Source organism: Panicum virgatum, chromosome 6N (genome assembly GCF_016808335.1).
Source record: "Panicum virgatum strain AP13 chromosome 6N, P.virgatum_v5, whole genome shotgun sequence".
Taxonomy (NCBI): domain Eukaryota; kingdom Viridiplantae; phylum Streptophyta; class Magnoliopsida; order Poales; family Poaceae; genus Panicum; species Panicum virgatum.
In genome coordinates this window covers 30,931,473-31,003,561 of record NC_053150.1, presented here as the reverse complement: position 1 = coordinate 31,003,561, position 72,089 = coordinate 30,931,473, and the positions used below count along the sequence as shown (strand labels likewise).

At 44.9% G+C, this 72,089-nt stretch overlaps 3 protein-coding genes, 1 long non-coding RNA gene and 1 pseudogene across 7 annotated transcripts; 2 read left to right on the top strand and 3 right to left on the bottom strand.

Moving 5' to 3' along the window:
- The first annotated feature begins 24,851 nt into the window (after window positions 1-24,851).
- Window positions 24,852-29,179, top strand: LOC120678557. 4 transcript variants are annotated; one of them, XM_039959799.1, is made up of 6 exons: window positions 24,852-25,379; window positions 26,191-26,336; window positions 27,647-27,815; window positions 27,894-27,992; window positions 28,317-28,399; window positions 28,587-29,179. In XM_039959799.1, exons 1-6 carry the CDS (start codon window positions 24,957-24,959, stop codon window positions 28,717-28,719), a joined length of 1,053 nt encoding a protein of 350 aa, XP_039815733.1. In that variant the 5' UTR covers window positions 24,852-24,956; the 3' UTR covers window positions 28,720-29,179. The 4 variants fall into 4 exon arrangements, 3 of the variants coding, with proteins under 3 accessions (XP_039815733.1, XP_039815734.1, XP_039815735.1); XR_005676628.1 differs by having other exon boundaries at window positions 24,856-25,379; window positions 27,894-28,054; XM_039959800.1 differs by lacking the exon at window positions 28,587-29,179 and having other exon boundaries at window positions 24,856-25,379; window positions 27,894-28,024; window positions 28,317-28,400.
- An 11,374-nt stretch (window positions 29,180-40,553) lies between these two features.
- On the bottom strand, window positions 40,554-44,375 carry LOC120678556. The gene is made up of 2 exons (XR_005676627.1): window positions 43,392-44,375; window positions 40,554-43,311 (listed from the first exon to the last, which is right to left on the bottom strand). It is a non-coding gene; the product is annotated as an uncharacterized LOC120678556 (long non-coding RNA).
- Window positions 44,376-46,556: 2,181 nt separating this feature from the next.
- LOC120678555 lies at window positions 46,557-50,722 on the bottom strand (annotated as a pseudogene).
- A 945-nt stretch (window positions 50,723-51,667) lies between these two features.
- LOC120678056 (uncharacterized PE-PGRS family protein PE_PGRS54-like) lies at window positions 51,668-52,198 on the top strand. The gene has a single exon (XM_039959216.1). The coding sequence runs from the start codon at window positions 51,668-51,670 to the stop codon at window positions 52,196-52,198; it is 531 nt and encodes a 176-aa protein (XP_039815150.1).
- A 4,687-nt stretch (window positions 52,199-56,885) lies between these two features.
- LOC120678055 lies at window positions 56,886-63,656 on the bottom strand. Its single transcript, XM_039959215.1, has 2 exons — window positions 63,323-63,656; window positions 56,886-57,925 (listed from the first exon to the last, which is right to left on the bottom strand). Exons 1-2 carry the CDS (start codon window positions 63,654-63,656, stop codon window positions 57,027-57,029), a joined length of 1,233 nt encoding a protein of 410 aa, XP_039815149.1. The 3' UTR covers window positions 56,886-57,026.
- Window positions 63,657-72,089: the final 8,433 nt, after the last annotated feature.

The window sequence follows — 72,089 nt, the reverse complement described above, 5'->3', positions numbered from 1 at the left end:
GTGGAGTGTAAATGGACCTGAAAAGCCTACATGACAACACAGTGAAGAGGCTAGCTGACCGAACATTGAAAAGGCTAGATTCAATTCTCGAACTGACAACTCGATACATCTCTGTGCATGCAGAGCATCTAAGTGCATGCAGACTCACAGCACTGCATCGCTGCCACTCGGTCGATCGTGCCTAGATGCCGCCTTCTCCACTACACGCCACAGATCTTCGCTGTAGAATGACAGTTCCGTCATCCTTGCCCAAGAGACTGCTTTGAAGGTGAGCTGGTGTGGTTGCCGTGTTGTCACATCTTTTTGAAATGGTGAAAGGGCACTGCTATTGGGCTGTCGTCTTTTGTCACGTTTGTCTGGTCAAATAATGCGACATATGCGAAACCCGTGATCGCCGTGCTGAGCAGTGGCAACCTGTGATCTCGTACTCGCAGCTAGATACACTATAGTCCCTATTTTGAGCTATACGAGCGTGTCACACAGTTTACTCTATATGCGGTAGTCGTCATCATCGTTGGCGGGGTCTCGGACGCTAACTCCTCCTGCAACTAACTTGTCCTTCATTAAATCACGGAAAAAATTCGCAAAAACTTCTCTTATTTCACGAGCATTATGGAACCCACAAACATAACAAGTTCACATCAATAATATCTATAGAAACAAATATCAAGTAAACTACCACAATCATAAACAACCATAATCCGAACAGTCGAAACAGTCCATAATGTCGCCGGAGAAACAAGTGCAAACAACTAACCACCACTACCATTCCGACCTCTCTTACGTTGTGCGTGTACGTGATCTGTAGGGTAGCTATGACGTTCCGGTAGCCTCACGTCTCTGGCAGGACGGCGTAACTGAGCCAGAGGTGTATGCAAGCTTTGATCATCGACCTAGGCAGGCGTAGCAAACAACCGTGTAAAGTCCTCCAAGGAGGCCGCGGCGTTGTCTTCAGACCACCCTACAGATTACAAAAAAAAATTTAAGCAACATTCAAAAGGTGAATGCAATTCCGTACAAATTATTGTACGTACCCTGTGTTGGTGGTGGTGGTGGTGGTGGTGGATAGGAAGAAGCTCCTTCATATCCTCCGGGTGATGGCATAGGGTGATACGAAGACGGCCCCGCTCCGGTGAACTGTTGTGATCCTGAGTATAAATAATAACGTATGAGCCTTCGACCATAAAATATAAGCAAATAAAATTATGCACCACATATTTACCTAAAGTCCCTCCAGCATGTGGCATAGAGGTAAACTGGGTTCCTTGAAATGAAACCCCTTGCGAGGCACCTGGCCCTCCATAGGGCTGAGAACCGGGGTATCCGTACCCTGTGTGGAGTCGTATTTAAATACTACATATAAACATATGGATCGGTAAATATCACACCATACCTTCGTACTGTCGGTGGTATAAGGGAGGCTGCTGCCATGCGGGACCACAAGGAACCGACGTCGACGCTTCCGACGATCCGTAGGAATCCTCGTACTCCGTCCGCGTACCAAAGACCTGAAGGATACCTCGGGCTCTATCACGTTGAGTGGTCCAGGCCTCGAGTTGTGCCGGCACGCTCATCGTAGACCCGCCATGAATCCTCATTACATTCAGTGAGCAATCTAATTCAAGCAGCCTACATGACTCGAACTGCAACAAAAAAAACTTAGTATACAAATATTAAAAGATCGAAAATGCCGTCAACATTTACTCACCGCCCCAGCTAATGCCTCATCCCTGTGTCGTGCATAACGATCCTGCGAAGTCGCAACATGCGGATGTGGATGCATGTCAACAAACGTCAAACGGCAATGAGTTTTCGGTTCGTACCAGGTCAGGTACGCCCGAAACAAAGGCTCAGTGTGTGGACCGGTATCCTCAGCCAACTGCTCGTCTGCATCATCCCACGCAGCCACCCATGGTTGTAATCTAGTGACCCACATTGTCGAAAAAGGATGTACAGCTCTTGATAAACTGCACGTTAAATAGAAATTAGTTTCACATTCTTAGTACATGGGTGCTCATAAATTTTTGTTACCTATGATCGAAGCGCTGAACATGATCCAACGCTGAAGGCACAGGGAAAGACTGGCGTCGACCGAACTGCCTCATGACTCTATCCGGGCAGTGGGTCTCAACTACAACGCCGTACACCAAAACTGCAGTAGTCATCCATAGGCCCTGGTCCTGTGTGCACACCGAAGATATCCCAAGCGGTGCACGTGCGGCTATAGCCGAAGGACTGTATGGCTCCCACACAATATCTTCTGGGGTCAATCGATCAAATTCGGCATCAAACTCAGGATAAGACCGCCGGGTCTGTACATGTGCCCATGTTTTCTGCAAAAATAAAAATTATGTGTCCATAAGAAAGGTATTGAGGGAACAATATATGACCATAGTACGCATAGAATATAAATTTTTATCGGGTCCACACCTGTCGAGAGTACCAGAGAGTCCCCATGGTGGGTCTGTCATCCTCCGTGTCACCGTACATATCCGGCGTGTACGATGACTGGTCAATCATGGGACGACCGATAGCAATCCTCTCATAAGACCAAAGCTGTAGCAGAATTGGGCACCCCGTTAGGACAGCATTCCTATCATTCTGCCGTGATGCCTTGCAGAGTCCACGATATGTGCATGCAAGAACCGATGAACCCCAACTATATAAGGGTATGGTATCCTCATCTGCATCGGCGATCTCCTGTGCGTAGGGCAGAAGCACCCTATCCACACAGTGCCCGTGTGAGTTGTTGAATATGATGTACCCAAATAACCACAGCAGGTATGCCTTGAGTGATCTAGTCACGCTGTAGTCATCAGCATCGGCTGCCAACAGATCTGGCTGCAATGAAGTACGAACATTGAGAATAAGAAACACATGAGTTATTTCAAAGCCATAAAATATATCAACACATCGTTTTGTACGAAATTGTACCTGAAACTGTAGGAGCCATGACTTAGAAGGGCCTTTGGACTGTGGGTGCTCATTGAAATCTTCAGGATCAATCGTGGTGCCAACACCTGCAAAACGTTCCTCAAGATCCTCCAGCCACGTAGAAGGTACCACGCGGGGCCTGACAACGTCTCCGGTGATAGAAAGACCAAGCAGCATCGCAACGTCCTGCAGGGTCGGTGCCATCTCCCCACAAGGGAGGTGGAACGTGTGTGTCTCAGATCTCCATCTGTCAACGAGAGCTGAAAGTAGAGACTTGTCTAGCTTCACCAAAGCACTCTCAGCAAGACGAGCCACAATGAGAAGACCTGCCTCGCTCAGCCTGCATGCTCAAATGTTAATACATTATATAACGAAATGTATAACGGATAAAAATAGAAAATAGACGACATATCACCTGGGCACCCATCGTGGGTCTACAGCAACCAACTCTGCAGGTAGATGTGGACGCAGCACGTTTAGTTCTTGGTGCTGAACCTTCGCAAGGAAGGACCGGTGACCCGAGTCTATTGTTGGGTCCAGCAATGCAGGAGTAACCCCGGCCATACCTACCACGTAAGATCAAAACAATACAATACAATCACACACATCTAAATATTTCTAATACTTCCTTATATTTCCTAAATAATTTCTAAGATTTTCTAACCATTAATAATAATTTCTAATAATTTCTAACATTTTATAAATTTTCTAATATTATCTTGCAATTTTTAAGATTAATTAATTAGATTGCTAATGTACTATATCAACGCTAATCACTACAAGTAACTACACATAAATGTACCACTAATCAGTCCTATAATTTTCTACAATTTTCTAACATTTTCTACAATTTTCTAACATTCTCTACAATTTTCTATACTTTTCTACAATTGTCTATAATTTTCTATCATTTTCTACCATTTTTCTAATATTATCTTACATTTTTTTATTTTCTAATACTTCTCTAACAATTTTCTAGTATTTTCTAATACTAAATCTAACACTAAATGTACTATATCAATGCTAATCACTACAAGTAACTGCATCTAAATGTACCACTAATCACTCCTAACAATAATCGAACTGATTGCTAATCTACTGTTTCAAAAAAATAATTACAACATAATCTATTTATAAAATATAGAAAGTTTTAGTTACCTAAAGTCGCCGGCTTGAAAATCCGACAGGGCTTCGCCGCTTTGCCTCTCCCTCACCCCTCCTCTCCCTCCCTCCCTCTCTTTTCTTTTTTTCTGGATTTTTAGTAAGGCAAATGAAGGGGTGAGGGGCAGCCAACACCTTATATAGGGGTGGGGGGCCGGCCGCCCCGCAGCCGGGCGGCCTGGGGGCCGGCCGCCCTGCTGCCGGGCGCCCGGTCCCCAGGGACCTGTCTGCAATTTTTGTCGTCTTTTTTTGCGGATAAGGCTCTGCCGCCCGGCTGCCGGGCGGCCAGGTGGGCGGGGTATATTTCTATAAATTTTCAAGTCGAAAATATATTTTTGTAAAAAACAGAAATAAAAATAAAAAAATACAAAAACCGCTCGGACACTCGGACGGGTCTGCAGTGCACTGGGCCGTGGAGAGTCACGAATGCGCGGACTGCGGAGAGAGGAGCCGGACAGCCGGTAATGATGGAACTTGTCGGATCGATCGCCAGGACCGCTCCTGGCGCGCGCGCGCGAATTAGAAATGCCCGCGCAAACCCTCCCTGCAGGACGGGACGGGGGAACGCGAGGCAGGCAGGAGGATTTATAATGAACAACCACATCAGAAGGCAGGCCGAATCGGAATTGGACAGTAGGGGCGCCTCTGAAAGAAAACGGACGGACGGGTGAAAACACCGACGATCCGGCCTGTAAACCGAGTCCCACCACGGTGGACCAATCATGGACTTGTATTAGAATAGTGCAGCAGATTCATTTTGCAAATGTAAACCAAGAATGTTGTTGTGCCGTATCAATGGACTTGTATACCCGAATTTTAGGATCTTGTTGTTGTGTGTAGGCATCCCACCCGACCTCTGCTCCCAACAAAATATCCTACAGAGTCAGGTGAGGGGCCTCTTCTTCTGGTGGAGCATGAGTATTTTAATCTTCTTAGGTTGCATTGATGCTGTGAATTCAAAACGAGTTGAATTTCATTGATTTTTGCTTGTTAGGTGTATATTTTATAATTCACTGTGTGAACTAGAGTCACTAAGCTTGATGAGATCAAAAATATATTCAAGATCCTAGGATGAAATTTCAAATTTCAGTACAAGTTAATAACACTTGGCCAAATTCCTACCTGGATGCTTTAATGCCTACTCCTTTTACTTGAGCACATGTCTTTTTGGGTTCTACTAAATTTGAACGCACTGTTCACATACATAGTTTTGTAGAATTTTGACGTCGTCTTCTATTCTTTTTTTTCTAGCCTCCTAACTCCTGCTAATGGTTTGGGTTGAAATGAGTTTAATAGATTGGGTTTTGATATGGATTATGTTTGGGTGGATTCAAATGGATTGTATTAGCTAATGGGGTGGGGTAGAGTGGGTTCAATGTAAATATGGATTGGAGTGGTTTGGGTGGGATGAAATAAATTCTTTATGCAAAATAGTATGATTATATATAAATGTCGGTCCGTAAGAGCCGGACCTTAGAAGTAAAACCCCGCGTTCACATTATAAAATTTTATCAAAATTGACTAAAATTTATTGGAGATGGCTCAGTATGACTAGCAGCTACTTTGTGCAAAGCAGTGTGGCTAGAATTATACGTGGGTCCCACGTCAAGAGGCGGGCCCTAGAAATAAAATTTTGCATTCACACTATAAAATTTTATCGAAATTAATTAAATTTGTTAGAGATGACTCAGTATGACTAGGAGCTACTCTGTGCAAAGCAGCATGGCTAGAATTACACGTGGGTGCCACGTCAAGAGCCGGATCCTAGAAATAAAATCTCGCATTCACACTATAAAATTTTATCAAAATTGACTGAAATTTGTTAGAGATGACTCAGTATGATTAGGAGCTACTTTGTGCAAAGCAGCGTGACTAGAATTACACGTGGGTCCCACGTCAAGAACCGGACCCTAGAAATAAAACCTCGCGTTCACACTATAAAATTTTATCGCAATTAACTGAAATTTATTTGAGATGACTCTGTATAACTAGCAGCTACTCTATACAAAACGGTGTGGCAAAATCTACACTATAATTTTTTTTTGGAGAAACGGGTTCTTATTGGTGTGTAACTATAGTTTGGCTAATAGTTTATTACATCATGAGCTGAAATATTTGGGTTGGATTGGTTTGTGGTGGTGGTGGTTTCGAGTGGTGTGGGTAATATTAGTTTCCCTAATGAGAATGGATTGGTGTAGATATAGTTTGGTTTTGAGCCCATTTGCAGGGCTACTCCTAAGACAAAAATTTGGAACTATTTAAACAACTTAATTCGAAGGGGGGCAATTCTAAATGATGCTCATGTAACTTTTCGTCATTCCTGCAAGTCAAACATTTATTGGCATACCATTAGTTAGACGGTAAAGGATGCACACGATACTTGCTCATTAGTGGTAGGTTGTCCAGCAAACAGTGTCGCCAACAGTGCATAGGATTTTGCCCTTCCTCAACAATTAAACCAAATTGCGGTTTGAAGAACTGCCATCGAGTGGATGCGTTTATTTCTACTTTCTAGAGTGTACTGGTTTCATATAAGGAAAACTAATTATCATAAATTGAGTTTTCTACAGATACAAAATGAAAATCACTCCCTCAGCTTGGTACTTGAAAACCCAGATAGCGTTTGGATGATATAAAGCAAAAACATCTATTCATGAGGAACAACACAGACCGGTCACACACTTAGCATTTGCACCTGACGATTTCCCGGCAACAAAAATGCTTCATCACACCATTTATTATATTGTACAAGCCCGAGGAAATGCTAAGTAAAAACATGAGCACCATTGGTGTAGTTGTCATCAGTCTATATACTTCCTACCTCAGCAAGCCAGACAGTCCTCATCCAACTCTAAAATCGTCTGACTCCAAAGCATCCATACCACTAGAAGAATTTGCAGAATGAAGCATGAGACTCTGAGCATCAACCTGGAGAAAGGTCTTGTAGGGAAACTGGTAGGCTACGCTAGCATCACTACCGCATATACCCAAGATGCTTGCGAGTAGAAGATCATAGATCGTTACTACTAGACGCGCAGCGCAGCGAAAGAAGTCGCGCGTCGATGTAGAGGAAGTAGTCGATCACGTCCCACGAACCGAGCTCCTCGTACTTGATCCCAGCAGCCGATCAGCGCAGCAGTCGCAGCAGCGCCTCCACGGAGTCCACACATACGGGGATGAAACGCCGGGCATCGGTGTGCTAGCACCGCACGCACCGCATGGGCGGCGGCCGAGAGAGAGGGAGGGGCGGCGGCTAGGAGGTGGCGCAGCTCACAGGGGTGTCGCCCCCCTAGCCCCTCCCTCGTATATATAGGGCGTACTAATGGGCTTCTATCTCATAAGCCCATTAGTAACTCTAATCCCTCTTAGATCAATATCCTCTTGGGCCTTTAAACCGTATTGTGATGATGGGCTCACCAACAATCTCCCACTTGCACTAGAGACAATCATACAGGCAAGCTTTCCAACATTCCAAACCCCTTAAGTGTGTGACCCGTTAGGTTCATGTGTAGGTGGTCGTGATCGGAAATCATTTCCGAATCACAAGTCAATAGTGGCACCTAGCAGGGCATAGTGACTCACAAATACACATAAAAATCATATCGTCCGAACCTTAGATATACTCATAAACCGATCCCTTTGCCACATGATACCAGTCAAGCTCAAAGCGAGATGCGTGCCATCTTTGTGATAGCTCGACCATTCTCTCGATCTAATAGTGGATTCTATTCATAACTAACCTTTAGTCATCATGATTAACTCTTTAATCACTTTGGCATGGCCATGCACTTTCAAATCCAACTATCTCGAGGGGCCCAGAGATATCTCTCCCGTTATCTAGGAGGGGCAAATTCCATCTTGATCCGCTCACATCCCATTCCATGTTTCATGACACACCTGTAAGCTACTTTTGTAACTACCCAGTCACGAAGTAGCGTTTAGCAGCCCCAAGATACACCACTACACACAGTGAGAAACAATGGCGATCTCAGGTCTAAGGATCCAGTAGGTATAACACTCAAGAACAACTGATGGCACATACAAAATAACAATCCCAACATTGTCTTGGAGTGGGTCAATCCAATACCATGTTCACCAACATGTGTCCACATCATTAATCCGATATCTTCATATCCATGATCCGTGAAACATGATCATCAATTAATGCATGTGCTAGTCTCAACGTCGTTGTTGTCCCACACAACGACATAAACTAGGGATAATTTAGAATCATATCATTGTCAACAAAGAGTTTCACGAACAAGTCACATACTTGATAATCAATGTAAAAAAATAATCATCCATGGAACAAATAATAATTATTTATCATTACATAAACATACTCATGACACAAAAATCTCCCACGCACACTAGAATCACTGATGTAAGTATCTAATACCCATAGATCTCATGTGCGCCTCATGCTTTGGTTGTGGGAGAGGCTTCGTCAACGGATCAGCAACGTTTGAATCCGTGTGCACCTTGCAAACCTTCACATCACCTCTCTCAACAAAGTTACGGATGAGGTGATACTTCCGCAGTATATGTCTGGACTTTTTAGTTGTTCTAGGCTCCTTTGCTAGTGCAACGGCACCACTATTGTCACAATAGAGGTCCACTGGACTGGACGCACTAGGAACAACACCCAAGTCAGAAACAAACTTTCTGATCCAAACAGCTTCTTTTGCAGCTTCTGAAGCTGCAATATACTCGGCCTCTGTCGTCGAATCAGCTACCGTATCTTGCTTGGAACTTTTCCAGCTCACTGCCCCACCATTGAGGCAGAAAACAAAACCGGATTGCGATTTGGAGTCATCTTTGTCTGTTTGAAAACTAGTATCGGTGTAACCCTTTGACAAGGAGCTCATCTTCGCCTCCAAATATTAGGAACATATCCTTAGTTCTTCTCAAGTACTTAAGGATACTCTTTACAATTGTCTAGTGAGCTTCACCGAAATCTGACTGATACCTGATCGTAACACTTAGAGCAAAGGAAACATCTGGGCACGTGCAAAAGCATAGCATACATGATCGACCCTATGGCTGAAGCATAAGGAATCGTACTCGTCCTCTTTTGCTCATCAGGAGTCGTAGCACACTGACTCTTGCTTAGAGTAATGCCATGTGACATTGGCAAGAAACCTTTTTTGGAATCTTGCATATTGAACCGGTTCAATATCTTGTCAATGTACGTATCTTGGCTTAATCAAATTAGCCTTTTTGATCTATCTCTATAGATCCTAATACCCAGAATATAAGCCGCCTCTCCTAAATCCTTCATCGAAAAACTCTTTTTCAATGAGGTTTTAACGGTTTCAAGCATTGGAATATCATTTCCGATCAGTAATATGTCATCCACATATAGGACCAGAAACACAAGTGCGCCCCCACTAGCCTTTTTGTAAACACAAGGCTCATCTTCATTCTTGATGAAGCCAAACCCTTTGACTACTTCATCAAAATGAATATTCCAACTCCGAGATGATTGCTTCAATCCATAGATGGACCTCTGAAGCTTACATATTTTCCCAGCATTTTTAGGATCGACAAAACCTTCAGGCTGTGTCATATACACATTCTCACTTAGATGTCCATTAAGGAAAGCGGTTTTGACATCCATTTGCCATATCTCATAGTCATAATATGCGGCAATTGCTAGGAGAATCCGAACAGACTTTAGCATTGCGACGGGCGAAAAGGTTTCCTCATAGTCAACACCTTGAATTTGTCGGAAACCTTTCGCCACCAATCGTGCCTTATAGATGTGAACATTTCCATCCATGTCTAATTTTTTCTTAAAAATCCACTTACAGTCGATAGGTCTTACACTGTCAATTTGATCGACCAAGTTCCAAACTTGATTATCATGCATGGATTTTAACTCGGATTCCATGGCTTCAAGCCATTTGTCGGAGTCGGGTCCCATCATTGCTTCTTTGTAGGTCAAGGGCTCATCATTTTCCATCAATAATACGTGGCGCTCCTCCGTAATAAGGAGGTTGAGCTTGTCAGTAGCGCGATGTACCCTTATAGACCTTCGTGGGGCTGGTGCCTCAACTACGGGTTGGGCAACATCTTGCACATCCCGTGGATGTTCAGTGGTTGCTGAAACAGTTTCGGGTGTTTTCTGAATTTCTTCAAGTTGCACCTTGCTCCAACTAAATCCTTTTAAGAGAAACTCCTTTTCTAAGAAAACACCATTGCGAGCGACAAACATTTTGCCTTCCGCCTTATTGTAAAAATAATATCTTTTGGTTTCCCTAGGATACCCGACAAAGAAGCATTTATCTGACTTTGGAGTGAGCTTATCTGACATCAAACGTTTGACATAAGCCTCACATCCCCAAACTTTGAGAAAAGATAATCCGGGACGCTTCCCAGTCCATATCTCATATGGTGTCTTCTCAACAGACTTACTTGGAACCCTATTCAGTGTGAATGCAGCAATTTCAAGAGCATAACCCCAAAATGACAATGGAAGATCAGCTTGGCTCATCATGGACCTAACCATGTCCAACAAGGTTCGGTTCCTCCGTTCGGATACCCCATTCCATTGAGGCGTTCCGGGTGGAGTTAGCTGCGGAATAATTCCACATTGCTTCAAATGATCACCAAATTCAAGGCTCAAATATTCTCCTCCACGATCAGATCGAAGAAATTTAATTGTCTTGCCTAATTAATTTTGTACTTCATTCTGAAATTCTTTGAACTTTTCAAACGATTCAGACTTGTGCCTCATTAAGTAGATATGGCCATATCTACTAAAGTCATCAGTGAAAGTAATGAAGTACTGAAAACCACCTCTGGCTATTGAGCTCATTGGTCCACATACATCGGTACGTACAAGTCCCAACAAGTCACTCGCTCTCTCACTATGACCAGTGAAAGGCGCTTTGGTCATCTTTTCAAGCAAACAAGACTCACATGTGTTAAATGATTCAAAATCAAATGAGCTTAACCATCCATCTTTATGGAGTTGTTCAATGCGCTTCTCATTTATATGACCTAAGCGACAATGCCAAATAAAAGTGGGATTCAAATCATTTGGTCTAAGCCTCTTAGTATTAATGTTACAGACAGATTTATCCTCAAGATCAAGAACATATAATCCATTCACCAATAGACAATGAGCATAAAAAATACCATTGCAAAAAATAGAACAACGTTTGTTCTCTATTACAATCTTAAAATCATCAACTTCTTCCAAACATGAAGAAGAAATAATGTTCTTGCTCAAAGCAGGAATGCAATAACAATTATTTAATTCCAAAACTAATCCGGAGGGTAGAGACAAGTGGTAGGTGCCGACCGCCAACACCGCAACCTTTGCGCCGTTGCCGACACAAACGTCCAACTCGCCTCTTGCAAATCTTCTAGTCTCACTTAGACCCTGCAACGATTTGCAAGTGTGAATCATCGATCCAGTATCAAATACCCATGATTCACTAGAAGATAATGCAATATTTATTTCTATAACATTTATACCTGAAGTGGAAGTCTCACTTCCCTTCTTCTTCTTCTTCTTTTCTTCCAAGTACTTCTTGCAGTTCCTAGACCAATATCCCTTTTCATGACAGTGAAAGCATTCATCCTCAGAAGTAGGGCCAGATTTGGCCTTAGGTGCTGGCTTTAGCTTAGAGCCCGAGGACTCACCTCCGAAACTCTTTTCCTTGCCTTTACCTTTGGGATTAGGAGGCGTCCAACGCTTCCTCTTTTTGTTCCCCTTCTGAATCATCATCACATGATTGGGATTCTTCTTAATGCTCTCCTCTGCTGTCTTTAGCATCCCATGCAACTCACTCAATGTTTTATCCAAGCCATTCATCTGAAAGTTCATGATAAAAGGCTCATAGCTCGCCGGGAGCGACTGGAGAATAACATCAGTAGCCAAGTCTTGGTGATGTTCAGAACCAAGTATGTCCAAAGTCTCAATGTAACCAATCATTTTGATTACATGAGGACTGACTGGGCTACCTTCTGGCAGCTTGCACGCAAACAAGGACTTTGAGATATTGAACCTCTCAGTCCTGGCTTGGTTCTGAAACATCCCACGCAGCCCCTCGATCATGGTGTGAGCATCCGCATGCTCATACTGCTTCTGCAGATCAGGGGACATGGTGGCGAGCATCAAACAGCTGACATCAAGTGAGTTATTGCAGTGCTTCTCATAAGCTCTGCGATCAGCAGCAGTTGCATTGTCAGGGAGATCATTAGGATATGGTTGCTAAAGAACATACTCCTTTTTCTCTTGTCTGAGAACAATTCTCAGGTTGCGGTACCAATCAATAAAGTTTATTCCATTCAACTTTTCTTTCTCAAGAACAGAACGCAAATTGAAAGCGGAATTGTTACTGGCAGACATGATCTACAACATTAAAGTAAAGCAAGATTTCAGCACTAAGATTATGTAAAGACTTTCATTAACTGATTTAACAAAAGACAACCTACTATATCAAAGTCATCTTCCCTCTAATGACATATAGTGGTTCAAGATCCATAATCACTAAAATTCTCGTGAGCTTTAGCATCACGGCTAGAAAAGTAGTGATACAGGTAAGTAACAAATTACTAATCACATCTCTATGCGACTCTTGTTTGTTGGGTGGCATCCAATGCCCCGGCCCCAACCCTATGCCTTAAAGCCCAAAACTGTTTTGATAGCTTTGCTGAGTAAACCAATACTATGCTTGTGAATGTCCGACATCCACCCTATACAAAAGTGATAGCTGAGGGTACTCTACTTTGGTAAACCTACCACACAACGATCAAAATTTATAGGTGCAGCTATTGGTAAAAGGCATAAAAAACTCAACCTTTTCTGAGGGAAGCTATTCTATCATGATTAAAGCATCCACCATATGTAAAAGCATGAAAGAATAGTATGACAGGAAAATAAACATCACAGGCATATAATCATATTATATTGTGAATAGTATGGCCTCTTGCATCACAATGGGCTCCATCGCCATGGCTCCAAGGTGACCTCCATTGCCATCTGTCCTGTCTTGTGGTGATCATTATCGCCTTCATGATTGAAGCCTCCATGAAAAGATACTAAGCTACTACATCTAATAGCTAGTGAAATAATTACATGAGGATTCAAACATCACAAGTCGACACGCAAGTCATTATACAATAATGATGCAACCTCAACCCGGTTGTGTTAACTTGCGACACGCAGGCCGCACAAATCATCACATGACATTGAGGCCATACCATTCACATCACACCCTGCAAAAACAAGTTAGGCGTACGACGTGTTCTACCAAAGTAGCGCTTAGGAAGCCGTTATAGCGAGAAAGCAACGGCGGTCATTCATAATCCGAGTGATCGCATCACCTTAAATTCGAGCCATTCATAATGCCTCAATTTTCACTAGGTCAATCACATTGACCGTGCAAACTTTGCACTTGAGAAGACTGCATCTACACATGACCTCGATCTGTTGGTCCAATCTGCTGACTTATGCACACAGTTAGTCCCGATGGTGATTCCAGCCGGTAGGGACATGTCGTATGCATAACAGAGAAAGAACACAAACTAATCTTTTGTCACATGCCGCGCAATCAACTCGCTCCAGTTTTAACCCCTTATGACCAATTGATCTAATCAAACTGTGCAAAAGTAATAGATCCAATCTACTACAACAACATATCACCTATATGCAAATGATCCAGACCAAAAACTACGCAAGATGGCTCTGATACCACTGTAGGGAAATTGGTAGGCTACGCTAGCATCACTACCGCATATACCCAAGATGCTTGCGAGTAGAAGATCATAGATCGTTACCACTAGACGCGCAGCGCAGCGGAAGAAGTCGCGCGTCGATGTAGAGGAAGTAGTCGATTATGTCCCACGAACCGAGCTCCTCGTACTTGATCCCAGCAGCCGATCAGCGCAGCAGTCGCGGCAGCGCCTCCACGGAGTCCACACGTACGGGGATGAAACGCCGGGCGTCGGTGTGCTAGCACCGCACGCACGGCATGGGCGGCGGCCGAGAGAGAGAGGGAGGGGCGGCGGCTAGGAGGTGGCGCGGCTCACAGGGGTGTCGCCCCCCTAGCCCCTCCCTCGTATATATAGGGCGTACTAATGGGCTTCAATCTCATAGGCCCATTAGTAACCCTAATCCCTCTTGGATCAATATCCTCTTGGGCCTTTAAACCGTATTGTGATGATGGGCTCTTGGGCATATCACCAATAGGTTTGTCGTAGAGAATGGATATCTGTCTCACCCAACTCTGCAGGGAACACCACTCTGAAGTTAGGCTCCCGCCTTGCATCGGCATCCCAATCAGCAATGATGTCTTGTGCTTGACGGATGGTCTTCATTGTCCTGATGTCATATCCGGTGAAACTCTCAAGACTAGCTTCATCATGTAATAAGAGGCGGCTCCATTCTTTCCGGTTCTCAAGACTTTTCCCCACTTCTTGGATTAACTTCCCAACTGCAGCACCCCCGGGCTTCAATGAGACTGGCAAGAAGATCATTCCTTCATGTTCGATGAACCTGCCGCCTATCTGAATGACCTTATCTGGGTTCTGCCTTGCCCAAGTGCATGAGACCTTGATGTATCGGAGAACGTTTCTAGCCCTGTTCTGACGCACAATTTGCAACCCAGATGTTGGTGGACTGTGTCGTGGCGGCGTCCATGGCCAGACATACTGAGAAGTGATGGTCTGTCCAACGTCTGGGAAGAAAAACGGACCGGACTTGAGTACCCGCCGCTTCTCCAAGTCTACCTCTAACATGGAGTCCCTCTTGAAGAAGTAGACCACGCTATCGTCTCTGGGGTTGACCGTACCAGTGCTAGCAAATCTGTAGGCCCAAGCCAACACTACGGGAAATCCCATATTTGCCGTGCGCCATACTATTTGCCGTGTGTCTAATGTCGGGCACACGACAAAAGGGCTATTCGCCGTGTGCCACATATAAAGCACACGGCAAACACTGGGCACACGGCGAACAAAACTTTTGCCGTGTGTAGCTAAAAAACACACACGACAAACTTCAACCACACGGCAAAATTTTGAATCCCGTTACACCTGTCTCTTATTTGCCGTGTGCTTACGGATTAAACCCACGGCAAACTCTAAACACTCGACAAACATTTCAAACACATAACGGGAAAAAAATTGCCATGTGCCGCCCCTTGGCACTCAGCAAACAACCACATTTGCCGAGTGTTTTATATGTTTGCCGTGTGCCTGGACCCTAGCACACGGCAAAGTATTGATAAAAAGGTTAAATTAACGCTCCCAAATTTTTTTCAAGAATACACTTATTGTGTATGGACCATAATGTTAACATCTGGTATTTTTCTAATTCTCTTTGCTATATTTAATTATTTAAATTCATTAATCACATTTCTTAGATTTAAGTCTTATTTGTACTGTTAGTGATTTGAGCAATGTAGAAAAATTCATCCAAAAATTATATTCTTGTTGTTGAGTCCAATCTGAGGCCGTATCCATGAAATCAGAGGCAATATCGACTACCCTTATCCCGAACCATGATCGGTAACATGAGGCCGAATCATTTTAAAATTTTATAAATAGCATATGAAGTCCAGAAATCGTAAAAAATTTCATGATACAATAATTTTGTGTGCTTAGACTATGGTAAAAAATTGAGTAGATTTCTCGTATGTTTGACATACACTCCTTACTAACCGAAGCATATCTAGAGAAGATCCATAGTGGTTAAGACGGGATCATTCTTATTTCAAGTCAAAGTGATGGTCGAAATGGGTTTTCACATTCAAAAAATTTCTATATGCAATATCGTACTTAGATTCCTTAATGCAAAAATTTGGTCATTTTTTGGATCCATTTATGAATTTTATTTTTTTTGCAGTTAAATCATATCATCGTAATATACATTAAATTAAGCTATAACCACATGAAATAATGTTTTTTTGAAAATAATCATCAAACGTGTAATATTTATGCAATTTGGCAAAAAAGACACTAAAGTTTGTTAAATCAAATTTGGTTAAACACACAGTGGAAACGATTTGGTTTATACAATTTGAAATGCATGAAATAATAGAATTTTTTGATTAGAATTGTAAACCATGAGTTGTTCAGTGTTTTTGGAAATGTGTTTTCAATGCTCATTCGATAAAATGTTATGAAACAATTTTTCAAATGTAATTAGTTCAGTCAAAAAATTTTTTGCAGAAAATTGTTTGCCATGTGTCTGTGTCTGTGTCTGTGTCTGGGCCCGTAGTGCAAGTGCGCCCCCCCCCCCCCCCCCCCCCCCCCCCCCTCCCCGCTCTCTGTTTCCCTGATGTCCCCAAGAAGCACAGTCTTTTGATAGAACCAAGGATCCATATCCTCAAGTGGACGATTTAATGCCCAGGTGCTGATCGCGAGTGAACCGTGGTAATAGTGCAGAAGGCCATATAGCAAATACCCGCAGCTTGGCATGACAAAGCGACAACGCCCGATCTCGGCTGACAGCATTGGGTTGGGGACGCTGCCGGCGTGGTTGTCAGGCAGAGGGAAAGGCAAGTATCTCGGTGCAAGCACGCCCTCAGAGAAGGGGTTAAGGATGAGAAGCCCCCCACTACGAGATCAACGAATACGAGGCACCCCGAATGGCTAATCACGAGGTGAGTTTGCAGTGCGGATACCTGATCTCGTACGGAAGGGGGTGGCTCGACGTCGCTGTTGCTCCAGCGCTGCGTCCGGCTGCTGTACGTGGCGAGCTTGAGTTCCTCTGGATGGAACTGCGCGAGGATGAAGTGGCGGCCGGCGCCAAGAGTATCCGCGATGATGCCCAACTTGTGGGTGGAGAGGCGGCACCCCGGGGATGAGGACGACGGAGAGGTCCTGGGCGTCGAAGACGAGGGGATGACGCAGGATGTCGCCGTCGTCCTTCTCCTGGGAGCTGCAGAAGACGGCGAATCCGGTGTGCTCGAAGGAGTGGACGAAGCCGAAGGCGTGGCGACGCCCGGGCAGCGGTAGCACGTCGCGACGCACGGCGAGGGAGGAGGCCCGCGGTGGCGCGCGGAGCAGGAGCGAGGCGTCTTCGCCGCTGTTGAACTCCGTTCCGTCCGGGAAGTCCACGTCGCGACGCATCGCTGCCGAGGGAGCCTCGTCCACGGACGCGGAGGCGGAGCTGCCGCGCGACGGCCCCGAGCCGCCGTCGCGCGAGCACGACGCGGAGGCGGCGCCGGCGGGCCGCGACCCCGGCATCCGCGTCGAGGTGGGGGACGCTTCAGGGGGTGGCGGTTGCGGGCTCTCGGCTGGGGCACGGCGTTTGTGGAGGAGGTTTTTGGTGGGGAGGGGCGTCGGAGCAATTGAAGAAGAGAGGAGGCGGGGCCCAGCGCCTGGGGATTTGAAATGCCGGTTGGGAAGAAGGGAATGTAAGCGCCAGCAGCGGCCAGCTGGCGTAAGCGCCAGCGTGGCAGGGTCAGGCCAACCGCCTTTGCTTTCCGAAACGCTGAGGCGCTTGCCCTCGATCGCGCTCTCCGCACGGCAGACGGCACTGCGCCATGTCAACACGCGCGCGCCACGGGTTACCCCCGTCGTCCATGGCTGGCACCGGCCGGCGTCGCGTCCGCACCCCTGTTGGATGGCTGCGTTGCCATCGACGGCGTCGTGCTCGTGCCTGCTGATTGTCAGGGCCTCGGTTAGGTTGCCGCACCGTCCTTGGGCAGGCACGCCGGTGTCACGCGCGGTGCGACAGCCACATTGGATGCGTGACGTGTGTGTCCAGCAGGGCATTGTGGGGCCAGTGTGTGCGTTGGCCTCTGGGTATGAATACCCACGCCATGTAAAGGAGAAAACAGATTTTGGAATTAAAGAAAAAAAAGGAAATAGAGTGGGGGTCAGGGTTCTTTCCCTCCCCCAAGTTATCGCATCTGCTCTCCGATTTGCTCGTGTTCACGTCGCCGGCGATTGCCGCGGTTTAGGGATACGACAAATTGGTATCAGATTCGGGCGTTCCTCGACGCCGCTACCGTTCCGCCGCTCCATTCCCTTCTGGTCAGCCCGTCCCCTCGGTGCTTGACCCACTCCGCCGCGAATCACACGATTCCGGCGTCCTCCGCCCCGCTTTCCGACGACCGTCGCTAGCGGCCACCGCAAATCGCCGGTTAGCCAGTTCCGGCGCCGTCGACCACATCAATTTCGCGCCGCTTAGGTCTGTAGTGGATTCGAAGATACCGCGGCTAGGGACGGTGTGGTCTGCATCACGGGCGCGGCATCGAGCGATTCGGTGCTGTGCGTGGGCTTCGCAGTGCGACTGCTGTACTCCGGCGGCTTAGCGACCCTGCTCGGGCCTCATTGAGGTGCATCAAGTCGAGCAGCTGTTGCTCTGCTTACGGTGCAGTCGCCACGGCACCCCCTAAGCCCTCCGTGCAGACTCAGATCCTCCTCGGCCGGATGGAGGAGCGTTCACAGGTGGAGGACACTCATTGGGATCAGGTTATGGAGAGTTTGGATCTTCTGTTTGCGCGCGTCACCGACATTGGCCGCGATCAGCAACAGATCCGCGCTCAATTGACTCACAACACCGAGGTGATGGAAGGATATGGTCATGCTCAGGAGATTCTCACTCGCAAGGTGGAGGTTACGAGTCAGGTTGTGAACAAGTGGACCTCGGATTTCATAGGGACAGATGCGCCACGACAACCTCCTTCTCCGATTCATGTTCCTACAGGTGAGATCCATCCCATCCACCCCCAATTTCCTTCGGGTCGTCCAGTTTCTGACCATCAGGGGGGTAGTCGCACTTACATCCCTAAGCTCTCATTCCCTCGCTTTGATGGCCGCCATCCCAAAATCTGGCGAGATAAGTGCATGGATTATTTTCATATTTGCAATGTTCCTGAACACATGTGGGTCACTACTGCTTCATTGCATTTGGATGATAATGCTGCTAGTTGGTTTCAGATGTACAGGTTACAAAAAGGGGGGGTAGGTACTTGGTTACAGTTTGTTCTGGCAGTGGAAGAGCAATGATATCTGGGCTTTTGCAGTTGTGGATGCTCCTGAGTCCAAGGTTTCCTCAAAGGTACCTCCTGCTGTGCAGTCTTTGCTGGATTCATACTCAGATCTATTTGCTATTCCTACTACTCTTCCCCCACAAAGAGTACATGATCATGCTATCCCATTACATCCTACTGTTGTTCCTGTCAATGCTAGACCTTATAAGTATTCCCCAACACACAAATCTGAAATTGAGAAGCAAGTGAAAGACCTCTTGGCAGCAGGGTTGATTACTCACAGCTCTAGTCCTTTTGCTTCTCCTGTACTTTTGGTTCAAAAGAAAGATGGTAGTTGGAGATTTTGTGTTGATTATCGTAAACTTAATGATCTGACCATCAAAAATAGGTTCCCTATGCCAGTAATTGAGGAAATTCTGGATGAATTGTTTGGAGCCAAATACTTCACAAAACTGGATATGAGGGCAGGCTATCATAAGATCAGGATGGTGTTAGGGGATGAATATAAGACAGCCTTCAAGACACATCATGGCCATTATCAGTTCAGAGTGATGCCTTTTGGCCTTACAAATGCCCCAGCTACTTTCCAATGTCTCATGAATGATATTTTGGGTCCTTTCCTGAGAAAGTTTGTGCTAGTATTTCTGGATGATATTCTTATTTACAGCCCCTCTTTGGAATCTCATCTTAGTCATCTCAATCAAGTGTTTGACAAGTTGAGGGAACATCAGTTATACTTGAAGCACAGCAAATGCTCTTTTGCCCAGTCTCAACTTGAATATTTAGGCCACATCATATCTGCTGAGGGAGTGGCTACTGATTCTTCCAAAACCAGTGCTATGTACAACTGGCCTACACCCACTAGTTTCACTGAGTTAAGGGGATTCTTGGGGTTGACAGGCTACTATAGAAGATTTGTCAAGAACTATGGTCTGCTGGCCAAGCCACTCACTAATTTGTTGAAATGCAAACAGTTTGTGTGGTCTACAACTGCCCAAAAGGCTTTTGTTAGTCTGAAGGAGGCAATGGTAACTACTCCAGTTTTGGGCCTTCCTGATTTCACCAGTCCTTTTATTGTGGAAACTGATGCTTGTGACAATGGTATTGGAGCAGTGCTCATCCAACATGACAAACCTTTGGCTTTTCTCAGCAAAGCATTAGGACCTACACACATACACTTGTCCATATATGAGAAAGAGTTTTTGGCATTAATTATGGCTGTGGAAAGATGGTGTCCTTATCTGCAGCTACAAGAGTTCTTGATACGCACTGACCACAAAAGCTTGGCATATCTCACTGAACAGAACCTTCATTCTGAAATGCAACGTAAAGCTATGACTCGCATGATGGGGCTTCAATTCAAGGTAGTGTATCGACAAGGCAAAGAGAATGTTGTTGCTGATGCTCTCTCCCGTGTTGGGCACCTCATGTCTCTGCAAGCTGTATCTATGTCCCACCCAGCCTGGCTGCAAGAAGTTTCCAATTCGTATAGAACTGACAGCTTGGCTCAACAACTGCTTACTCAGCTTGCCATTCATAGTCCTGATTCAGCTGGCTACTCTCTTCAGAATGGTCTCATTCGATTCAAAGGCAGATTGTGGATAGGTAACAATTCTGCACTACAAACTAAAATTATTGCAGCATTTCATGCTAGCCCCATTGGAGGTCATTCTGGCATTACCGCTACCTATCATCGCATCAAGGGTCTCTTTTATTGGAAAGGGCTGAAGCAAGCAGTAGAAAGTTTTGTTCAGCAATGTGATGTGTGTCAGCACACACATGATCACCCAGCTGGTTTACTACAGCCACTCCCTATCCCTATGGGTGCTTGGCAGGACTGGTCCATGGATTTCGTGGAAGGTTTACCAGTTGTGGAAGGCTATTCAGTAATCTTGGTGGTGGTCGATCGTCTGACCAAATATGCTCATTTTTTGCCGGTCAGACATCCCTACACTGTGCAATCGATTGCCAAGTTACTACTGGATCAGGTCATTCGATTGCATGGATTTCCCACTACAATCGTCAGTGATCGTGATAAGATATTCCTGAGTTCTTTTTGGAAAGAGCTGTTCAAGCTACATGGTACACAATTGCTTATGCGCACAGCATATCATCCCCAAACCGACGGGCAGACAGAGCGGGTGAATCAATGTCTGGAAATGTTCTTGCGCTGTTCAGTGCATGATAAACCCAAACAGTGGAAAGCTTGGCTGCCTTTGGCTGAACTTTGGTACAATTCATCATATCACTCGGCTCTCGGCTATTCACCCTTCAAAGCATTATATGGTCGCGATCCTATCATGCCAACGGTGCCACCTGAAACTTCAGATGCTTCCACCACAGTTGCTGAGTTACTTGCCACTCGTCAGGAACAGTTACTTATGTTGAAGGAGCAATTGGCTCGCGCTCAGAATCGTATGAAAGACATATGCTGATCGTAACCGAGTTGAGCGTCACTTTCAAGTCGGAGAACAAGTGCTACTGAAGTTACAACCGTATGCTCAGTCCTCGGTGGCTAATCGACCATTTCCTAAGTTGGCTTTCAAATACTTTGGGCCCTATTCTGTTACAGAAAAGATCGGTGCAGTGGCTTATCGCTTGGCTTTACCTGCTGATTGCAAGATACACGACGTCTTTCATGTCTCCCAATTGAAACCGTTTACTGCTAACTATTCTCCAGTGTATTCAGATGTGACCAAGATAGCTCACCTGGATACGGTCACGCTTCAACCGGAGGCAATTCTGGAGCGTCGGTTGGTCAAGAAGGGAAATGCTGCCATTCCACAAGTACGGGTCAAATGGTCCCACCTGCCAGCGGATTCAGCGACATGGGAGGACTTGTATGTGCTACGCCAGCGATTTCCTACATCTGCTGCTTGGGGACAAGCAGTCTCTCCAGCGGGGGGAGGTGTCACGCGCGGTGCGACGGCCACATCGGATGCGTGACATGTGTGTGTCCAGCGGGGCATTGTGGGCCCAGTGTGTGCGTTGACCTCTGGGTATGAATACCCACGCCATGTAAAGGAGAAAACAGATTTTGGAATTAAAGAAAAAAGGAAATAGAGTGGGGGTCAGGGTTCTTCCCCTCCCCCAAGTTATCGCATCTGCTCTCCGATTTGCTCGTGTTCACGTCGCCGGCGATTGCCGCGGTTTAGGGATACGACAGCCGGCCGCCGTCGCGCGCACCAGAAGACGCTGCACGACGAGCTACCATGCCGGCCAGGCCGTCAACTACCATCACGGCGACGACGGCGTGCTTTCTGCCACGGCGTTCTGTGTCTCTGCAACCTCAAGCAGTGGCCACGGAGCCGGTGGCGGTGTCCACTGATATATGTTACTTCATCCATCATGGATCTTCCTTGAATCTACCATTGTGCCTACATCAGACTGCATGCAAACGAGGAGGACTTCTCTCTTCTACCATAAGGACAGTGTGAGCAAGACATTCCGAGTGCTGCAAATTAAAATGACATGACATTTTGTGCCCATGCTATCGCTAACGGGCAACAACGTAGATACAACTGAATGGCCTACTAACCACAGAAGCCTTTGCAGCAACTTCACAAGTAAAACTCTATTTGCGACAGGTGTATACATGCATTTGAATTTAAGAGGTTGCTAAATATCCTTTTGTTTGCTCTAGAAAACTTGAGTGATAGCATGCGCACAGGAAGCATGCAACCTTGCAAGTGACAAGCCCTACTGTCATGGACGCACTTGACAAGCCTATGAAGGAAACCTCCCAACACATCTGAACAATGACATCTCGTTTACTTTAGCTAGAATTTCGTGGAAAATGTCTAAGTCAAGCAAAATAAGACATAGCCCAATGGTTTACCCACTACTGCAAAAAAAGGTTTGTAGGGGCGGGTGCGGCGTCCGCCCCTGCTTTTCACAGCTAAAATAGCTGTTTGCAGGGGACAGGTGCGGCGTCCACCCCTAAAATGTATTTTCAGGGACGGGTGAGGGGGTCACCCGCACCTACGACAGAATAAAAAATTAAAAAAAGCCTGCTGCCCGCTGCTGGGGCCTGCACCGTCGCTGCCCCTGGCCGCACGCCAGCGGCCCCAGATCCGCGGCCGCTTGGCCCGCCAAGCCGGTAGCTCTCGCCTGCACCGCCGCGCCGCTCGGCCGCCACGCTCGCAACTCTCGCCTCCTTCGGCGGCGGACAGGCGGGCGCGCGCAGCCTCCGCGTCGCCAACGTGCTCGCGCGGCGGTCTCTATGAGGAGCTTCTCCAACGGGAGGGAGGTGTCCTAGACCAGGGGGTCTTCGCGCCGCCGCCGGGGAGGCTCGCCGCGGCCGTGGTCGCCACGCCACAGTCGCCGCCGCCGCTCACTGCGCCAAGGACCCCGCCGGCCGCCGCCCAGATCTGCGGGCTTTCCATGGAGGCCCAGATCCGCCGCCATAGAGGCCGCTGCGGGAGCCCGCCTCGCCGCCGGCCACGCGGTAGCTGCTCCTCCCCGCAGGCCGACGCGGGAGGCCGCCGCGGGAGCTGCCCCTCCCCGCCGCCTGCTGCGGGAGGCCGCCGCAGGAGCCCCCGCTCATGGTCAGGAGTGAAGAGAGAGATGACCGAGGTGAGACAGAAGGAGAGATAGAGAATAGGAGAGAGAGGGGCTGAGAGAACGAGAGGTCAGGGATAAGATAAGGCCGGGCTGCACCCGCTTCTCTCGTTTGAATTCTTTATGGCTGGGTCACCCGCTTCATTCCAATTTTTCAAGGTGGAGGTGCCCGCTTCAGTGTGTTCGAATTTTTCAGGGGCGGGGAAGGGATGACCCGCCCCTAGAGATACCACCATTTGTAGGGGCGGGTGATGGGGTGATCCATGCCTAAAAATATATTTTTAGGGACGGGTCGGATGCTACAGTAACTCTGGTTTATTTGTAGCAGCATGTGAAATTTTGGTCTGCCCCTAAAAAAATTCACGGTGTTGCTGCAAATCGTTTTTGTAGTAATGACCACTACTAACAATTGTCACGACTCCTCTCTCTCTCTCAATGCAGTATTTAGAACCTAGAGAGAGAGGATCTAACAAGAGGCACACACGAACAAGACAGAAATCTAGATTGAATTACAACTCACAAATTCCTCCAATGGAGAAAGTCCAGTTGGATGATTTGGCATGTGATTGAAAGCAAATTCTGCATGAGATAAAATTTTACGCCATTGTTTGGGGTTGTCACCAACAAGAGCACGCAGCATATTGCCCAAGCTCCTATTCACAAAATCGGTGTGACCATCTATTTGTGGATGATAAGCTATACTGAAATTCCTCCATAAATATCGCTAAAAATTAGACAAACTCAGTATATCGATCTGAAGTAATACTTCATGGGATACCTTGGAAGCACACAAACTCATGAATGAACATATGAGTATATGCCAAGCCGGCGCGCGGCCAAATGGACTACCACTTAAAAAACAAGCAGGTTAATTTTAAAATATTAATCGAAAAATTTGAAAATAAAAAATTCCAAGTCCGAATGAGGCAAAACATTTACAATCTGTTCAAGAGATTTTATTTGCTTTTATCTAAAATATTTACTGAAATGATTTTGTGTTATCAAATTTAATTCTTGATTTCTAAAAGTTTCAAAAACAATTATAGTGCATTTTTGCCACGAAGCGTTTTCTAGAAAAATCTCTAGGCATCATATTAAGGTAGTATAATCTCATTTTTTGTTTTTGTATACATCGAAAAGGTCGTGAAGTTCTCTTGGCAGGTATCTCGTGAAATCAACAGGAGAATCTACTCCGGCGAGACTTGCTAGCCGTCGATGTGTCATCGAAAGGATCGAATCGTCACCATATCCTTTCCCACGACCACCCCGCGCCGGTCGGCTCGCCTCGCCGGCTTCCCACCCACCGGACCACCACGCTCCACAGCACCACCACCGCGCGCAGCCATGGCGTCCTCATCCTCCACCTACCTCATGCTCCCCTGCTCCCGCGCTCCCCTGGCTCCATTCCCAAGGCCACTGCCGAGCCCCCATGTCGCGAGGCCCGCTTTGGCCGGCATCACCAGGGGCGCCAGAGCCGGTGACCCTCTGTTCAGCGCCGCCGCGTGCCGCACGGCAGGGCGGCCCAGGGGGTGGGCCCAAATATGCCGGGACTCCTCACTCCAGGGTCCACCCGGCGCCGGCTCTCCTGCGCAGGAACAAGAGGATAAGAAGAAGGAAGAGGCGGTGGCGGGGGCAGCAGCACGGATTGCGAGTGGTAGTGGAAGCGGAGGTGGGAAGCTGAGCGACTGGACCACGTCGGTGCTCCTCTTCGGCATCTGGGCGGGGCTCATGTACTACGTCTTCCAACTCGCGCCCAACCAGACACCGGTACGGGATTCAGTATGCTCTGTTGTGAAATGTGGATTGGAAATTTGGAATTCCCTTGCTACTGCTTGTCAGTGACGATAATAGGTTTTAGTTTCGCGCATTTACATAGCTTCTGTCTTCTGAAGTCGATTCTCACTAGAGTTGCTTAGCATCACATGCTCTTGATTGCGCTATCTGGCAAAATGTTACTATGTCCCATGATATGGTTGCCCAGCCTGCACTGCTCCCTCCATGGCATCTCCACCCACCACCTATGGTTTTGATTGGATTGGCAGGGGGAAAAGCCGTAATTCATTTATCCAGGCCCAATATGTAGCTATCTACCAAACACAGCAAACTAGGATGCACTTTTGAAGGAAACTTCTACAAGACTGTGAGGAGGATTAATTGATCAGTTATTAGGTGGTTTTCAGTAGTTCTGCAGTATCTTAATCCTGCACCATTTCATATGTGATGTAATTGGCCAGTATCAACTAAGACAATCATGATCAACTGAGATATTTTGGAATTAAGTTCGAATAAACTCCTGATATTTTGGAAATCTCTGTTCTTCATGAAATGTGTGCCCATTGATTCTGCATTCTTCAAAATACTGATTGTTCCGGTTGCTGCCTGTTTGGATGCATGCCTCCTAAAATCATGCTATCTTCTGCAAAGGGTGTCTATGTGTTGCAGGAACTAATCACATGCTGGATGCATAGACTTATTTTTTTATCTATGTTCCTAACTTGGCATAGATCTAAACGACATGTACTTGTGTTTTCAGCATATGGAGAAATAATGCTAATTTGTGACTCCACTCTGGCTGCAGTACAGAGACACATACTTCTTGCAGAAACTTTTAAATCTGAAAGGTGATGATGGCTTTCGAATGAATGAAGTTCTTGTGGCTCTATGGTACATTATGGGCCTCTGGCCACTAGTCTACAGTATGTTGCTTCTTCCTACTGGCAGAAGGTAAGAATAATATTGTATTTAATTTATCTTATGTCATTGTTTACGTGTGTGTTTTTAATTTGCCATGTGCATTCAGCTCATGCTGTATGAATGTTCTATAGTTAATTAGTGATGAAGGCTGTGGTGTACATGCTTGCAATTTTTTTGATCTTATTGGGTTGATCTTAAAGCGTTCATTAATCCTTGGTACAGTTGTTAAACCAATATGGTCCTGATGAAAAATGATCTACAATAACAATAACAATAACAATAACAACAACAACAACAACGCAGAGATGGTCCTTTGTGTGTGACAAAAAATGACCAACAGCAACACTGCCTTCCCAAGCAAGCTGGGGGTAATAGTTAGATTCTCTTGCATGCTGTTGTAATAACACCTTGTACTGTAAGATCATTTAAATTGTTATATTGATATGCTGATATAGTGATAGTTAAATGCCGCATGACTTGTAGAATCTTTATTTTATGGAATAAGCCAACCCAAACAACTTTATTGCCCAGCATGCTGTTGAACTAGCCTACTGTGTGCTGCTTTTTTCCCACTGGGAGAACAGAAATGAATATGTGAATTTCCAAATCTATGAAATGGCCCATTTAATTAATTGCTAATTAAGTTGTATACTAAAGAACCATATCACATTTCATTTGTATTCTATCTTTTTTTATTGTGTTTGAATAATGTATTCAGGTCAGCTCTTACAGAACAATTCATGACATGTTCTTTAACTAATAAAATGTTTGTAATCATCTTCTATTCAGAAGATAATGTTATGGACCCCTCCCATAACTGCAATGTTTTCACGCTTCTCATGGACTGCAATTATTTTAGCCATATAGTTCATGTGAATTACATTCACATCCTTCTGGATCTTTTCAAAAAAACCAGGGCTGCTCCCGTATAAGGAGCGAATTACATTCACCTCCTTTTGATAGTACATTGTCACTATTATATTGTAGATTACTAAATTCATGATTCTTCCTATCTTTTGTGTATGTATATGTGTATGGATGTAAATGTAATATATTCTCGTTTCTCACTAGCATGTATAGGACAGTGCCTATATTTGCATCGACTAGAAATGGGTGGTCGTCTCAAAACTTAAAACTGGACATATCTATGTCCAAATTTTGGAGATACTAGTCATTTTGCATTTATTGTTCTCCTTGCCACTCATATGATTTTTTTTTTCATGAGTACAAGTTTTCATGGTAAAAATACACATCAGAAGAAAAAATATGATTGTAGCAGCAAGTTTTTTCTATGGTACTGTCTTCTCTATTAATAATCTAACAGTAAAATTGTACTGCAGTTCCAAAAGCAAGATTCCTGTATGGCCATTCCTGGTTCTTTCATGCATTGGGGGAGCATATGCTTTGATTCCATACTTTGTCCTATGGAAGCCTCCTCCACCTCCCATTGATGAAGATGAAATTGGGCAATGGCCATTAAAATTTCTTGAGTCAAAGTTAACTGCAGGAGTACGCTTTAGCTTTACTTCATTATGTTTCACACTATATTGGGTCATTATTGACTATTTCTTTCAAATCATTCTACAGGTGGTGTTTGCCCTGGGCATTGGACTGATTATATACGCAGGCAAAGCTGGTGGTGATGATTGGAAGGAATTCATTCGATACTTTAGGGAGAGCAAGTTTGTAAGTTCTGCAGCATGGTCTTGACTGAAAGAGTAATAACAAATGTTATGTCATATTATAAAGTAAATTGTTGCACTATTGACTTTCATATATTTACATATATCCCGGATATTCATCAATTTTAGTTAGTTGTTGCTTTGACACCCCTAAACAATTTTGACACTTAGTGGTGGAACACAGAGAAACATTCCAGAGTTTCAATTTGCTGATGATGCCATAATTTCTTTCTCTCACTGGTTCACTTCCATGCATTTCATCAAAATGGATCTAATCATTACTGTGAGGGTCGAATTAACCTTTCATTTCTTTTATGTCATGTATCAGATTCATGCCACCTGCCTTGATTTCACTTTGCTATCGACCTTCTCACCATTCTGGGTCTACAATGACATGACAGCGCGACGATGGTAAGCACGAAAGCACTAATGCTTAACATTATGTAGAAATGTGTTTTATTTTTTATTTTAAACAAATATTGTGTAGAGAAGTTGTATGATAGACTTTACAGTGCCTGAGTTAAATGATAGCAATGAAAACATTCATCACATGAGAGTGAGACTAAGCTAATGCTTGGCTTTATCCTTTGCTTAACAGGAAAAATGGTTCATGGCTTCTGCCGCTTGCACTGATACCTTTTGTGGGGCCCTCACTGTACCTTCTATTACGCCCATCACTTTCTTCTCTGCTGGCAGCATCTGTTTCACCATCTGATGAAATTCAGAAATAATTAGCGTCTAACTTATAGCCAATGAAGATTTTGGTTGTGATCAGATGTCATGTGTAGGTTGATCTGGAGATTTGACTTGTAAGCCTGAATGCTATGTCTATGTGATCTGGAGAAAATCCACAGTTTTGCATGTCGATGCAGTATTCAAACTTGAAAGCATGTCTGGACAGGGAAGTCATTCTCTACAATATCTTCTCCTGGGCTCCTGACAAATTATCGAGGTTATACTCATGGAGTATTCAGCAATGTTTCAACCCATGAAGACAAGCAATTTATAGTATGGAGCAAGTACTCCGTATTCGGATATTATACTGCTGTATTGGTTGTATAGAAAATGTTCTGTTACAGTGACCCATATGTAAGAAGCCAGAGCAGCGGTACAGACTGATGAATAGCTAACCACTGATTGCTATTCAGATTATGATAATCTATAAGTTGTGGAGGAGGTGCTTTCAGATTATAATCTGTCCTAACAAACTACCCATCGTATTTGGGTAGAAATTACGCACTAATACCATTACATACACCGAACTGGTATTTCGTTTTCTCCCACCTGTTTGGCCTCCTCCTTATCTCCCTCTCCTCCTTTCCTCAATTTCCCTCCCAACTCGTTGAGATCTGGACGGATTCCAGCCCAAATAGCCAGCTGCTTAAGATTGCACGACGCCTCCTTCATGTTGCAACTGCAATTCTGTTGTTGATTTCGGATTAGTTTGTTGACACCCAAAATTGGCAAATACTGAGTATGCTGGACAATCTGGGCGAACCGGTCGGACCGGTCATGTAAACTAGTCAGACCGATTTGGGTAACAATGTGAAAATGCCAATTGGACTGCACCAGTGCGTAGATCTCATCGAGACAATCGAAATGCATATATAGAACATCCAATTTGGACTACGGATGAGGAAGTTATGCTCCCGGAAGATCTGCACCCCGGTCAGACCGATCCATAGACCGGTCCGAAACGCCCAATCCGAGTTAGGAGTTGTATTTTGATATGGAATTTGTTAGGGTTTCGACTCCTAATGGTACAGACCTCCCCACCCTAGCGTTTCCAACCGAATTGAGGGCATCTCAATTGAATCAATACATTTATCCTTTACTTTTATCTCTAAACCCTAGCTTTTCCAACCCCTTGTTGTTCTTCGCTCGTCTCTACGGTGTTCGAGGGCGTTTTGGGTGGCCTATTGAACAAGGACAACCCTAGATCTGCGAGCTCCGATGTGGTCCCTCCCGAGCTCGCGGTTTTAGGTTTCCGCGACGTCTCTGCCTCAACCGGTCTGCAGAATCGGTCTGACCAGCCTGCGCAGGACTTCGCTGGTGAGGATCGTTTGCGATCCGCGCGTGCTAGCGTTTTCGTGTGTTGACCAGATTTGCGTCAACATATTTTGGCGACTCCACTGGGGAAGAAGAAATCTTCATCGGCAGCCATGGCCGGTGATGTAGCAGATGCATCTAAGATAGACCCCGAGGACATCATCGATGCTGAGTACGACAACATACCTGGGAAGTGTCGCATGCAATTCGAGGCCCAGCTCAAGAGGGAGCACGAAGAGGCCACGAGGAGATTGCTTGCATGCTACGAGAGGACTCGGCAAGGCGTGATCCAGAAGCATGAATTCATCATGCTGTCGAACCCATCTACTTCCACGACAAGCAATGTAAGCATTGCCAGCCGATTTTATTAATCAGTTTGTAGATGCTCTCGAGAAGAGAATTGATAAATCTACACGAGTATTTTCTATTAGAATTAATAATCAATTTCAAGCCTCGACTAAGGGTAAAGGTGTGGATCATAATTATTCTACTGGAACCCTTAACCCTAGTTTATCGGCAGCATCCGCATCTATATCACAACTGTTGTATAGTATGTCACCGAACTATTTCGCTGGGCAGTCACTGCCACCACGTTCGGCCCTAACAAACATGGCCGAACCAGTCAGACCGGTCCAACCGACTGATTAGACCGGTGTGACGGTGATCAGCCCGGCAACACCAACACTGTTTGCATCAGTTCCTTGTTCGGCTGGCCATTGCCGAATGAATGAATTGACAAATTTTGATTCCTCATATATTACTGTAGCATGCAGTGTGCCGCCTATTTTTCACGAGGATCGAGTGTCCATCTTGGGCCGATTCCGGACAATGTGCATAATAATATGTTAAGGCATGCACCCGTTAGTTATCTACAAACGATGTCACAAACTAATCCCATTACACATCGTCTAACTTCTAACGCACAAGCATCTATAAGTAGAAATTATGAAGCCGATCTTACTGGAATAAAAGAAGATCTGGCTAATATGTTTTAAGCCAAACTCGGAGTGGATATGATTAGATCTCGTTTGCATTAAAAACGATATCCCGATGACTTCGATTTGGTTTCTTATCCTGTTGGCTGGTGTGTTCCTGATTTGATAAAATTCAACGATGATGATAATACAACAACTTGAGAACACATTAGTCAATATATGGCCCAACATGGAGAACCTAGTTCTAGGGATGCTTTGCGTGTTCGCTTGTTTTCTTTGTCTTTGACTGGAACTGCTTTCTCTTGATTTTCTTCATTGCCTCCAAATTCGGTCCACTCGTGGAACGAATTAGAACAAAAATTCCATGATCACTTTTATAGTGGAGTCAATGAAGCGAAATTGACATATTTGACATTGGTTAGACAGGGTAGAGATGAGTCCATCCATGATTACTTTAGAAGATTCAAAGATGTAAAAACTCGATGTGTTAATTTTTCAATTTTTGAAAGGGATTTGGCTAGTTGGGCTCTTGGTGGTTTGTCTTCTCCTTTTAAAGAAAAGCTCGAAGGTTATGATTATCCTTACATTAGTCAACTTCAAATTAGAGCTTTGCTCCAAGAGTCCAAATTTAAAAAGGCCAAAGAAACTTGTGAGACCCATCATTCCAACACATATTGATTGTGAATCCGATAATTCGAACGATGGGAAAAAAGGAAGTTTATGTTGCTGAGCTTGTATGGTCTTCTGAGGCTATACCTTATTCTTATTCATCACTTAAGCCGATTCAAAAGAATCGGCAAGAAGAAGCTCGTTTTACTTTTGATGTTTCTAAATGTGATTGCATATTTGATGAATTGCATAGGAATGGAAACATCAAATTGTCTCATGTCATACCGCCGCTTGAGAAATTAAAGCGGCGTGCATATTGCAAGTGGCATGATTCTTCTTCTCATGCAACCAAGAATTGCAACATTTTCCATCGACAGATACAATCAGCCATTAATGAAGGACAATTGGCTTTGCATGAGACTCTAGTTGACAAGGCGTCATTCCCTGTTCACATCATTGATTTGAGCAACGCAAAAGTGCTCATTCGGCCGGAACCGAAGGAACTAAAGGGAAAAATGTGATCATTGGTGAAGAAAGGGCGAAACATGTCAACGACAAGATTCTGGCTAGAGTAGTGATGTTAGAAAAGGCTTCAGATGGCAAGGAGTCATTGAGAACTACTTTGAAAGCTACAAGACCAGGGGGTAAGCAAGTTTCTCGCAGAACTTGAGTGGGCCTATCACTCAGGTGTGGCCGGTTAGACCAGCCTCTTCGACCGGTCGGACCGGTCATCTCCAGGGCTGACCCGAAACATTCAAGCCCAAGTGTTCGAAAGTGGGTAGTTGGAAGGTGAATGAATGAAAGGTGCAAGGAGAAGTTGTGAAGCAGAAGCTAACCTTTGATCAGTTGCTTAACAAGTATGCAAAGGCCGTTCCAAAGGATCGGTTGTTGAAAAGGACACCAAGGGCACCTCTGCATCAAGGCAAACCTGCATCACCTAGACGATTCAGCAAGCGCAGAGATGATGTCACCACCATGTTCCCTCCTCAGAAGGTGTATCCTACTATGACATGGGCGCCGCTGACATCAGATTCTTCTCGCCCAGCGTGGGAGCACGAAGGGATTTGGATGCAATGCTATCCGATGCCACATCCACCATCTCACCCGAGGGGAGGGAACTTCAGAAAACCTGTGTTTGACAGGTTATCGCAACCGGTGCATGACTGATTGGGCTCTCACCAATCAGGTCCAAGGCAAAAGCCTACATTGGTCACACCGGTCCAGAACCGGCTAGACCGGTGCCATCAGGGATCAGGTCAGTTTCATTCTCCAAGATAGGTGTATCGTGTCAAGGAGAAGAAAGAAGCGGTACAATCCACTATTGATTTAGAGAAGATCAAATCCGATGCTATTGTGCAGATCAGCAACATCAAGGTGGTTGTCAATGAGGAGGGCACAAGACCGATGGTTCTTGGTAAATCGGTTGATACTTCTGTCCAGAGGTTGATCATGGCTGGTGATCATGAGGCCAGCAGCAGCAACATTACAACATCGAAGTGCCTTCAACCAAGATGGTGTCCATTTGGGTTGACTCGTACTCAAAAGAGGAAGCTGCAGTGCCTATGATGTCAAGAGAAGAAGGGACAGGAGGCTGAAAAACTGAAGGCTGGGCAATTTAACAAATGCAGGCCCATCATCCCTCCGAGCAAGGTGTGGCAGGTGAAGTCAACTGACCAGCAAGCCGGACCGATCGGACCGCCCTTACCGACCGGTCAGACCGGTACAACCGATCGGTTTGAGTGCCCTGACCAACCGGTCAGACTGGTTCAGCCTGTAGTTGAGCAGAAGCCGAATCAGAAACTCCCATTTTGGCTTCTTGTAATGGAGAAATACTACTGGCACCTTTAGTACAAGATAATGAGGAGCTAGTGGATCATGAGGCTACGGTAAGAATGCAGCAACGTGGAGCTCAACGAGACTTTAGTGCTCGGGGGACAAAAAATCGGCAAATGGTAATTTACCTCATGAAATTTCTATTCAATAGATCAGTTTGCAAAGGGTTCTCAAGGCTTTTTATTATGTTTTGAAGTCTTGAACTGGTTCAAAAATTTAATATTAGCAAATAAAGTCGAATTAGAAATTTTTATATTCGAGCTATAAAGTTTGCAAACTGTCAGTGAGAAAAAATAGAGATACTTTAAAACAATGATCATCAGGTCATCATGTTCAAAAGATAATTCATGCTAAAGATCGATGTTCAATAATGCAAGGGGGTACATTATGAACAAACCGGTCTAAGTGCCATTGACACTAATCTGACCAGTTGGGCTGCTACTTCGGCTATTGAGGTTTCATAACTTATTGAGGCCATGGTTAGTAGTTAAAAAGCTTGTTGTTGGACATTTGCATAATTGAAGATATATTGGAAGACAAGGTGAAAAAAATCAGAAGGGTTCAAGAGTAATCTGGCCATGATCCAATCAAGATATTGTGGCGACCGATTAACTTTATAGCAATTCGGTCATTCTATGCATCCCTAGCTTACAAGTGTGAGAATGATTTTCAATTGGTGTTTCAAGAATTCACAGCCGAGGTAATAATGTACTCAGGCTTGGCTCGGCATGAAGCAGAATTGAGGTAAGGATATTGAGCATAATCAAATGACATGACCGATATACATTATCGCCCTTGAAAGCAAGGCATGATTGGCACAGGTGCTTCTCATTGTTTCAGTGCAAATTTTTTTCGATAAAGGTTTCTCCCTGCTTTTAAAGAAAGCATATAGGTTTGATACAAGCATTCAGGGTCGGGGTTACCGACTTACAAAAGAAGCACCAAATACAAAGGATTTCATGCTAAACGACTACAAGAGTTCTCAAGCATGGGTAGAAAGAAGAAACTAGAACAGGTCTTGCGATGGTGGGCGATCTCGGACTTTCTCCAGGAACTCCTCACACCATCTTTTCGTCTAAGATCTCCATCCATCTAGGGTAATTTTGTCAGCCTCTCGGAGCAGCACCTGCCATCGCTGTAAGACAGTATCAAGTTTAAAGAGGACTTCAGTCGGTAGTTTAAGGAAAACCCCCTTCAATAGCTATCTTGTTTCGAATATTCCAAAGAACCCAAAACACCCCAGCTATAACGAAACATTTTAAGTCATAATTTCGACACCCAAGAGGGAGCCACTCTTCCAACAGGTCCTTCATCGACATGGAGATTTTATTCCACCCAGTGCTTCCTTCACACAAACCCATGTAAATTGTGCAAGTGGGCAGGTAAAACCCAGTGCAATTTTGGGCTTTGAGAAATGTTTCTTGGTACGCAAGCTTTACCAAGAAATAGGGGGGGGCATATTTTGACACCCAAAATTGGCAAATACCGAGTTTGCTGGACAATCTGGGTGAACCGATCAGACCGGTCATGTAAACCGGTCAGACCGATGTGGGTATCAATGTCAAAATGCCAATTAGATTGCACTATTGCGTATATCTCATCAAGACGATCAAAATGCATATATAGAGCGTCCAATTTGGTCTCCAAATGAGGAAGTTATGCCTCCCGGAAGACTTGCACTCCGGTTTTACCGGTCAGACCAGTCCAGGACGGTCGGACGGGTCCATAAACCGGTCAGATCGGTCCGAAATGCCCAATCCAAGTTAGGAATTGTATTTTGACATGGATTTTGTTAGGGTTTCGACTCCTAATGGGTACAGACCTCCCCACCCTATATATATGAAGGGCCACGACCAATTGAGGGCATCCCAATAGAATCAATACATTTATCCTTTACTTTTATCTCCAAACCCTAACTTTTCCAACTCATTGCTGTTCTTCGCTCGTCTCTAAGGTAATCGAGGGCGTTCTGGATGGCCTGCTGACTCTAGGACAACCCTAGATCTGCGAGCTCCGATGTGGTCCCTCCCGAGCTCGCGGTTTTAGGTTTCTGCGGCATCTCTGCCTCAACCGGTCTGACTGGTCTGTAGAACTGATCTGACCGGCCTATGCAGGACTTCACTGGTGAGGATCTTTTGTGATCCGGCATGCTATCGCTTTCATGTGTTGACCAGATTTGCGTCAACACAGTTGTGTATGTTTTTTTTTTTCATATCCTATCATGTATGTTGATTTGGGATCGATTGTCTTTGTTTGTAGAAATGATTTTGGATGAATTGTCTACATTTGAGGATCGTTTTGTCTGTGAATTTTAGGATCGGTCAGTTCGGTCGGAATTGAAGACCGAGCAGAACTGATAAAAGCTGAAGTCGATTGTCTCAATAAAATGATGGAACCAATAGGTTCTGATTTTCAGGTAACCAAATTTTATAGATAACCCAGGAACCAAACCCATAAGTTCGATCTAATCGAGTGCCTATGCCTGTTTGTATTCATGGTATTACTACATTTCAGCAAACGATATAGTTAGTTGAGAGTATATATCATCTAGTATTACTCAATCCATTTTAATATTTGTAATATGCTAATTAGTGTATTGTAAAACTAATTAGCTTATTCGAGTACTATTTGGAACACGAAAACCTAATCTCACTTTCTCTATCTTGAAATATAAGGTATTTTGCTTTGTTCTAAGTTAAATCAATATAAATATGATCAAATCTACAGAGAAGAAAATTAACACGTACTTCCTCCATCCCGCAAAGACTGTTCGTTTAGAAAAATTTAGACATACTACTAGTACTGGAAAATGACTATATTACCTCTAATTAGCTATAGAAGTTGTGATTGAAGAACATGTTGTTTATTTGGTTCCCTAGATCCTGAACAAATGCAAATGCATCAGAATCATAAAAGTTACATCTTGTCAGTGTTTTACTAGGATACCCTTAGGTAGAGAGATGATCGTGGGGGATCGCCGAGATCAGGGACACGATGGTGCAAGCAACACAAGAGTTCAGACAGGTTCGGGCCATAGATGTTGCGAAATACCATACGTCCTGTGTGGATTGTATTGCCTTGTGTGTAGCGATATGCGTCAAGAGATGTCTCTTAATGAGAGGGATCCCTGCTCGCTCTTATATAGACTGAGGGAGTAGGGTTACAGGGAAACCTTAAGTCGGTGGAGGTCTAAGGACTTACCCGAACACTACTCGAGTGGTTTCCAACCATTCCAACTAGTTCCTAAGCCTACACGACTAGTTACATGACACATGAGTACAAGGCATGCTCTATCCTATACATGGCACTGATCTGTGCCACATCAGGTACCTTGTGGCCTCGGGTCTGACAAGCCCCCGAGCTCTACGTAGCTAAGCAGTCGCAAGTCTTTGAGTACTTCCGAAGCCAATGCTGGGTGGTTCATGAACTTCACGCAGATTGAGCCTTTCGAGTACTTCCTGATCTGCGCCGAGGCTGCGTGGTGCTCCTGCTCGAGTAGTCTTGACGCCCTCGGGTAGAAAATCCTTAAATATAGAGTGCGACGGAAAATTGCACTCCATCAAGTTGCCCCCGAGTCTTGGGTTGAATCGAAGATTCAGGCCGAGGGTAAATCTTGAATTTGGCTGATTTAACTTTCAAATAAGTCTAGAAAAATAAATTCCGGGTGACACGTACCCAGTAACCCCCGAGCCTTGAATCCAAATTCTAGATTTGGAAAAAGGATCCAAAACTATCATGGCATTCTCGGAATTGTCCCATCTTTTTCGGGACGAGTCCCTGAAAAGATGGCGCCACGCCTGTTGGACTGGCGAGATAAGTGCGCACAGTGAGGAGTACTTTGACTTCCCCAAAATTACCATCTTTGCCATCGCACGGTATAGTTAGCCTAGTGGTGACTTAGGGTTAAAGTCATTTGCCTGTTGAGTTCCTTAACACTTTCTCCGCCGCCACCACCATTCTTAGATCTACATCCTTCATTCCTTCTGAGCTTGCTTCCTCCCTTCCCGTCTTGAGCCCTCGATCTAGGAACCCAATCGCTAAATTAGAGATGGGCGGAAAGAAGGATGCACCGAAGGGGAAGGCCCAGGAATCTTCTCCCTCCACCGGGGAATGAAAAAAAAAAAGAAAGTGCACCGATTCCACCCTCCTCCAACTCGTGGAGGAGAGTCTGCTTGAGCCTCGCAAAGTATTTCAGCGGAGGGAATCTGTTTCGGACGCGGCTCCTTTTGAAAACGTAGATGAACTTGTCTTGTTTCAACAGTTTATAGAGTGCGGTCTTACTCTTCCAGCCTCTTATTTCCTTCGAGGCTTGTTTTCTTTCTATGTCCACCATCTAAATCCCAATTCTATTCTTCACCTCTCTATTTTTGTCCATTTCTATGAGGCATTCCTTGGAATGCAGCCTCACTGGAATTTATTTTGCTATCTCTTCCACCTCAAACCCCAACCCAACAGCATCAATCCCAGTCGAATTGGCGGCTATGGGTTTCAACTCAATCAGGGGCGAGGGTTCAAGTACTTAGAGTATAGTACTCCGAATAGTTTATCTGGGTGGAAGAATTGCTAGTACTACATAGGGAACCACGCACCTTCACTCCCTTGGTGAACACATGAAGCCCCCATGCTGAAAGATTGTAGGAAATCCGAGGTCACAGATGAAGAAATGCATCAGGTGCTGGATCTTCTGGAGAAGATCCAAGAATGGAAAAGGATTGGGGTCACCTGCGCCACCGTCCTGTTGTCCTAGCTGCAGAGGCACATCCAGCCTCTGCAGCAGAGGACACATTTCGGTTACCAGTATACTGGGGTCGCGGACCCTTCTTGCCTTACCCTCGAGGAGCTAGACGGTGGGCTAGCCCTGAAGATGCTGAAGCAGGCACTTCTCGGTGTTCATACTTTGCCCGTCGTCCCCGACTTGTTTAGTGTCGAAAGGCCTCTGACTCATGTGAGTTCTTGACTCGAGTCCGAGTACTTTTTCCCTTCGCTTTTTGGGTGTTTCTTTTCTAATTTCTACTTTCTTGTGTGTAGGAACAAGTTGCATTATATCAGAGTCATCCCCCTCGTGCCGAGTCCTCTCGTGCGTACTGACTGCTGAATACTCGATTTTCCTTTGATTGGGTGTGTTTCAGATATTTGTTTTTCCTTGACAGATGAGCTGGGGAAGAGGTCAGCCGAGGAGGCTGAAATAGCCCCTAGTGACAAGGCCCCATCTCATCCTCCTAAGAAGAGGACCTCCTACCATGCTTATCTTGATAATTGAAACTTGGAATGGTTTAAACTTCAGGTTCCTTATCTTCCCTTGCTTAGAAACTTGGGTTTTATAAATTTTCAAAATCAAGCATAGCCTAGCTCCTCAGTTTGTTCTCTCGGATCTCTCTCTCTCTCTCTCTTTTGCTTTTTTGGATTCCTCACTAAGGAAAATTGCTGCATTATTTTTCTCCTACATCTGGAAAGGCTTTTGTGGAGCTTAGGGTAGAGAAGAAGTTGAAGGCATACCTGTTTCTCATATGTTGCTGAGTCAAAGACCGGATCCTAAAGAGAAAACAAGTCATAATCCTTGATGAAGATGTGCATGTGTGTCAATATTTCAGTGGATAGTGTATGAACTCCTTTTCATGAACCGTCCCTCTCTATTTTCATTCTTTGGACATGGGCGTTCTCTCTGTTTTGAAATAGCTGGACCTTCATGTGTCCAACCCCTTTTTTTCGAATACTTGGACCTTCATGTGTCCAATTTTTTTCATCATGGTTTCTTGAGCATGTCTTTTATTTCTTTTTTTTGAATGGCCCACGTCCTTTTTCTTGGAATGATAACTTGGAGAAAGTAGTCATGAATAACATGGAATTTTATTTTGTGGGATGGATGGATGTGTGAAATGTTCTTGCGCAACTTCCAGTGTAGAAGTTGGCAAATATGTGGAGTGTACGTGATCTTAATCATGGGAGTATGAAATGTATCTCACAAAGAGTCAACAATTTTACAAAGCTCAATGAGATGACAAGTTATATATGTGAAAAGTTTTCAACAACATAGCTTTGGATAGAAATTTCATAAACAAACGAGGAGCCATGCTATTGAGTTTTTAATTTTATAAAAAAATTACAATTACTTTACAAAGGTTCCATTCGTTCAACCATATCTCAAGAGTCAATTATTAGATAGCATGGGTTCTCTATCAAGTTTTAGTTCACAAGAACAAAGTGGAAGTCAAGGAATAAGGAGTATGCAAGTTTATCATGAAGTGCATGGAGTGCAAAACATTTTTTTTGAAAATTTTCAGTTTTTAAACTTTCATGTAAGTAGGGAAGTGTGCGACTGCAGGAGTGCAAACCAGCGTGTGTGTCGAAGCAGACGTTGCAGAAACTTCACCAATGTTTTGCCGACCCTAGGGGTTGGCTGACCCCTTGGTTGAGCCTTTTACATCTTACTTTGTGTTGGCATTTCTTAACGTCGCTCCTAGGAGGTGTTAGTTCCCAGTAACGCGCCAGAAATGTCGGTGGGCATTCCATAGCATAATCACTATGAACGAGTTAGGTCCATAGCAACGACGCCATGAAACTCCGTGATGTATGCCTTTACGATTACAGAAGGATCCGCAAGCGCACGGATATACCGTTGTAGCATTTCACCCGAAAATATTTAGGATATCGTTGCTTATATTTTCCCAAGGGATGGCGTGGTGTGTAAAGATATTTACCAGATACATAACCATAATAGTATGAGATAAGTGCAGACTGCTAATTATACAAGGGTAAGTGATAATAAAGATAATCGAGAGTAATGTGACACACACAGATCAGCCAATTCTCATGAATAAAGAATAAACGAATGCACCTAAGGTTGGTGGAAGCATAGGCAAACAAAATCCTGGTATACTATTCATATTAGCAAAGAGTTATGATATATTTACGAGAAAAAAATTAAGAGACCAGGAAGGAATAACTTATCATCCAAATTAAGGGCTCGTTCGGCACCACAGGATTGATGTTGTGACTGTTTTGAATCCTGGCCAGGAAGGAGTGAAACCAGTTGTGTCACTGAATCCTGGTGAACGTCCATTCCAGGCCAGGATCAAAGCCACTAGGAATGAAAACATGCGTTCGGCAGCACTGGGAACAAAAACAAAGCTTCAACAGGATTCCAACTAATCAAATTTTACCAGCAGCAACTCATCAAATCCTTACAATAACATCAAATCAAGCACTTGAAACTCGTACATTTGCACGTACAGACCCACATCCAAACAAAACCATTACAGTGCAACAATGTCATATTTTCAAAGGAAAAGCAGAACATTGGATGTATACGTGACCGAAGTGATTACAGTGCAACAATATCAATGAATGAAGGGTCAATCATATGTACTATAAATAAGAGAAACCAGAGTATGAGAAAACCTAACAAAGCGGCTTGATCTAAATACAATGCTAATATGAGCAGTAATGCCCATTCTATACTCATTATGATCAATACTTCTCCAGGCCACACTAGTGGCTCCCATACTGTTCTCTCAGAATGCATATTGAAGTTCATATAGCCCTCGACAGAGGCAAAATCCAGGGACATCTCCATGACTAATACCCAAGCATCTGAACCGAGAAGGCAAAGCTTGTAAGTTGTAACTAATGTTATATATAACTGAGACAAAAATCACAATTAAGATAGAAACTTGCAGGGAAATGTTTTGTTCTCGACAAAGAAGAGGAAAAGAAATGCAACAAGTAGGCCAGAGCCAAATACATACATGTAGCCAACCACTGTAGCAGGAGGTGAATGAAATTTTCAGTTGCCAATTTCAGAAGGTACAATTTTGACTAGGAGGTCACACTTTGAGTTACTACCTGTGGTCATCTTGACAGATGAAAAGAAAAACACCCCAAAAAATGCAAGGGCAATCTGTAAATTTATACAGATGAAGAAAAACAGCTTGTACACTGTATTCATTGACTCTGAAAAAATTTGTTATGGACGTTGTTGGGATTGAGATCAGGAGAGAGGGAGAGGGCTGGTGCACTACAGTACCGTAGGTATGGTTCACTGCTGGCGGTGGCGGCGGCTAGGGTTGCAGGGGCGCAAGAAGGCCTGCCGCGGGGCTTTGCCCGCGGCCGGGCAAGAGAGAAGGGTTTTCCTTCTAATCTCTTGCTTGATTAGATTGATACATCTCCTCTCCTTATATAGAGAGGTTTGACTTTGCCCCTAAGCAGGCAACTAATTAACCCAAATGGGCTAAGGCCTAATAGTTCCTCGACTCCTCTAACACTACTCCCCACCCGGACATGCGCTCATCCTCGAGCTGCAACCTAACGATGACTCCACTGGACGCAAACTGAACACCTAAGAACAAGCCTTTTACATCTCAGCTTATTTTAAATAAATTGCGACTCTTTATTTTTGACTCCTGAAGATACGGCGGACACCCTCTACGTGCTGGACCTCCACGTGTGTAGCCACCTAGATCCCATGGAGACCATTGGAATGAGAGGAGTGCGACGTCCTCTCGGCGGCCGGTAGTGGAAAGTGGTGGCGCTAGGCAATGCACCCCCCCCCCCGGTGACAAAGTGGAAACCGCCTCCCCTACCGCCGCTGCCATTGAGTTGGAATTCGCCGACCGTGGAGAGAACACGATGCTCGTGCATGAAGACAGCTGCGGACCCGCGTGATTGCTGGTGGCCGTCCGACGGGGCGAGAACGGGCCCCCCTTTGCCGAGGTCAACCGCCATCAAGGTCGCCTCGTGCATCTACCGATGCATCTCCTGCAGCCAGCGCCGCGCTAGGAAGTCGCGTGCTGCAGCCTGCAGTCGCACCGGCGCCGCAGAGACATGGCAGGGACGACTGGACGCCACCACTTGAAGATGGGGCGCGGCCTGCAGTTGCGCCACCGCTGCCTGGATGCCATTCATGCCCCTGTAGAAGATGCCCTCGCAGTGCTGCTGTGGTGGCACGGGGCTGGGGCGGTCAACGACGGGGAGACGGGCGCCGAACTCACAGGAAGGACCCACTGCGCGAAGAAGCTCTCAGGGATGACTGAAACTGCCGCCGAAAAAGACCGGATGTACCCGACCGATGTCAGGCCCGGCGGCAGCACGGAGGGCGATGCCCTGCCTGCGAGCGCTGCCAGACGTGCGGAGATGTCATCCATCTGGCACTGCAAGGCATAGACGGCCGCTGTCAACGTGTTGAGGGCGCCCGTGGAAGGCGCAGACTGCTGCGCAGGCAGCGGTGGTGTGCTGGCCGTGGTGGTGGCGAAAACTGGCAGCGCGACGGGTGAACCAGGGCCAGCCATGGCCGCCGTGGTGGGGAACATGGCTGGCGCAGCAGGGGCAGATCGATGCCTGATCTCTGATACCAGATTGTTATGGACGTTGTTAGGATTGAGATCATGAGAGAGTGAGAGGACTGGTGCGCTACAGTACTTGTGGGTACGGTTCACTGCTGGCGGCGGCGGCGGCTAGGGTTGCAGGGGCGCAAGAAGGCCTGCCGCGGGGCTTTGCCCGCGGCCGGGCAAGAGGGAATGTTTTCCTTCTAATCTCTTGCTTGATTAGATTGATACATCTCCTCTCATTATATAGAGAGGTTTGACTTTGCCCCTAAGCAACCAACTAATTAACCCTAATGGGCTAAGGCCCAATAGGCCCTCGACTCCTCTAATAAAATTGAGAACCGAATAGAAGAAGGTTAATGAATTCACCTTGCACATTCATTTTCCATAACAGCATACTCAAGAGTGTAATGTAATTATAATTTACCTATCAAGGAACCGAAAATCACAAGACAACTGCTAGAGCAAGGAAATAAGAATAAGATATCATCCTGTAAGGCCCATCCTTCAGAACATGCATTTTCATCATAATTTTTAGCTTCTCCTGCTTCTCATACACTAGAAATGTCATGATAACCTAAGAGAAAAGTGAGTCAATTTGCAAGCTCCACTGATACTGACTATTATCATGTTAAATGAATTTGCGGTCATACTTACAGTATGTTACATCAATACATCTCATGATACTCAATGGGAAATGAAGTTCAATTATCCATGTGAAGAATAATGCACTAAGAAGAGGACAGATCCAATTTAAGACTTGTCCCAACTTTGGGCTTCCTATCTTTTACATATTCAAGTAGCATTTCTACCCAAGATCCTTTGATAAATTTGAGATAAGCATCAGATACTTGTAGGAAAAACCATAAGCTATCAGAAAAAGAGACATATTTAGATACTGATTCGTCAGATGTGAGATTATGGAAAACAAAGCACATACTGCATTCACCAAGCGTGGAACCCATAACTTTGGGATAAACTTCAGAAATTGTTTACATAGCACAAATTATAATCATACATAAGTGAGCGTCACTTTTCAAATTTGCCAATCTATACATAAACCGAACAATCAGAGTGAGATCTTGTAGAAATATCTAGCATGCAATTGTTAACTGTTAACATGTTTCTATCAGTGTCGAAGTATCTTGTAGAAATACAGAAACCCCCAAAAAATTCAATATTTTAAGGAACGTTTTTCTATAAAAAATATTTGAAGGAATGGTACAAATAAGAGCAAAATACACTAATTTAGCTCAGTAATCTAATCAATTACTCAATTAGCCAGGGGAGCAAGCAATGATTAAATGATGGAATCAACAATATGAACATATGACTACTCTTGGTAACATCCAAACATGCATTTCAAAGGAATATGCAAGTCCTAGGAAATCCACTAGGACACCCATTTCATAACCATACACAAATACAAGTACAGACAGAAAACGAACAACCACATCAACGACCGCGAACTGATCTCGTTAAGTGACAGTCATATCGAGCCCAAGAAGCCGATGCCAACACAACACGGAGTAGCAACCAACACCAACTAACTAGAGCCATCAACGAGATCAAGAAACCAAAATCAAGATCCCTAACCCTAGGACATGGGAAATGGAGAGGGGATGGAAGATAGCGATTAGGATTTACCAACGAGAAGGTAGCTGCCGAGGAGATCGACGCGTCACAGCCGCCCCGAGTCACCTTGCCGTCGTTGTTGCCTCGCGCCGCCCCGCCGTCACCTCCACCGCGGGTGTTTGTGGTAGCCTGGTGGGTAGGAAGCCGCGCCATCGTGGACTCACCCCGCCGCGCCATCGTGGACTCACCCCGCCGCGCCATAGTCACCTTGCGCCGCCGGCCGCGCCGCAGACGCCTCGCCGTGCATCGCCTCTCGCGTCCCTCGCGCCGCCAGCCGCAAGCCAGATTAGAGCCGGAGGGTAGGTGACCCGGTTCCAATCCGGGCCAGTAACGGTGAGAGGGAGACCAAGCCAGCCTGAATCAATTCCGGCCAGGCCAAACCGAACGGGGCATCCCCAACCGGTTTCCATCCGGACTGGCGTAAACCACCTGGAACGGACCTGAAACGGTTCGATCCGGCCGCAAATGAACGGGCCCTAAGGCCTCGTTCGACAGGGGTTTTTTGATTCCGGGCCTGTTTTGATTTCCAGGCCCGGTTTAAGTTATTCCACCCGTGTCACTCATTCCTGGTCATCAGCCGTTCCAGGCCAGGATCAAAACCAGTGCAGATCTTCGGTTGTGCAACATGGAATGGAACCAAGCCAGTGCTCTGCCTCAGAGCAACAGATCAACTCACAACAACTCTTCTATTTTGCTAACAGACATATAACACTCCGAGCTGAAACATCCATCAACCAACATGCAAAAAAAAAAGATGTTAACTCAGCAGCTGGTTCAGCACAACAGATCAGCAGCTGATTTAATACAACTGCAAGCAGCTATAATCCATTGACAGATTTATCAAATGCCACCATTGCAGCTGTAACTACAAGGCACACACGCACACTACTCAAGTCCCTACAGATTCATCCATCCATCAATCCATACTTCTACATAATCCCCACACTCCAACTGAAAGCTGAAATCCAAAGACACCAGTGCATGCCTGAAGAGTCAAAGAGAACACCTGAAGTTAATATTACAGTGTACATGCATAAATTTTCAGGTAAAACATTAAGTTACAGTTACACTTTTGTGAATAATAAAGAGAGCAAACAATCAGTCAAGCTTTTGTGAATAACAAAGAGAGCAAACAATCACTTTTGTGAAGAACAAAGACAGCAAAATTAAGTTACAGAAATCTTAGTCTGAAAATAGCACATGCAAGATGTGGCTGTGTGCAGTCATTAAAATTCCAAGTTGCAATGCCCTAAAGTCTAAACTGATATTGCGTCACAGCACAAGTAAATTCAGAAGAGATGTCATAAAAATTGAGCAGGCAACCAATGTCAACATGATCAAACTGTACATATACATCAGACCATACAACATCAGTTTTGCCAAACAGTCATATATTTATCAAGCACAAATAAGCAGCTTCCTGAAAAGGCACAAATAATTCAGGCAGGTTCTTTATCAAGCTATTATCGACCATTCCTAAAAAAGCAGCTTCTTTTTTGGTTCATCAGTACAATGTGTTGGTATAAGAAACACGAAACAGCATGGTGTTCATTCATCTGGCATCTAATTCCTGCATTCAGATTAATTTTTTGTATATATAACAGGAGGGTTTAGATCACTACTTCATTTTGAATCACATTCAGGGGATCAGTCAATGAATGAATTGCAGCTGCATGGCTCGACCGATATGGTGCTGATTGCATTTTTGAAATATGGTGTTGTGTTTAACTGATGAACAATATTTGATCTACATTGAAACATCAATCAGTTTCCTTAAGCTATGGTCATATGGAGCATCTGATCCATGTTACAGGGAAAAAAAAGTTTGACAAGGAAGAGAACTAACCTTTGGTGATGCTAGGCCATTTCACTTCAGCCAACATAATGCACACTCCAGGCCATCTTCACATGCACTCAGAAAGATTTCTCTATTTTCTAGGATCTTAAAAACTGAATAAGCCTTTACCTTCTCTTCCTTGGTAACATCCATTGTGCCCAACATAGACACACACTTCTTGATGGAGTAATCTGCAGCTTGCGAACATTCCTTCTCTCTAGCCAACTGTGTAATTTCTTCCTCAGATTCTTTGCTCTTCATCTCGATGTACCTCTCCATCATGCACTCAACTCGTAAACTCTTAGTACTCTTCTTATCTTGTTTTTCTTGTCTCCATTTTGGTATTGCAGCCTGTCTTATTTGCTTTTCAGTCACAGCTTTGTCAGCTTGAGTTTTTTTGTCAGCCTTGTCAGCTTGAGTTTCTTTGTCAGCTATGTCTCCTTGCTCTCTCAAGTTTCTTTGCACCTCACTTACATCTGGATCTTCAATTTCTTCCCTCTCGAGTATCTTTGCTCGTCAAGCAGCACAACATCATCATCATCATCCAATTCCGGTAGCAGGTTGAGGGGTGCTTCATCTTCCATTGAATCAATGGTGGTGCAGTTGTACTTTCCCTCAGCAAGATGGCCTACATAAGAACAAGAAAACAATACACAATTTGAAAAAACATAACGCAATAAAGAAGATCAGAATTCATTAATTTGGACAGCAAAGATTAAAACTTACCGTCATATAGCTCACCAAGTGCTTCATACAATGGAAAGCTGGCTTTGTTGTTTCGAAACTTCTTGATCTTTGGGAACGATTGTTCCAAGTTATCCCACATAGCTGAAGATCCCTCGACCATACATCTCTTTTCATTCCAAGAGGACCCACTTTGTTGTCTTGCCGCTTTTAGCATCTTGTAATCTCTCTTTAATTGACTTCCTTCTCTTGAATTTGACTTTTGCTGAATGATATGTATCTGTTCCGAGCATGGAATTCCTTCACCATTCTATTCCAACCTTCTGAGTTCCAGCCATTATCTCCTCTGCATCCACTATCTTTGTAGTAGTGAAGGATTTCAATGAGTGACTTCTCCAACTCTTTATTCCAAACTGCTCTTTGTTTGCCTAAAAAAACAATGGTCAGTCATTTACATACATAATAAATATACATTGTGATTAGTATTGAGAAATTATGAATAAACAATAAATACCATACCTTTTGGAGAGCTTGCTATCTTCTTGGCAAATCTGCTCTGAGGAGAGACTTTCTTCATGTTACTACTTGTCATACCTAGTATTCTACCAAACTTTGCAACTGGCGATCCCCTTGAACTCATACAGACTTTGGGTGAACCTTTCCCAACCATAACTATCATATTATACATAACTTTATTCAATTACTACATAATATTAATCAATTATTACAACTCATGGGAAAAAACTAATGTCGACTAATCTCCATGTACATGTTGCTGATATTGGACCCACATCTCTTGAGCAATTGAGTCTCTTAGTGCGCTGCCTTCTGCACTGCTAGCTGCATTGCCCTGATCACCACTTGGCAAAACAACAAAGTCTTCAGGGTTGATATTATCTGGCTGATCATCCAGCCACTCCTCCTCTCCTTCCATTTCCCTGATTAGATTGTGAAATATAACAGCTGCAATGGGTAACTTTACTTGATTCTTCAACATATGGAAGGTTGCGACTTTAAGAATAGGAAAGCGCTTCTTAAGCACTCCTAAAGTCCATTCCACATGGTTCCTTAGTAAAGCGTGGCGATGATTGAACAACTCTTTTGAATTTTGTGGTCTTCCATGACTAGGCCCAAACTCTTTCAAGTGGTATCCGACTCCCCGATACGGTGCTAGAAAAGACGAGGTGTTTGCATAGCCTCCATCAACAAGATAAAACTTGCCTGGAGGCACCGCAAATCCTTTGCTCATGGCAGACCTCAACACTCTAGAATCCGTAGCAGATCCCTCCCATCCACTAGAAACAAACGTGATTTAAGGTCAAAATCACAAGCAATCATAACATTGATGCTCAGTGTGTTCTTCCTATTTCTAAAAGGGGCAGTTTTTTCAGAGGTAATGGAAATAGGAATGTGGGTGCCATCAATGCACTACTAGAAAACAAGCCTTATGTCCACCCCAAAAATACCGGTAGGTACCGGTTCATCTCCATACCGGTACTTTTGGGGTGGATAGAATTTATGAATGAGCCTTAGGTACCGGTTGGTATTATCACCCGGTACCTAAAGCTCTCCATAGGTACCGGGTGGTAACTTTTATATTAGTACCGGGTGGTACCACCAACTGGTATCTATAGACGAGCCTTAGGTACCGGTTGGTGTTACCAACTGGTACCTTAGGAGCCTTAGGTACCGGGTGGTACCACCAACCGGTACCTTAGGCTCATCTATTGGTTACTTTAAAAGAAAAATATCTACTTCTCGATCAGAACAACTGTGTAGCTGAGATGGTAAAGGAGCAACGTGCGAGGCTAGAGGTCGCGAGTTCAAGTCCCAACCAAAGAGAATATTTTGCGTGAATTTTGAAGGCTTAGGCACCGGTTGTTTTACCCGGTACCAAAGGCTCAGCCTTTGGTACCACTTTGGGGGTACCGGTTCAAAAAACCGGTACCAAAAGCTCCTTGCAACCGGTGCCTTAAGCCAATTTTCTAGTAGTGATGGCACCGAGGCAGTTCCTAAAGAATGGATAAAATCTTGGATTTGTGGCAATTTTTGGATGGACTTGATTAGGGTTGGGAGGTTTGAGGAATTCGCGAGCAAGACCAGGGAGAACATTCCTAAAGAAGTGGTTTATGTGGCGGTGAAATGTATCATTACTGTGGTGAAATTTGATCTGTAGATCCTCATAAGAAGAGTTGTGGCTGAGCATGTAAAGAAAGAATCCAAGTTTCTCCTCGACCTTGATTCTTGTATCGGGGACAAGTTTGTTCCTGTGAAGGGAATCAGCCAAATAACTGAAGATCCAAGGTTCCATCCTAAAAGCTACCAAACAGTTCTTCACGTGTCCTTGGAGCAACCGACGGACCTCCTCCTCGCCCGATTCCTTAGGGCTATGACGTTGTTTCTTTTGCCCTCCTCGGTTAGACTCCAAAAGAGAAAGGGCAGGGAGAATAAACAGCATCATATCATCGTCATCTTCCTCCCTCCTCTTTCTAATACGGTCTCTCAAAGTCATATCCATTGGATTACTATATGAAAAAATAGCAGGGAAGTCATATATTTTATTAAGCTACCAAACACTCATACAAAAGAACAAGATAGTCATATAGAATAGGGCAATCATATAGAACTACTGGAGTACCTTTCGGAGTCAAAATCGGGTCCCAAGAAGGAGGTGGCTCGTCTTCGCCCGTTCTAGGAACTGCTGATACAATCAAAAAGCACAAATTATAGATTCTTAAGAATTAAAGATATCAGAAAACAATTGTAGTAGGAAAATATTAAGCATACGTGAAACAAGTCCCAAAACAAAAGGCAATTTAAACAAGCAAATGGTTAATTTAACAGCTAGTGGCAAGATGCAAGGAGGACAATGCAGGACAACATATTCCATATAATACCTTCATTGCAAAAACTGCATTAGTAGAAGAGCATGCAAAACAGAGTCACAAAGCATTCGAGCAACCAGAATTCACATCTTAGGACAGACTTGCAAACACAACAGGTAGTGTCTATGTGAGTATGTCGCAAACCACTGCCAGTCACAGCTTCCTAGCTTTTGCCCTCACGTCCAGCTGGTTGCCAAGCACTAACAGCTCTAAACAATTTTTTGTGATCTGAGATTTTGGATGCAAAGGGCGTCATCGTGCACAGCGACCAGCCTCCGACACCCACCCTGCTCTGCTCGTCGCCTCCCCTCCTCGGCTACCTACACCCACCACCACCAAGAACCCCCGCAAGATTCGCGCGCCCGGGCCGCCGGCCATGGCCAGATCGGCGCCGGGGCTGCCGCCGCAGTACTACGCGGCCGCGCGCTCCAGCCACCGCTCGTCCTCCCCCGCGGCGTCCTGCGTCGTGGCCCTCCTCTTCCTCCTCCTGGCCGCCGGCGGCGCCGCGGCCGCGCTGTTCCTGCTCTACCGCCCGCGCGCGCCGGCCATCGCCGTCACGGCCGTGCAGCTGGCCGCCTTCGTCGCTGCCAATGGCACCATCGCCTTCACCTTCGAGCATCTCGCTTCCGCGCGCAACCCCAACCGCGCCCCTCTCGCGCACTACGACAGCTCCCTCCGCAGCGCCTGCTCCGGCAAGTAGCGGACCCAAGAACACCACAAAAGCAAGACCGGGTCCAAATCGAGAGAATAGAGGAAAGAGGAGGAGGGTGGCACCTTACCGGCAAGAAGGGGAGAAGGTAGCGGAGGTGGTTGTGCCGCGCCGTGACGCGGTCGCCTCCTCGGCCGCCAGGACGCCGCCTCACCTCCGGCGCTGCCAGGTCGCGCCTCCAGGAGCCACGAGCCTCGAGTAGCGCCGTCAGGAGCTGGATTGATTCCTGGAACTTTGAGGTCCGGATCGATTCCGGAGCGGAATGGGCCGGAATGGCCCGTTTTCATTCCGAACTGGGTCTAAATGAACGGAATTTTTTTCATTTTTATATTTTTTTTCCGATTTGTCAAAAATATATGCCGAAATTTTTTTTACAAAAATGTCATCCTGCCGCCAGTACAACAGAAATACATCAGAAATAATATCAGGTATACATTAGAAATACATTAGAAAGTACAACAGAAATACGTATGGAATTACGTGTCGTGATAATATGAATACAGCAGATAATATGAAATTTTCACCAATATAAGAGAAATTTATAACATGAATACATCAGAAATACATCAGGTATACATCATATTGCAAAAATATAAAAAATATTAAACTCATATATATAATACATGATTATACAATTTTCCAACAATTTTCAACAATAAATTATGTGTCGTGATAATATAAATACAACAGATAATATGAAATTTTCACCAATATAAGAGAAATTTATAACATGAATATATCAAAAATACATCAGGTATACATCATATTGCAACAATATAAAAAATATTAAACTCATATATATATAATACATGATTATACAGTTTTCCAACAATTTTCAACAATAAGAAAATGATTCTACGATTCTCTAACAAGTTTCGACAATAACGAAATGATTCGAGGATTCTCCAACAATTTTCTACAATTTTCCATGATCCTCCAATAATTTTCTAAATTATCTATGATTTTTCTACCTAATTCTATAGTGTTCTACCTATTTTCATAATTTCCTAACTATTTTCTCCTATTTATTTCCTATGTTTTTTTTGACTTTTGCAACATAATTAAAAAATCCTAACTATTTTCTATAATTCCCCAACTATTTTCTTTATTTCCTAACAATTTTCTATATTTTCTAACTATTATCTACAATTATTACAATAGTCCAAATAATTAAAAAAAGCTGATGTCGGCATGTAGTAGTGTTGACGTCAGCAAGGGCTTACGTTGCCCTGCGTCGAACCTGGGCGGCGGGGCGTGGGCGGCCGGCAAGCAGGACGGCTACCAAACCGCGCGGAAGGGGCACCGGCGGGGCAGGGCCGGCGGTGCGGGGGTGGAGGGCGGCGCGTCGGCGGTCCAGGGGCGGCACACTGTCCGGGGGCGGCGCGCGGTCGGGGCGGCGGCCGTCAAGGGTGGCCGGGGGGCGGCGCGGGGCGGTGGTGGTCGACCGAAGGCGGGCTGCGCGGCGCGTGTCGGCGTCGAAGGGGGCTCCCGGGGCGGTGGGTCGGCGACGAGGGCGCCGCGGTCGAGGAAGAAGCGGCGGCGGTCGAGGGCGCGCGCGCGGGCCGGGCGGCGTCGAGGCAGGGACTGGCGAGCGGGACGTGCGCCGCAGGTCGGCGTGCAGGGGCGCGCTCGGTGTGGAGGTCCAGTAGCGGAGGTCGTCGGGAGGTCCTGCAGCGGCGGTGGTTGCGGGATGGCGGCGGCGACGACGACGTGAGCGAGGGAGTGAGAACGAGAGGGGGAATGAGGAAATCGATCTAAGTGCTGGGTTATATAGGTGCGACAGATTAGTACCGGGCCGTGGCTGCGCCCGGTACTAATCTGGTCACTTTAGTACCGGGCCTTGGCTCTGCCCGGTACTAAACTGCCTCCACCGGCGGAAAATTTTCGTGGAGGCAGTTTAGTACCGGGCAAAGCCTTCGCTCAGAACTAAAACAAAACTTTTTATATTTTGCTGCCATTGTTGTTGGTAATGGATTATGCATTTCTAATGGGTAAAAAATTGATAATTGACTTTAAAATAGAAGGATATAATAATTTGAGCATGCAAAATTATTGTATAATACTTTTCATTAACAAAAATTTGTAGAATATAGGTTTATGCGTATAAAATTTGTTACATTTTCCTTTTATATGTTTCTGGTGTGTAACATATTTAAAAATGCTAATATATATTACAAAAAATTTTATACGCAATGGGTTGAAGATCTTCTCGTTGTTTCATTTCTTTCAGGTCGTGTCTTGCTTCGAGTGTATCTTTTCCCTGGCCATAAGTACCAAGGAAACCTAGTACATTCACGCAAAGATTCTTTGTCAGGTGCATGACATCAATTGCATTGCGGACCTCCAAGGCTTCCCAATAAGGTAACTCCCACAATATAGACTTCTTCCACATCGGGGCATGGCCGTTTTCATCATTCGGAACTGGTTGGCTGCCGCGACTCTTTCCGAACACTACATGAACATCCTTTATCACCAAGAAAACACGCTTTCCGTCATGGAACATAGGCTTAGCACGAGTTTCTGGTTCCCCTTTGAAATGTTTTTCTTTTCTTCTCAAAGGGTGTTTGAGGGGCAGAAATCGACGATGGCCCATATAGACGACCTTCCGAGAATTTTTCAGGTACAAGCTGCCGGTTTCATCTAAGCATTGGGTGCAGACCTGATATCCCTTGTTCGACTGCCCAGACAGGTTGCTAAGTGCAGGCCAACCGTTGATGGTTACGAAAAAGAATGCTCGGAGGTCGAAATTCTCTTGTTTGTACTCGTCCCACACACGTACACCTTCTGGCTTCCACTACAATAAAAGCTCATCAACCAACGGTCTTAGATACACATCAATATCGTTGCCAGATTATTTGGGGCCTTGGATAAGCGCCGGCATCAATATATACTTTCTCTTCATGCATAGCCAAGAAGGAAGGTTAAACATACAAAGGGTCACAGGCCATGTACTGTGACTGCTCCCCCACTCACCGAATGGATTCATTCCATCTGTACTTAAACCAAACCTTATGTTCCTTGGGTCGCTGTCAAAATCTGGGAATTGTCTATCCACGTTTCTACATGGAGACCCATCTGCAGGGTGTCTTATCAGCTGATCTTGCTTGCGCTCTTCTTTGTGCCACTGCATCAACTTAGCGTTTGTTTTGTTTCTGAACAAGCGCTTCAAGCGTGGTATTATCGGGAAATACCACATCACCTTAGCCGGTACTTTTTTCCTTGCGGGCTCACCGTCGACATCACCAGAATCATTTTGCCTGATCTTATACCGCTTTGCGTCACAGACAGGACATGCATCCAGTTCCTCGTATTCACCACGATAGAGGATACAATCATTAGAACATGCATGAATCTTCTGTACGTCCAACCCAAGACGGCAAACAAACTTTTTGGCTTCGTAAGTTGTCGGGGGCAGTTCGTTCCCCTCTGGAAGCATCTTCTTTATAAGTCGTCCTAGTAGCTCCTCAAATCCCTTATCTGAAACACCATTGGCTGCCTTCCACTGCAGCATTTCCAGTGTGGTGCCCAATTTTTTTAACCCCTGCTTGCAATCTGGATACAACATTTTCCTGTGATCCTCCAACATCTTCTCAAACTTCTTTGACTCCTTCAAAGTTTCAGTGTCTCTGTGTGCATCGACCAAAACCTGACCTAGTTCGTCAGGTGGTTGTTGTTCTTATGCAGCATTTGCTTCTGCCACATGCATTGGTTCATCTTCAAAGACACCCGCTTCACACAAGTGAGCCCAGTCTGGGATGTTATCATCATTATTATCTTCTTCATTGTCTTTCAGCGGAACTCTAGATTCACCGTGCTTGGTCCAAACAGTATAGTTATCCTTGAAACCCTTCTAAAAAAGGTGGACATGTAGAGTATGCCTTTTTGAGAACTCCTTTTGATTTCTACAAATGCGGCATGGACACAACATGAAACTTTTTGACGACTTGTAGGTCTCAGCAGCATCGAGGAAAGTTTTAAGACCGTTAATCCATGCCATTGTGCACCGCTGGCCGTACATCCATTGTCGATCCATCTAAAAAAATATATTCCGTTCGATAAGCAATTTATTAAGTGCAAAAAAGAATTTGACATTTTTTTAATAACAAATATTTTTATTACATCCAACACAATTTATTTAACAACACATACATAGATTGCATTCGAAAAATAACACAAACATCCCAAAAACAAACATGCTACTTAAAAATTTGCACAAAACCACATAGGTTTTCAAATGTCCTTGCGTGGGAACGCATAATGCTCTGACGGATTTCTAGCTGGCCCAGAAGATGATGGCGGAGCTGGAACCTCCGGATTTGGTGGTGATGAACCGCAACGCCGCAACAAATCCTCAAGATCAAACAGAGGTTCCTCGCCCCTTGCCACACATTCTCTATATTCTTTTTCCAAATAACGGAGCGCTACCCTATGAAAAGCGCTAGGTTTCTTGCACCGACGACCTACTGGAGTTGTGCCCTTCTCTCCAGAAGGACAACGATCACCCCCACCGGCGCCACTCCTTCCAGCTGCTGAAACCATATTTTACTGGAAAACACTATTATTTTTCACAACAATATAAATTCTTACAATTACAATAAAATCTGAATAGATTAATAATTACAATTACAATAAATTACAATACATCAATAAAATAATAATTACAATTACAATAAATCAATAATTTGCTATCACAATTACAATTAAAGTGTACCCTTGTTACCACCAAGTCTGAAATGTAATAAAATTAGAGTTGCTATTGAGGCATTAGTCATCATTGTGTGCCATGCTATGTCACAGCTCTGTCTAAGCCTTTATTCTTCTTCGGTCATGACCTCACCCCTATCTACATAATCAAGGGTCTAGAAAGAGCTGTGACAGAGCAGGCACAATGTGACTAATGCCCCAATAGCAACACTACTTCGTTTATATTTCACACTTGCTGGTAAGTGTCTGTGAACGACAATACAAAATAACATTAATTCTCAATCAGAATAACATGAATAAATTAATTGAAATAAATATCTAATTAATTGAAATAAATCTCTATATCTCCTAATTATTTTGACACCCTTCAGTTTCAGGCGAACACTCTTTTCAATATCCAGAAATCATCTAGTAGAAAAAAAACTTTATTTCGGAATATATATATATCGGTAACCTCGACCCTGCAGTGATGATAATGCCTTTCGGGGGGACACGGTGCGGTACAAGGATGTCACCAATCGGCCAGTCGCAGCACCAACATTTCCGGATAATAGGAACACAGCAGTTGGCACAGGCAGCGTGCTCGTTGATTTGCTCTCAGTGCAACAATGGCCATGCTGACTGCATCAAATGCTGTGTTCGTATCAACCGGAAGTGCTGGTGATGCGACCAGCCGATTCGCGACGTCCTTATAGCACATCGTGTATCCCCGAAAGGTAGTACCATCACTGTTGGATGGAGATTAATGACGTATACTTGTTTCGAAATAAAGAGTTTTTTAGCTTCTAGATGATTTCAACGTGAGCCTGAATAAATACATCACTAGAACGTCAAAATAATCCATTCATAATACAAAAAATTCTATTATACTCCTTTCAATAATTTATTAGAAAAATCAACTATCCACAATATGGTCATATATACAAGTAAATCCTCTAATCTCATTCTAAAAATTTCCACTGTCCACATATACTCATCTCATTAGAAAAATAAAAAATATACTACGGTCGTTTCTAATATATAGGAAATGATTGAAAAATATCTCTATAAATTATCAACATTCAACCTAGCCATAAAAGCTTCGCTCAAATTGAAGTGATGGGTACTATATATCTCAAATCAATGAATAAATCAAAGAAATCATGCTCATTCTCACTAATTCTAAAATCACAAATTTCTCTAACTATGGAGTATAAAACAAAGCATGAAGACAATCAATAAAGGGAGAATGAAGTTGCAAACCTTTAGCGCACTAGGATGAGTAGAACACTCACTAAAACTGGAAAAAATGGCGGCACCTCTCCAAGAGAAAGAAGAATTCGAGCTCGAGCTGCTCTGGTGAAATGGTGCAGGCTCGGGCTTGGAGAGGATGAAGGCGCCAATTTATAGAGGACGCATTAGTACCGGCTAGTGGCTCGAGCCGGTACTAAAGCTCTACATTTAGTACCGGTTGGAGCCATCAGCCGGCACCAAATTTCCTGGATGCCATTTAGTACCGGCTAGTGCTAAATGGTCACTAGCCGTTGCATGCCGGTGTCGGTGGTGCACTTTAGTGCCGGCTGGTGCCTCCAGCCGGTACTAAATGGCTCACAGGGGCACTGTTGCTTCGGACCGGTACTAAGGGCCATGGACGAATGAGCCGTTTTCTAGTAGTGGATGATGATGATGGTAAAAATAATAATATTAGTAGTAATTATAATATATATTCTTTCATCTTTATTAAACAAACTTATAAAATTACATATCACGTACAATGGATCGGACAGATATGTGTGTGTGTGTAGCCATACGTAGTAGTTATAGTATATATTTAACTATTTATACTTACCACGAGTGGATCAGTCGGTTGGACTGTACATATAAGCATGGTTTCTAGTAGTATTTACTAGTAATGTACGTAGCTGCTCGTGGGTTGGGCGAAGGATGAAGTCAAGTTTGACCAATGCGTCGGCGGGGTTTCCAACATGTATCTTTTGGCGGACTGTTGTGGCATGGTTCTCGAATGGAGGAGCACCCCATGTTTGTCGTCCGCTTCGTTCCCAGGCGACGAGGAGCGTGGACATCTTGCCCCAGTAGATTACCCATGTGGCATGGATGGCGGAGATGTGGGTCCGGCGCTCCCACCGGTTCCCGCCGCTGAACTGCATCCGGATGGGCTTGAATCTGATGGCCTCACAATACATGACAATAGACCTTCTAAAAGCATCCTTGATTCGGCCTGTCTGGCTTCTGGCACGGTCGCACGTCGCCATTGTGTTTACGGCGAATACGGCGGAACCCTCGCCGAGAGGTACCTTCCAGAGTACTTTGTGGCCACCTTTAATGAGGGCGCCGTAGTTCTCCCCGAACGGGAGGGCAGTGGCGCCCCGTACACCTGATGCGAAACTGTTGACGAAGTACCAGTGGTTACTGCCGTTAGCAAAACCGTATAAATACAGGTCGTCCTCAGCCAGGGCAAGTGTGGCACTGTTTGCCCGGACCCACTGCGGCCCCGAGGTGACGTGCAGCATGATCCATCCATGGGGGGCGCCCCTGAAATCGCTTCGGCGTGGGCCCAGGACGTATCTACCGTCGATGTCTCTTGGGTTGTACGGTGGGTTGCTTGGCGTCTTCAGCAGCGCCTCTAACTGCGTGTAGAGGTGTTGGTATGGTTGGGTGGCCAGGTTGAAGTAAACATGTCTGGTACGCGTGGCTTGGGCTTGGCCGCCGCCGCTCAGGGCAGCCAGCAGGGAAAGTAGTGCTGCCACTGCAGGGAACAGGAAGGCATGCATATGATGCATGGTGGACTTCTGGTGTGTTGCCGCTCTGGCTTCTAATTAGCTCTATCTCTCTCTCTCTCTATATATATAATATAAGTCTCGAGACATGCCATGATCGAGAGTTTTACTCCGGGAAATCATCCTCTTCGGACGATCACACACTCTGTGTGTACATTTACAGAGATGGCTGGATCGAGCGTTTTACTCCGGGAAATCATCGTTTTGGGACGATCACACACTGTGTGTGTGTGCAGAGATGGCTTGATCGAGCGTTTTACTCCGACAATCATGCACTGTGGCAACGGACAAACCGAAACAACGCAAGCACCTGCACTACCGGAAATCCGCTGTATGCCGTGTGCCTCCAGCTTTGCCGAGTGCCAAATATCGGGCACTCGGCAAAGAGACCACTTACCGAGTGCCACTACAGGAAATCTCTTAATTCAAAATGATTTTTTGTGACATTTATATAAAGCGTCATAAACTGGCAACATCTATGACAATTTAAGAATTTTCGTCACAGATTTACAAATGGCCCATTTAGGCTCCAATTTGGGTCCAGTTTCTATGACGAACCTTTGATAACCGTCATAGATTGAAAATTTAAATCGTCACAGATTTGATACTGTACTCAACCACAATTAACTTGACAAAACAAATATGTTGCTTACTTTAAAGAAAATAAGATGTATTACTTTTTTTTTCTTAAAAAACGTGGGTGTTGTGCAAGGTAGGAAATAAGAAAAAATAAGTTGCCTTCATTTGCATGTGATGGAAGAAAAAAAATTCTCCCGCAGAATTGGTGATAAGAAAAATAAAGAGCTGCTCACCAAAAAAAAGGATAAAAATTGGTTAAAAAAGAGAGAATGGAGCATTCGAACCATTATCTCAAAGACCTGGCCGCAGCACATTACCACTGTTCCACACCTTCATTTGTGAAATAGTTTGATACTATGCATTATATACTAATATCTATGCTTTAATTTAGAAAAATAATAAAAACCTGGGCTTATAGGTCATCGAGCACTGCGGGATTCAAACCCTGGGCATGGCGGTAAGACCCGGGTGCCCTACCAATGCGCCAAGTCTTTTTTTGACTATGCTAAATAATAAATTATATAATATTGTTGTAATGTGGCCCTACAGACGTGTGAATCACTCAACAAACAGGCGACAGACGACATGTCACCTGTTTACCGAGTGCCTGCACTCGGCAAAGAAAAGGCACATGGCATACCCTCTCTTTGCCGAGTGTCTTAGGGGCTGCACACGGCAAAGACGGCGCATGTGCCCGCCACGAGCGCCGGCGGTGCGCCGGCCGGGCAGCCAGCCATTAGGCTTTGCCGTATGCAGCCACAAAGGCACGTGGCAAAGCCTTGTATGCTGAGTGCCAAACTTCCATCAGCCGGCAAAGGCTAGCCTTTGCTGAGTGTCTTTTGTTGGCACTCGGCAAACCAATTTTTTTCCTTTTGCCTTCAAAATTTTTTCTTGTCTTCTCAAACTTGAAATGTTACTCACTTGTGATATATGATATATTTATCAATTGCTTTATTATATTTCCTCATTTTATTTTGTTTGCTGAAAATTATCGGTCGAAGTTAAATATAAACTGCAAGTGGGTCGAAATTTCAAAATAATTAAAAGGGAAATGATATTCATATTATTAAATCAAAACTGAGGCCGTATCCGGAAAAGAACTGCAAATTTGAAACATCTTGATCACGAAACTCGATCGCAAATCTATGCCCATTCCTTGACCCGGTAGCTATTTGTGAGTCCAGGCATTATAGGCCAATGTTGTGGAAGGATGACCACGATGAGCTAAGCAAGTGTTCAACGTGCAAGGCAAAACATGATAAGCAAAAAAGGCACACCGAAATATCATAAGGATATCTCGGTGCCTACATATCGCTCCAGATGCAATGTTCACGGGATAGGGATATCATATGGGCACCATACCACTTTAAGTAAGTATAGTCACAATCATTTTTTATAATATGCACTTGCTTCGAGTAAATGTCTAAGAAATCATATATGATATTTTTGCAGAAGGCAATGGATTGCATTTATGATACAGCCAAAGCGTTGAAGAATGCTTGTATTGGACTCTGCTGATTTTGCGCCGACCAGATACGCTGAATTCGTATCCATCCTCAACATGTTAGCAAAGTACTATTCTCTACATGGACATCATGCTAAATCTTACAAATATAAATAACTTCTTATTTCTTTGTTTTATAAAAAATAGGGTTTGCAAGCACTACATTTACAATGGAGGAATTCATCCTGCTGATAGAAAATAAAAAATAGTGATGCGCACAAACTTTCCATACCACAAGCAACCTGCATGTTCCGTGTACTGTGGATACTATGTGTGTGAACACATGAGACAGCTCGGGAGATACACAAAAGACCCCGAACGTGTAAGCATCTACTCTTTGCTAGGATAGATGCATAACTGCATATTGTAAGTGCTTGCATATAACACTTGACTGAATTTTTCCATGGATTTTTTATTTGCAAGATCAACGGGAAACCCACGAAGGTCCACTCAATGAGCAACAACTTCTCCCTATAGTCCACGATTTATGTCGTTTTATTTTGCATGAAGTGGTCCATATAGCTAGAGAAATTGTTCACCCTGAGCATGAATTGTCAACCGACAAAAAATATGGAAGCCTCCGTTAGTGGGACGATCAGAAACTCTGTGACGGCAATAGTAGCATTACTCAAAGGAAATAGGACAAAATTATGCATGTATTCTATCTATGTTTTTAAAGCGGTAAGGCGAGGTGAGGCGAGGCGATCCACCACCGCCTTATCGCCTAGGCGACGCTTAGGCGGGCTAAGGCGGGCTAAGGCGAGACCTTAAGCAAGGCGAGCCGCCACCGCCTTGTCGCCTAGGCGACGCCTTGAAAACAGAGTATTCTATGCACACTTTCATGATATATGTAGTCTAATGATGCACTGTAATGATACTTCTATATGTAGTTTACTGGAGCGGGTCCTTTACCCGGCCCAAGAAACGATGATTTCTAGCTGCGAAAGACAAGGATGGGTGTCGCGCTCGCCCCTACAAAACACCAGTGGTGGCCGATTCCTCGAGCACCGAGCAGGGCCCGAGCTGCCCCACTGGAGAGACCAAACGGGGATCCGGTGAAGGAAGCTGTATTGGACCCTCAGAGCTCGCAAATGGAGCACTCTCCCTAGATTTTATGGCTGCCGTGTCTAAAGTTTGGGGGAAAAAGAGTGAAGAGGAGGTGGAAAGAATGGTCGTGGCCTCCTCGGTGGGGTACTGGAGGAAGGTCGTGGCAGGGCCCGCCGCTACCTTCCTTGCGCCCAGGCGGACTTTCGGTGCGGAGGGCGCTACGGCAGCAGCGAGGTGAGGGACGGAGGGTGAGGGTGTGTGGGGCGGCGGCCATCGCCCCTAAGCTAGGGGACGACGCGAGTGTCTGGAGACACGGGTAGCTGCGTTCCTTTTTCATTCTATAACGTCCACGATTTGATTCATTATTATATTTGCAAGTTAGAAAAAATGATTATTATATCTCTAAAGTTTATCTCAAATGTGTTATTCTGTCGTGTTATTTTCACCCAACTACATAACCAGCCTTTCCCATCTCTTTGATGTCTTTTAACACGCGGCTGAGCGGCCGCCTAGAAACGAAAGGAAAACATGATGCGAAGATAATGAAATGAAATTAGAGAGGCAACTCTAATCTTTATAATAGCAGGTCCGAATGGATAACTTAAACGTACAAAGTATTAAAGTAACAGAGAATCCAAGATCTATATGCATGTTCCAAAAACATGCACGTACGTTAACCTTTTGATAAGCCACTTAATTGTTTTCAAACAAGTCCCGCATCCAGCATGCTGTGTATGGGAATGATCTTTCCACTTCCGTTACATATATGGGACCCAACTCTTGAACCTTTGAGGTATTCAAATGATAAGATACGAGTGTTGACGATACTCTAAAGAAGGCAACCTCTTTGTAAGGATGAAATCCAAGGAAAACCATACCAATCTCCCAGTCTGTTGTAGTGGCCTGCTTGTTATCTGTGATCTCTAGGACGATACCATCGTCGGAGTCCCATCCATCGAGTTGGTCTTGCGCAGGTGCTTCAAGTTCATCCTTGGCATTATAGTCGCGAATCCATGGTTTTCTATATTTGTTAGCAAATTGAAGAAGTGGAATATTTTCCGCTACGGATTGAAGGTTTATTTTACTCTTCAATACCCACTCCATCTGACCGCAAAATTCATTAAGCAACCAAACTCGACATTGTGGGCAACTATCACCACCCTCCTGAAGTAGCGCAGAGTAGACCCCTTTTTCTGATTTTCCCAAGTAAGAGAGATCATACTCACCAACTCCGGTCCTTGATACAGGTGATTTAATCATCTGGTACTTATTGTCACCTGACAAGCTTATTCTGCAAATATATATTGGGATGTGAATTATATGATCGAAGAGAGTGGATCGAGTAATAATAATTAATTAACGATATATATACACAATGGAGAGTAGAGATACCTAATTACGGAATCGTTTCGACAACGCACATAGAGTGCTTCCTGAAAATAGACGCCCTGTTCTTCCAGGCTGCGGCTGTCGGAGCACGATAGCATATCGGCGATGGTTCCGGCAGGATCCCCTTGGCGGACAAAGGACCTCTCCTCCCACATCCATTTCCTCGAGGAGAAGACGTGTATTGTGTATGGCGACGGTGGCCAGTACTGATCTGCTGAGTAGTCTGCTGCCAGATGTTGGGTTTGGGTTTCGTCGTCGCCGTCGCCGTCTCCGTCTCCGTCGCTGGTGGTATATGTATAGAAAATGGGGATGACAAATACCTCGTAGTGCTGCGGCGACACCATGGGATCGTAGACAATCAGCTGATTGCCGACAGATTGAAGCAGCTGATCGTCGACAACTGATGATGATGATGATGCTGATGGTGATGGGAAGGCAGGCAAGGCGGCCCATTGTCGTGTGGCTGGGTTGACCACCGTCAGCTGCCCAAGCCCATGTAGAAGCAGACCATTACAGTGGTCCGCGATGCTCATGTAGCCGAAGGTGTCGAAGAAGTCGCTGAGGCGGCCGGCGGTGATGATTCGGCGCATTGTCGATGGGGGTGCGAAGAAAGATGGGCGGTGTTCGTAGTCGTTGGGGTTGCCGAAGAAGCCGTCGAGCTGGAGAGGGAGGAGGTCGACGCGGAGCATGCGTCGGACGTCGATGATGGAGCACCACTGCTTGCGGACGCAGCGTGAAGCGGCAAGGCTTCTAGGCGGGAGGCGGCGGAGGACGTCGGCGAGGATGTCGTCAGGCAGCAGCAGCACCGCCGCCGACGATCCACCGTCATCATCCTCATCCGGCTGGTTGCCGCTGCCGGCAGCCTGGTCGGGCACGTCGGGGAAGTGGTCCTCCGGCACGCGGAACGCGCTGCGCGCGCAGACGACGGCGGCGCCGAGGGCCAGCGCGGAGAACATGAGCGAGCCGAGGGAGAAGGGGTGGGCGAGGAGCGTGGCAGCGAGGGAGAGCGCGACGACGGCGGCGTAGTTGGGCCGGGCGCCGGAGAACGCGCGCCTGGCGGAGTCGAGGAGGCGGGAGACGAAGACGCGCGCCGCGGCGGGGTTGGCGGCGGCGGCGGCGACGTCGGCGGAGGAGACGGCGGTGGGGAGAGGCGGAGGGGAAGCCGCGGCCATGGTGTCTCTGTGCGGCCGGGTTTAGCGGATCTAAGAGCGGGGCCGGCGGGGAGAAGGCTCCAGATGAATGCAAAGGGAGCCGCACACCAGACACGGAACAAATGGGCAGGTCGCCACGCTGCACGTTTCCAAATACTATGGATCTTTGGAAGCTTATTTGTTGTTACATCTCGTTCAAAATTGGTGACCACTTAACAATCAACGCAAAGTTTGTGCACATTTTCCATAGTTTTAGAGATTTGTAGAAGGGAACATATCTAGTGCAACCAAAACTTCGTGAAAACTCGTGCAAACCACTGCAAAAAAGTTGTCTAAATTCACCAAAAAATCACACATGTAGATGATATGATGATACACAATATTGTATAATATTTTGTCCAAATTCGACTTCGTTTGTGAGATATAAAAACAATAAATTTCTAACAAATTATCTGGACAACTTCCTGATCTGAAATTTGTTTTTTTATATCTCACAGACGAAGTCGAGTTTAGACAAGATATTTTACAAGATTGTGTATTATTATATCATCTAGATGTGTGAATTTTTTGTGAATTTAGACAACTTTTTTGCCGTGGTTTGCATGGGTTTTCACGAAGTTGTGGTTTGTACTAGATATTTTCCCTTTGTAGAATCTAATTTCAAAGCTGCGAACGACTTCCTTAGAAAAGGAAACGCCCTATCACAAGGGTTGCTAAACAAAAATGCTCAAAAAAAAATTGCTAACAAAAGCAACAGAGTGTTGATGCAACGAACGTCCAGGGTTAGCTAGAGACGGAATGTGATGTGATGTACTATTACAAATTCATCAACAAAAAGAAGCAAACGAAGGATTAGGCAGGACAACCTCCAAAGGACCACAGGTTATGCAGCAGAACACAGGTAAGAGTTGAAGCATCACTGCCTACACTGTAAGGCCTCTTCTTCCCTCTTTTTCAAAACCAAGCTAGCACCATGTACTTGGTTCTGGAAGAAACTGAAAATACACCAGCAAAGTTCGTGCGCCATCCAGACTTCAGGTGCAAAACACCCTCCCCTTGCATTTTTCATTTATCCCTTGATTTTCTTTTTTTCTTTTAATACAACAGCATAGTACTGTACTAAACATTAACATGCAAATCACAACAGCAAAGAGTACCCTATGCAAGTTCACTTTACGAGCCATCATCCCCTATGAAGCAGAACAAGATGGACAGAATCGTCATTTCAACCTCACCATTCCCAACCCGAAGGACCAACCAAGATAACCATGTTTGTGCAAGCCAACACAGCACGAATATGCTAGGTTGCACTGAACAAGTCTGTGCCCCAGTTCCACGTGACAGTTTTAACTTCAGTTCAGCACAAATTAACTGATATCTTACAACAGTATTCTTATTAGACCATTATGCAATGAACAAGACATTAGCGAACACGATTTTCCATCTTCATCGCACGCAGCCGGCATGCATCTCCATCTGGTTTGAATTCTGTTGCGATGAGGTCTAATTCCTTTGTGGTTTATCATGCACCATACATACCAAAAGTTGATGAAAAAGGTGGATAGTGACGCAAGGAGCGAAAACTTTGGGTAATTTTGCTCCGCTACACTGTACAATATTGTTTTTTTTGCTGCAGGATATTACTCAATCTTTTCTTTGCTACTAGGCACTCTTTCTGTACTCAAACTTTTCTTTGCTACTGGGCACTCTTTATGTACACTGTACAATATCCGGTGGGCCATCGGACTAACCGATGACCCCCCATCGGACTATCCGGCCTACTAGGACCGGACTAATTCTGACGTCAGTTGAAAACCCTAGTAACACTGGATGATCCAACGCACCCAAGAATGCCCCATTGGACTAATCATCGGACTAACATCCAGAGAGCATGTTTTGGGGATTCCAGGTTTTCTCTTCGGCATCGGATGATCCGCTGCCTAGTCGGACTAAAACACTGGATCAATTACGTCAGCATTACAGTTGCAGAAGAAGGCAGTTCTTTAGCACCGGATGATCCGACGCCTCATCAGAGTAATGCGTTGGATGATCCGATGGCCTTCACGTCAGCTATCAGACCCAACAGTTACTATTCATGTGACACCTCAGGTGTCTAGCTATTAAATTAAACTTTACTGTGTGAATGATGTGTTTATTCTTGTTTGAATGTTGAAAATTTTGTAGTATAAAAGTAAGGGTATTTTGGTAATTATAAAAAATTACAAGTCCCTTTGTGCAAAAAGTTTTGACTTAGGAAGTATTTTCAACTTTGTGAAGGGCTTTCTTGCAAATGTGCCAATAATAAATATTTTGGTAGCATTATTGCATTTTAGCCCAAAAATGTTGAAATTTTGCTATCAAAAGTATTTTTCCTTAATGGAATAAAGTTTATTTGAATCTTTCAAAATATCTTCAAATCCTTTGATGTAGTGAAAATTTGCATAACATAAAAGTTGTAGATCTTGAAAAATTAAACAACTTTCAAGTTGGGCACTTTTCATTTGAGCCCTAGTTCAGTGGCAAATTTTAGTTTTTACTTCAGCCCCTGGACTTTTTGCAAATCACAGTTTAGTCCTCAACTACATCTTCCACCTCCAGCCTCCTCGGAGCCCTGGCGGCGCCGCCCCGCGGCCGGTTTTCCGGCCCACCGGCTGCCCTCGCCGCTGTTTAGCGCACCGCCAAGCCTCTCTGGTCCCTCCTGGACCCACTCCCTCTCTTGTTGGCACCTCATCCTCTCTCCACGACGTGCCGTGCCGCCGTTGCCTCTGTTTTGAAATCCGGCGAGCTCGGCCGCCCCCGGAACTGCCTTCCCGAGCCACCTCGCCGCCTCCACACGTCGCGCATGTGGCTCTGCCGCCTCTAGCACTGCCTCTGCTGGCCTTCATGCCCCGCGCCACGCCGCCCCGAAGCCCCTCTGTGCGCCACCTCGCCGGCCGCCCATGGAGAAGCTCGATTGGTCGCCAAATTCGCCTCTACTCAGTCAAGATCATCCCCGGAGTTTCTCCCCTCGCTTATCCTCCTCGCCTAGGCCTAAATAAAGCCCCGGCCGGTCCTCATCGCTGGCAACCCTCACCCTCGCCTCCCTTCACATCTCCGGCGACCTCTGTCCGCCGCCGACCCGCCGCCACAGACCTCCTCCGACCATCCCAACCCCCTAGTCAGCTTCATCGTGACCCCGTGAAGCTTATCCCCCACCTCTCGCCGTCGATCCCTTGCCGGAGCACCGTCGTCAACGTTCACCCCCCGCCGCCGTTCTCTGTTCCAACACCGACGAGCCATCTCCGGCCATCCCGCACCCACCCAAGCATACCAGCAGGTGCGCCTTGATCTCCTCTTGCTCTCTGGCCCCAAGCATACCAGCAGGTGCATCATGATCTCCTCTTGCTCTTTGTCCCCTCAGCCCTCGCTGCCAGCGACCAGTGCCGCCGGACTTGGCTCTCTGTCCCCCTTTGACTCTGCCAAGGGCCTGTTTGAAATGATTCAAATCCTTCCAAGGAGCTTTCTGCAAAACTGTAATTCCTTTTTGAGTTGAACTTTGAAAATTCATAGGAAATGGTAGAAAAATCAGAAAAATGCAAAATTAATTTTGTTGTTTTCCATGTGTTTAGCTCTATCTGATGATGTTATGGGTTTAGTTTGAAACCTTGTGTAACTAGTTTTAAAAATAGGAGTAAGATATAGTTCTTTTATTTAAAAATTTGTGCTCTAGGTTTGTTTTCTTGTGAGCCTTGTGATCTTTAAAGTATATCTAGCTTTAATAATTGGCCTGTTCTTTTCAAAAATTTCCTTCCTTATGTATTATTTGTATCTTTAAATAAATCCTTCTATGGATTATTATAAAAATCTTTGTCCATGTTATTCTGAGTAGTTAAAGTACTTGACATGGATCATCTTGATTGTTTGATTAAGTGTGTTCACAACTTTTTAGTGAAGGAAAGCTATACTCAAGTATAGTACCTTACTATTTTTTCCAACTATTGCATTTCATATAGAGATCACTCTATTTGCAGATGGAACATACGAACTTATCCAGGAATCAGGCGGGGATAATTCTGAAGCTCAGGCCAACGTCATTGAACTAACTGAAGCTCCGAACTCCGATTCGGAAGAACCAAAGTCTACTGACTCTTTAGACATCAATACAGGCAAGCCTCGATACATAATCCCACTATTTTAAACTATGCGATTCAGTACTATTTTCGTGTGCATTTAAGTTATTGGAGTTGAATGAAAACATAGATGCATAATTCTAGGTACCTATTGATTGAACACTAGAACTGAGTCCGCCTAGATGCTATGCTAATAGGACCGGTAAAAGTCGAGTGATTTCCTGTCACTCGCGAGATTTATAGGAGTTGATTGTTTACATTCTTGCAATCACTATAAGGACCATGGACGGATTTGGTTACAAGCTTCAGTTGAGATCCCTATGTGTTGATAAATTACTAAGGCCGCAGTGTGTGGTAGCGGTGGTTAAGCGTTTGAAAGTACTAGCCACATGCCATAAATATGGTACGCGGCAAGCCTAGTCACTGATCGGCCCGGCAAGTGGACATACCTCCCACTCTCTCTCATATATATATATATATATATATATATATATATATATATATATATATATATATATATATATATATATATATATATATTATGTTGCAACACCGTGACTACAAAGATGTGGTGGTTCTCTGTAGTCGGGGAGAGTGGCACTGATCCATGAATCGGAATGAAAAGCAAAAGGTTGCTTGGGAGTGACTCGATAGTACTCCAAGCATGTGTGCTAGGTTTATCCTTGCAAGGTTAGAATTCGATTCAGAATCATCCGCTTCTCACAATGATTGAGACTGCTCAATCCCTTTGCTACATAGAGTAAGAAGAGGAACAAGATTGATTCTAAATATGGTTGGATGAAGTTAATTCTTCTACCATGTTTGCTTAGATATCTGCATACCTAGAATGGTTAATACAACTAGAATTTTGAAGGCTAAAATTTAAATTAAGGACCTACTCTTTGTGGCTTTTCAGCAAAAGTAAACCCAGAGCCTTTCCGAGCTAGCATGTCTAGATAAAGGGCTACTATACACCCTCCATCGGATCAGTCTTGCTGAGTATTAGTATACTCAGACTTGTGGTGACTTTGTTTTCAGGAATGAATTTGGAAGATCCGAACACTAGTCTGACTTGGCCTAGTATTCTACCTTCTGGCTGGTCTATGGAATGGGAACCATCTTCGACCAGCAATGACTCAGAAGAATGATGTCATGCTTGTGCTTACCATGAAATCGACGACATTAGTGTTTAATTATGTTTAAATTTCCGCTGTAGAACTATAAAGTAAGCATAGCTTAATTTTATCTCTCTTCTCCGAATAAACTTGTAAAAGCTAGAACTTTAATGTACTAGCTTCAAAACTCTGTTGTAAATTACACCTCTTATCTATGTGATGTAAAATATTGTGAAATGTTGTATCTCCAACTCGCCTTCGTGCGGGACATATACTTGTGTTACGATCGGACATTCAGTGGTTATATCGGGATGTTACCCGACAGACCAAGGATTATACCGATTAAGCTGCGCTTAGATGTTTAGCATACTTGATCTAGTATAATTCAGAGTGGTTCTGCCACAGCTGATATCAGAGCAGGCAAGTATACACCGGATGATACAACAAACCTTAGAAAGGTTTTGAATAAAAGATGTGCTCAACAAAGTGTTTACAAGACTGTGTTGGACTCTTTAAGGGTTGAGCTTAGATCGTGAAGCCCTAGGGTGATGATCCAATGGGTATTAGAAGGTGGATATCAGTTATGTTATGTGCAGGAATACTAACCACAGTTCGATAGGTTAAGAGCGGATAGGATCTGTCGACTAGATAATATAGAGAGAGACGTACTTATGCCACCGAAACTAACCACGTAAGACCAATGGTTTTTGGCAGTTATTTTCAGTTGTGAGGACGATAGAATGTGCATGCATTATTTTAAAACTTGAAAATTTGGTTCAAGCTAGTTATGCCTGATCATCTTTCTAGGGTTCTTATTTTGATTGGTGGGTGAAAACTTGGTGAGTGCCTTAAAAATAAAACCTAGATTTAGTTGACCTTAGGAGAGGTAAGCTACATGTGTTTAGATCGTGTTTTGCACCCTTGATCTTTTGTTCAAGGAATGCTCAAGTGATCAACTAGTTTTGTTTATAGTTTGATCATTTTTTATTCTTTTGAAACTTTACGTTTCAATGAGTCATACCCTACAGTTTTTGTGTCCCCTTTTGGTGACATCTTACCATTTGAATTTTGTTTCAGATGGCTGATGTTCCGGGCACTCTTTTGGATGGTGCGGGCCACACCCACACCAACGGACTCCAATGGGAGGGTTTTCCTCGCCTTTTGTGGGAATCTCTCCAGCTCTATTGCTATACGGAGCCGCCACAGTACGACTGCTTCACATACACAGCAGAGGGAGTTACCCGTTGTACTGTGAAGATGACCATACCACATCACCCTTTCCGAGCTCACTGGCAGCCCATAGAGGTTGAGGCATATGGGTAGCACTTCGCTGATACTATCGAAGCCGCCGCTTTAGAGGCTATTACTATCTTCTGCAAGCAACATCCTAACAAAGTGGCAGAGTACCCTATCGGCATTTTCCCTGCCGTAGACTACCACGACCCCGAGTGGTCTTTTAGGGTGGAGCACTATGCACACCTACTTGGAGACTCAGCGGGAGATATGATACGTATGATGGTCAGATTCATGAACGCCCAGCTTCGTCATCAGGAGTTACAGCGCCGCGGTATATCCACTTGGCTAGTGAGGCACAGGTTACTCATAGCAAGTTGGATAGGCAAATCACTCAGGCGGAAGAGCTTCAGGCAGCAGTTACTACCCGGGACGAGGTGATAGCCCAATGTGAGGAGACGATAGGCCATCGGGAGGACCAAATTGTCGCAACGCAGTAATAGAATTATTTCAGGAACAGGCTCAGGATCTCACTTCGGAGCTTGAGGATGCTTATGCTTATATTGAGTACCTTCAAGAACACCCGATGCCACCCGATGTCCCAAATCAGCCTGTGGGAAACGAAGAAGAAGATCCAGAAGAGATTGAAGGAGTTTCTAACCTTGACTCTGAGCATGAAGGTCTAGAACCCAAAGCTCAGAGCAATGACCTTTCCTTCAGTAGTGAGTCTTCAGTTGGCAACCTCAACAATTTCTAGATCGTCGAAACTTTCAGGCCTGACTTTTTAGAGGTAGAATTGTGTAAATAGAAAGTGGTGTGAGATAGCCTGGAAGGAAGCACCACTAGCTATGATATAGCTATTTGGAGCAGGTTGTGATGTCTGTAGCATGTACACCGCCTTGACAGTAATTTGAAGCTTGGAATAAATGGCCATGTAATTTTGAGTTGAACTAGTTGAATAGAGTGTGAGATGTGCATGTTGTTACAATCAATATCATTCTATTTACAACTGTCTCTATTTTGCATTATACCATTTGCTAATGGAAGTAAATATAAATTGTGATCTAATGGATATCTTCCATGATACAGATGGTGGGTGACGGAGGTAGATCTACTTACCTCCCTACCGAGTAGGGTCCCTGAACCCAGGAGACTACCCTGCTCGGTGACTCGGCTACAACTACTCGGTTGTACGCAGATGGGATCCTCAGACGATTAGGATGAGAGGCTCCAACTGGAAGCCCGGATATCTAGGGATCTTAACCGACCTCCTTCCTTGTAAAACAACCCGAGCATATCATTCCTTGTACCCCTACGGCTCCTGGACTATATAAAGGAGACGTAGGCCGACCCATAGACCCTCTCCTTTTTTCGCAGCATTCCACAAACCCTAATACAACCCCGAACACAGGACGTAGGGTATTACTCTCATTGTGGCCCGAACTTGTCTAAGTCCCTGCTTCTTCGTGTTACCATCGAGCTCTTGGTCCTGAGATCCCTATCCTGTAACTCTACACCCCTGGTGGACTGGCCGGAATAACAATCTGACAGTGGGCTCAACGCGTGGTACCTCGGAAGCCTTTACCCATGTCCAAACTAGTGGGTCTCAGCAACCGCCATCGCCGCCTCCTAATCTAGCGGAAGTTATGGCCCTACAAACCGAGTTACTACGTCAACTGGTGCAGGGGCAGCAAAACTAGCCACGCCCTCAGCAACGAGGACGTGATGATCATGTTCCTCCATCATCTGGGTATCAGGATTTCTTTGGTACACAACCTCCGCTGTTCCACCCGACTGACGAACCCTTAGATGCAGATACATGGCTTGGGACCATAGAGTTGAAATTCGCTTTATTGCCAGTACCATGGTCTGAAGCAAATAAGACCCTCTTCGCCGCTCAGCAACTACGTGGCACTGCCCGCATCTGGTGGGATAATTATCGTGCCATGCTGCTCGCCGATCATGTTGTCACTTGGGAAGAATTCAGGACCGCCTTC

Excerpts from the sequence above, each read along its gene's own strand:
- LOC120678557 (XM_039959799.1), top strand. The coding sequence starts at position 24,957 with ATGGCGTCCTCATCCTCCACCTACCTCATGCTCCCCTGCTCCCGCGCT. Across the intron at positions 27,816-27,893 it reads AGTCAAAGTTAACTGCAGGA|GTGGTGTTTGCCCTGGGCAT; the intron begins GTACGCTTTAGC and ends ATCATTCTACAG. Across the intron at positions 27,993-28,316 it reads ACTTTAGGGAGAGCAAGTTT|ATTCATGCCACCTGCCTTGA; the intron begins GTAAGTTCTGCA and ends GTCATGTATCAG.
- LOC120678056 (XM_039959216.1), top strand. The coding sequence starts at position 51,668 with ATGTCGGCATGTAGTAGTGTTGACGTCAGCAAGGGCTTACGTTGCCCT.
- LOC120678055 (XM_039959215.1), bottom strand. The coding sequence starts at position 63,656 with ATGGCCGCGGCTTCCCCTCCGCCTCTCCCCACCGCCGTCTCCTCCGCC. Across the intron at positions 57,926-63,322 it reads CGGCAGCGGCAACCAGCCGG|TACTTTCCCTGCTGGCTGCC; the intron begins ATGAGGATGATG and ends CAGTGGCAGCAC.